Source organism: Bufo gargarizans, chromosome 1, assembly GCF_014858855.1.
Source record: "Bufo gargarizans isolate SCDJY-AF-19 chromosome 1, ASM1485885v1, whole genome shotgun sequence".
Classification (NCBI taxonomy): domain Eukaryota; kingdom Metazoa; phylum Chordata; class Amphibia; order Anura; family Bufonidae; genus Bufo; species Bufo gargarizans.
This window is the reverse complement of record NC_058080.1, coordinates 137,873,909-137,945,204: the sequence shown is the minus strand read 5'-3', so window position 1 is coordinate 137,945,204 and position 71,296 is coordinate 137,873,909. Positions and strand designations below refer to the sequence as shown.

The 71,296-nt window shown below is 44.8% G+C and overlaps 1 protein-coding gene across 1 annotated transcript; it reads right to left on the bottom strand.

The window, feature by feature from the left end:
• Window positions 1-15,103: 15,103 nt before the first annotated feature.
• NIPAL1 (NIPA like domain containing 1) lies at window positions 15,104-64,921 on the bottom strand. Its single transcript, XM_044292853.1, has 6 exons — window positions 64,798-64,921; window positions 35,073-35,339; window positions 26,455-26,511; window positions 19,822-19,912; window positions 17,634-17,794; window positions 15,104-16,185 (listed from the first exon to the last, which is right to left on the bottom strand). Exons 1-6 carry the CDS (start codon window positions 64,853-64,855, stop codon window positions 15,569-15,571), a joined length of 1,251 nt encoding a protein of 416 aa, XP_044148788.1. The 5' UTR covers window positions 64,856-64,921; the 3' UTR covers window positions 15,104-15,568.
• Between the last annotated feature and the right edge of the window lie 6,375 nt (window positions 64,922-71,296).

Genomic DNA, 71,296 nt, shown 5'->3' with positions numbered 1-71,296 from the left:
AAAGCCCACCAAGGGGATATATCCTATACAACAGGATCAATTGAATACCTGATTATTCATGGACCTCACATCAACAGAAGTTATGTATACATATATAGACTTCCAAGACACCAGTAAATATAATACAAAAATACCGTCACTGGATGTCAAATAATAATAATATCCCACAGGTGGTAACATGGGCCTAATGTGAATGTGAAATACCAAGTATAGATATACCGTAGTACTATAGTACTATACAAGGAACGTACCTAAGGACATGATGACCGCAAGTATAAGCCCGAGAGCGCAGACCTCGACGCGCGTTTCACCTCAGCAACTTCGTCAGGAGGTGGACCATCCCTTGAGAGCTGGTCATACGCAGTGACACATAGGCCCATGCTTTACCCCTCATTAGCATCTATTGAAGTAGGGGTTCTCAAAAATGGATCGACCGTTAAATGTCCTAGAAGTTCTGTGGAAAACCATAAATAATATAGCAAAGGGTCATGAGGAGTTGTGCTAAAGGACAATCAGGGGACGTGTATATGGAATCGATTTTAGGTTCCAGGAGATGGAAAAAGATGCTTGGTCGGTCCTTTTAATTCCAATTTGGGGCACTGCGCGTGCGCTGTGTAATGTACTGTGCAATCCCAATATGTGTGGTGTGTTAAGTAGTACTATTCCTCTCAGTTTAATCCCAGTTACGTTCACTAGTATTATTGTTATTAAAAGGTGTGTTAAGTAGTACTATTCCTATCAGTTTAATCCCTGTTACGTCCCCTATCAGGATACGTGTATGGAATAGATTTTAGGACCGGGAGATGGAAAAAGATGCTTGGTTGGTCCTTCTACTTCCAATTTGGGGCACTGCGCGTGCAATATACTGTGCCACCAGATATGAGTGGTGTGTTAAATAGTACTATTCCTATCAGTTTAATCCCTGTTACGTTCCCTATCAGAGGACATGTATATGGAATCGATTTTAGGAACCGGGAGATGGAAAAAGATGCTTGGTCGGTCCTCCTACTTCCAATTTGGGGCACTGCGCGTGCAATCTAATGTGCCACCAGATATGAGTGGTGTGTTAAGTAGTACTATTCCTATCAGTTTAATCCCTGTTACGTTTACTAGTATTATTATTATAAGGTGTGTTAAGTAGTACTATTCCTATATCAGTTTAATCCCTGTTACATCCCCTATCAGGGGACGTGTATGGAATAGATTTTAGACAACCGCAAAGAGTTGTCAATAGTTGACACACTCATGACATAAATTTTATTCCTCTATGCGTCAATCTTGGTGTAGTGATGACTGTACTCGTGCGCATGTTTGGGAGATTGCAGGCGATGGGAGTTTTTCAAAGCCTATGGTCGTGCTGAGGTAGTTCAGTGACCCAGAAAACAATGATTCTGCAGTGTGAGCCCATTGTTTGCCTAGTAGGCTTTAATGATCACCTTAGATGATCACAAAGAAAATTAATGTTTTTTCTATGCAAAATTATCCAGCCGATCGCTTTTGGTCTGTTCACAATGAAGCAACGACCTTATCATCTGGGGTGTGCCAACATTGCCATTGCCAACATACTCATAGAGGTGGTCGCTTCATTGTGATACGCAAGCCCCTTCACCACAACAAGATAAAGGGGAATTGACACATGTATGTGCCTTTTTTTTTTGGGGGTTTTTGCAGCCACAGTGCAGCACCAGCGGCCAGAAAAATTGATGTTTCCCAGGCAGAAAGTACCCTAAAACATTGTGGCTTGAACCCTAGTTGGTGGCGGATAAGTCACGCAAGTCATCCAGCATTCAGAGATAAAATACAGCAGCGTGTGGACCATTTTTAGCCCAAGGCAGCTCATCTCAGTCATCAGGCCTTTTTTAGTCGAATGTATCACCCACTGTCAGTCCCTTTGGGATCCATCCCTCATTCATCTTAATAAAGGTGAGTTAATCTAGACTTTTTTGACCTAGGCGACTTCTATTCTCAGTGACAATATCTCCTGCTGCACTGAAGGTCCTTTCTGACAGGACACTTGAAGCGGGGCAGGACAGAAGTTCTATCGTAAATTGGGATAGCTCAGGCCACAGGTCAAGCCTGCACACCCAGTAGTCAAGGGGTTCATCGCTCCTCAGAGTGTCGATATCTGCAGTTAAGGCGAGGTAGTCTGCTACCTGTCGGTCGAGACGTTTTCTGAGGGTGGACCCCGAAGGACTGTGGCGATGCGTAGGACTTAAAAAGCTCTGCATGTCCTCCATTAACAACACATCTGTAAAGCGTCCTGTCCTTGCCGACGTGGTCGTGGTAGGAGGAGGATTACTTTCACCTCTTCCCCTGTTAGATTCCCGTTGTGCTGTGACATTACCCTTATACGCTGTGTAAAGCATACTTTTTAATTTATTATTGAACTGCTGCATCCTTTCCGACTTCCGGTAATTCGGTAACATTTCAGGCACTTTCTGCTTATACCGGGGGTCTAGTAGATTAGCCAACCAGTACAGGTCGTTCTCCTTCAGCCTTTTTATATGAGGACCCCTCAACAGGCACGACAGCATGAGAGACCCCATTTGCACAAGGTTGGATGCCGAGCTCCTCATGTCCCGTTCCTCGTCCTCACTGATGGTCTGTTCTTCCCCTCAGCCACGTACAACACCATGGGTACCAGATAGGTGACAACGAGCACCCTGGGATGCCTGCTGTGGTTGGTCTTCCTCCTCCTCAAAGCCACATTCCTCCTCAGACTCCTCTTCCAGCGTTGCCGCAGGTCCAGCAAGCAATGCTGATAAGGCTGTTTCTGGTGGTGATGATGGTGACCACAACTCTTCCTCTTCCTCTTCACTCTCATCTACGGCCTGAACCAGCACTCTTCGCAGGGTATGCTCCAGGAAGAAAACAAATGGGATGATGTCGCTGATGGTGCCTTCGGTGCGACTGACTAGGTTTGTCACCTCCTCAAAAGGACGCATGAGCCTACAGGCATTGCGCATGAGCGTCCAGTAACGTGGCAAAAAAATTCCCAGCTCCGCAGAGGCTGTCCTAGCACCCCGGTCATACAAATACTCGTTGACGGCTTCTTGTTGGAGCAGGCGGTCGAACATTAGGAGTGTTGAATTCCAACGTGTCGGGCTGTCACAAATCAAGCGCCTCACTGGCATGTTGTTTCGGTGCTAAATGTCTGAATAGTGCGCCATGGCCGTGTAGGAACGCCTGAAATGGCCACACACCTTCCTGGCCTACTTGAGGACGTCCTGTAAGCCTGGGTACTTATGCACAAAGCGTTGTACGATCAGATTACACACATGTGCCATGCACGGCACATGTGTCAACTTGCCCAAATTCAATGCCGCCAACAAATTGCTTCCGTTGTCACAGACCACTTTGCCAATCTCCAGTTGGTGCAGAGTCAGCTACTGATCCACCTGTGCGTTCAGGGCGGACAGGAGTGCTGGTCCGGTGTGACTCTCTGCTTTCAGGCAAGTCAACCCCAAGACGGCATGACACTGTCGTATCCAGGATGTGGAATAGCCGTTGATGTGGAGCAAAACGTAGCAGCAGAAGAGGACTCAGTCGAGGAGGTTATGGAAGAAGATGAAGTAGGAAGAGTAGAGGAGGGGGCAGCAGGCCTGCCTGCAAGTCGTGGCGGTGTCACCAACTCCTCTGCAGAGCCACGCATTCCATAATTGGCAGCCGTGAGCATGTTTACCCAATGCGCAGTGTAGGTGATATACCTGCCCTGACCGTGCTTTGCAGACCAGGTATCAGTGGTCAGATGGACCCTTGCCCCAACACTGTGTCCCAGACATGCCATGACTTCCTTTTGCACAATTGAGTACTGGTTGGGGATTGCCTTTTGTGCAAATAAATTTCGTCTGGTTACCTTCCACTGCGGTGTCCCAAAAGCTACACATTTTTTTAAGGCCTCAGACTCCACCAGCTTGTATGGTAAAAGCTGGTGGGCTAAGAGTTCAGACAAGCCAGCTGTCAGACGCCGGGCAAGGGGGTGATTTTGTGACATTGACTTCTTACGCTCAAACGTGTCCTTGACATACACCTGACTGTGGGCAGATGAGCAGGAACTGCTCAAGGCGAGAGACGGAGTGGCGGATGGTTGAGAGGGGGCAAGGTGGACAGGAGTGGTTGACGTGGCTGAAGATGCTGGACCAGGAGGAGGGTGGCGGCTTGCTTTGAGTTTGTGTGCTGCTTGTACTCATGTATTGATCCCATAGGCGTTTGTGATGTGCGATCATGTGCCTTCGCAAAGCAGTTGCACCTAGGTGGGTGTTGGACTTCCCACGACTCAGTTTCTTTTGGCACAGGTTGCAAATGGCATCGCTGTTGTCAGAGGCAGACACACACAAAAAACGCCACACTGCTGAGCTCTGCAATGACGGCAAACTGGTGGTGGCAACAGCATGCGTTGATTGGCGTGCTGTCTGGCTGACCCCGGGTGCCAATGCATGCTAGCTCCTTGCGACGACCTCCCCCTGCTTCCAACTCGTCTCCTCCTCCTCCTCTCTGTCTCCCCATCTAAACTTTCCCCCTGTTCTTCTTTTCTTCGAGCGGGCACCCACGTGACATCCACGGACACATCGTCATTATCAACCGCTTCACTTGTATCTGACAACTCAGCAAAGGAAGCAGCAGCGGGTACAACATCATCATCATCACACTGTACGTCCATGTGTGTAATGCTGCCTGACTGAGACATATCCCTGTTATCTACATCCTCTGGCAGTAATGGTTGCGCATCACTCATTTCTTCCAACTGATGTGTAAATAAGTCCTCTGACAGATCAAGTGAAGCGGCTGTGGTGCTAGTGTTGGTGGTGGCGGCAGGCGGACGAGTGGTAACTTGAGAGGTGCCCGAAGCTGAGCTGGAGGAGGATGGTGCGTCAAGGTTCCGAGCAGAAGCTGTAGAAGATTGGGTGTCCTGTTTTAGCCAGTCAACTATGTCCTCATAACTTTTCGAGTTCAGGGTACGTAGCCTCTGAACACTAGGCATTATTCTAGGGCCAAAGGGAATCACAGCACCATGACCACAACGGCCCCTGCGGGGTGGCCTGCCTCTGCCTGTCATTTTTTTTAGATTAGTTAAGTTGTACTATGCGTGCAAGCTACTGTGACACCAGATATGAGTTGCGCTGGTGACACTATGCACTTGCAGCTGGGCCTTAAACTAGGGATCGACCGATATTGATTTTTTAGGGCCGATACCGATAATTTGTGAACATTCAGGCCGATAGCCGATAATTTATACCGATATTCTGGGAATTTTCATTTTTGAAAAATAAAATAAAAAATTCCCACAAATCTGCTGAAAATTAATGTTTATTGTTAATGGGTATTTTTATTTTTTGTAAATCTTTCTTTTTCATTTATATTTAATATTTTGGTGTTTTTATTTTTATTACTTTTTTTTTTTTTTAACTAACTTTTAGCCCCCTTAGGGACTAGAACCCTTGTCCTATTCACCCTGATAGAGATCTATCAGGGTGAATAGGAGCTCACACTGTCCCTGCTGCTGTGTGCTTTGTGCACACAGCAGCATGGAGCTTACCATGACAGCCAGGGCTTCAATAGCGTCCTGGCTGCCATGGTAACCGATCGGAGCCCCAGCATTACACTGCTGGGGCTCCGATCGGAGGAGCAGGGGAGAGGGAATCCTGTGGGGGGCGCACTGCGACTGGGGTAGGAGGGGGGGGGGGGGCGCACCACTGCTTAATACTGGGGGGGAGGGGGGGCGCACTGCGCCACCAATGCCTAATATTGGGGGGGGGGAGGGGGGGCGCACTGCGCCACCAATGTCTGATACTGGGGGGCTTGGGGGGGTGCACTGCGCCACCAATGAAGCTTAATCCCACATTTATTCATATACAGGAGGCGGGAGCTGGCTGCAGGATCACATAGCCGGCTCCCGACCTCTATGAGCTGTAGCTGCGATCCGCGGCACCTGAGGAGTTAACTACCGCAGATCGCAGCTACAGCTCAGAGGCCGGGAGCCGGCTATGTGATTCTGTAGCTCCCGCCTCCTGTATATGAATTAATGTGAGATTAAGCTTCATTGGTGGCGCAGTGGCCATAGCTCCTCCCCTCCTCTTGTCCCCTGTCCTCCCATTGGCTGGAGCGGCAGCAGCAGCACAGGGGGAGGAGACACTGCTCCTTCTTCCCTGTGCTGCTGCTGAGGGAACACGGAGAGCGCTGTCAGCAGCGCGATCTGTGTTCCCAGGACGTTATCGGAATATCGGCAAAATAGATGCCGATACCGATAACGTTCAAAATCCTGAATATCGGCCGATAATATCGGTAAATCCGATAATCGGTCGATCCCTACCTTAAACACACAAACACGTGTGTAACTGACTGCTATTTATTCACAGTCAAAATTGTTGTTTTTCTTTAAATATAATCGAATGTGACACCAGATATGAGTGGGGCTGGTGACACTAAGCACTTACAGGGCATGTAACACACGCTCGTGCCAGCAACTGACTGCTATTATATTACAGTGAAAAATGTATATTTTTTTTAACCCCTTAAGGACTCAGCCCTATTTCACCTTAAGGACTTGGCCATTTTTTGCAAATCTGACCAATGTCACTTTAAGTGCTGATAACTTTAAAACACTTTGACTTATCCAGGCCATTCTGAGATTGTTTTTTCACCACATATTGTACTTCATGACACATATTGTACTGGTAAAATGAAGTTAAAAAAAAATTTTTTGCATAATAAAATACCTAATTTACCAAAAATTTGGAAATTTCAAAGTTTCAGTTTCTCTACTTCTGTAATACATAGTAATACCCCCAAAAATTGTGATGACTTAACATTCCCCATATGTCTACTTCATGTTTGAATTATTTTGGGAATGATATTTTATATTTTGGGGATGTTACAAAGCTTAAAAGTTTAGAAGCAAATCTTTAAATTTTTGAGAAATTTACAAAAAGCCAATCTTTAGGGACCACTACAGGTCTGAAGTCACTTTGCGAGGCTTACATAATAGAAACCGCCCAAAAATGACCCCATTCTATAAACTAAACCCCTCAAGGTATTCAAAACTGATTTTACAAACTTTGTTAACCCTTTAGGTGTTGCACAAGAGTTATTGGCAAATGGGGATGAAATTTGAGAGTTTCATTTTTTTGCCTAATTTTCCATTTTAACCAATTTTTTCCACTAACAAAGCAAGGGTTACCAGCCAAACAAGACTGTATCTTTATTGCCCTGACTCTGCCGTTTACAGAAACACCCCATATGTGGCCGTAAACTACTGTACGGCCACACAGCGGGGCGTAGAGTGAAAGGTGCGCCGTATGGTTTTTGGAAGCCAGATTTTGCTGGACTATTTTTTTGACACCATGTCCCATTTGAAGCCCCCTGATGCAAGCCTAGAGTAGAAACTCAATGAAAGTGATCCCATCTAAGAAACTACACCCCTCAAGGTATTCAAAACTGATTTTACAAACTTTGATAACCCTTTAGGTGTTGCACAAGATTTAATGGAAAATAGAGATAGAATTTCAAAATTTCACTTTTTTGGCAGATTTTCCATTTTAATATTTTTTTTCCAGTTACAAAGCAAGGGTTAACAGCCAAACAAAACTCATTATTTATGGCCCTGATTCTGTAGTTTACAGAAACACCCCATATGTGGTCGTAAACTGCTGTACGGGCACACGGCAGGGCGCAGAAGGAAAGGAATGCCATACGGTTTTTGGAAGGCAGATTTTGCTGGACTGTTTTTTTTGACACCATGTGCCATTTAAAACACCCCCCTGTTGCACCCCTAGAGTAGAAACTCCAAAAAAGTGACCCCATTTTAGAAAGTACGGAATAGGGTGGCAGCTTTGCTGGTACTAGTTTTTTGGTTGCTCTATATTACACTTTTTGTGCGGCAAGGTAACAAGAAATAGCTTTTTTTGTTATTTACAAAATTCATCTGACAGGTTAGATCATGTGGTAATTTTATAGAGCAGGTTGTCACGGACGCGGCGATACCTAATATGTATACAATTTTTTTTATTTATGTACGTTTTATACAATAACTACATTTTTAAAACCCAAAAATTTTTTGTGTCTCCATAGTCTAAGAGCCATAGTTTTTTCAGTTTTTGGGCGATTATCTTGAGTAGGGTCTCATTTTTTGCGGGATAAGATGATGTTTTGATTGGCACTATTTTGGGGTGCATATTACTTTTTGATCGCTTGCTATTACACTTTTTGTGATGTAAGATGACAAAAAAAATGATTTTTTTTACACCGTTTTTATTTCTTATTTTTTACGGTGGTCACTTGAGGGGTTAGGTCATGTGATATTATTATTAGCCGGTCGATACGGACGCGACGATACCTAATATGTATATTTTATTTTTATTTATGTAAGTTTTACACAATGATTTCATTTTTAAAACAAAAAAAATCATGTTTTAGTGTTTCCATAGTCTAAGAGCCATAGTTTTTTCAGTTTTTGGGCGATTATCTTGAGTAGGGTCTCATTTTTTGCGGGATGAGATTTTGGTTTGATTGGTACTATTTTGGCGTACATGCGACTTTTTTTATCACTTTTATTACCTTTTTTGGGAAGTAAGGTGGGCAAAATGTAAATTTTCTCATAGTTTTTATTTTTTTATTTTTATGGCGTTCACCGTGCGGGGAAAGTAACATAGTTCAGGTAGTTTTATAGAGCAGGTCGTTACGGACGCGGCGATACCTAATATGTGTAGTGTATTTTATTTTTTTAATTTTTATTCAGTGATAAATGTTTTTTTTTTTTATCTTAACTTTTTTCACTTTTTTTTACATTTTCTTTGACCCAGACCCACTTGGTTCTTGAAGATCCAGTGGGTCTGATGTCTGTATAATACAGTACAGTACAATATATAGTGTACTGTACTGTATTTTACTTACACTGAACAGATCTATGCTTTTAGCATAGATCTGTTCAGCACCATGGACAGCAGGACACCTGAGAAGGCGTCCTGTTGCCATGGGAACCTTTCCCGTCTGCCACAACTTTGCAGACGGGGTAGGGTAAGCACTGGGCTGCTGGGGGCTGTCTGGGGGCTCTCTCCCTCTCCATCGGGGGGCTGCAAAGGCACAGCAGCCCCCCGATTGAGAGGGAGGGAGCTCCCTGACCGATGACAGTTAACCTTTTCCATACCACGGTCCGTACACCCTGGTATACCCACTAGAAGCCAACGAATTTTCAAGGGGAGACGCCCCCACCTCCTGCGACACCCCTCCCGCACCACCCGCCGGCATAAAATCGTGCAGGGGTGCAGGGGGGGGGGGGTGAAAAATCATCCCGATCAGAAACTGCAAAAAGCGCAGCAAACCGCAGGTCTAAATTGACCTGCGGTTTGCTGCGATCGCCGACACGGGGGGGTCACATAATGATTTCAGCCGGCATCCTGTTCAGATTAACCCCTGGGGCGCCGGAATCCCGATGTAAAGTTAGGACTTACCGGTACGCCCTGAGTCCTTAAGGATTCGGGAAATAGGGCGTACCGGTACGCCCTTCATCCTTAAGGGGTTAAATGCAAGCTATTGTGACACCAGATATGAGTGGTGGCACTGGGCAAGTGGGCACAGTATACGCTGTGAGCCTGACACACACGCTGGCAGGCAGGCAACTGCAATTAGATTACACAGGAAAAAAATAAAAAAAGCAGGCTGATGTTCTAGCCCTAAAAAGGGCTTTTTGGGGTGCTGTCCTTACAGCAGAGATCAGATGAGTCCTTCAGGACTGCAGTGGACACTGAATACACTAGCCTAGCTATCGATTTCCCTATTAAATCAGCAGCAGCTACACTGTCCCTCCTCTCACTAAGAATGCAGCTTCCTAAAATGGATGCTGTCCAGGAGGTGGGAGGGTGTGGGAGGGAGGGTCTGCTGCTGATTGGCTGGAATTAACTATTACAGATACGATTATACAGTGAGCGGGGCCCGTGTAGTAGAATACAGTCACTGCACGGGCCCCGCTGTCATTAAAAAAACAGATGCGACCCCCACCCCCTGTATTGAGGGTCATTCACTACAGGGACACTGTTATTGAGGATGACATAAGATGCTATATATGTGTCATCCACAGATCCCCCCATAACTGTCATACACAGATCCCCATAACAGTGCCATCCAGAGACCCCAATAAGAGCCACCCACAGATCCCTGATAAGTGTCACCCACAGATCCCCCATAACAGTGCATCACCCACAGATCCCCCATAAGTGTCACCCACAGATCCCCCATAACAGTGCGTCACCCATAGATCCCCATAACAGTGCGTCACCCACAGATCCCCCATAACAGTTCACCATCCACAGATACCCCATAACAGTGCGCTATCCACAGACCACAATTAGTTCAAAACCCACCAAAAGCACACCTTTTGGTTCAAAATATATATTTTTTTATTTTCCTCCTCAAAAACCTAGGTGCGTCTTATGGGCCGGTGCGTTTTATAGGGCGAAAAATACGTTAGTTTGGGACATCTCTATCTATAACCAGCATGTACAACATTTGCTGCCTTCCTTCCTTAAATAAGGACAATAATTGCCACTTGTTTTTCAAAGAATTAATGACCTCACTCATTGAACTCCACACTGCTATTATTTTAAAGGGATTCTGTCACCTCCCCTCAGCCAAAAAACTATTTTAAAGCAGCCATGCAGCACAGCTTACCTGGATTAGGCTGTGCTCTTTTATCTTGAAATCCGTCCAGCAGTTACTGCAAAAAACTACTTTGATCAATAAGGAAATGCGTCCTGAAGGTGCCCAGAGGGGCGTTTTTTTCTTCTCAGAGAGCCCAGTACCGCCCCTCTTTCAGTGCCCAGCCCGCCTTCCTTGTACTTTCTAACCGCCGCCCCCAGCCTGCCACAGCCTCCCCTTCCTCTCCTCCCCCTCCCTCACGCCGAACGAAGTCTCGCACAGGCGCAGTACCCACTGAGGGCTGCGCCTGTGCGATCATCAGGAGACTGAGGGCGGCAGCTTCATCTTCGTCACTGGGCATGCGCCGAGCCCAGTGACGTCCGATATTAGCTCTTTCCCTCAGTCAGCCTGGTAGGAAGCGCAGAGGATTGCCGATCGGCTGCTGCACCCTGCGCTTTCTCCAGTCTGCCTGCCTTTACTTAATATAATAAGACCTAATTCGCCCCAACAAATACTTATTTCTTTCCTGAAGGGAGGGTGGGGAAAGAAATCGCTGGCCGTCTTCACTGTGGCAGGCAGACTGGAGAAAGCGCAGGGTGCAGCAGCCGATCGGCAATCCTCTGCGCTTCCTACCAGGCTGACTGAGGGAAAGAGCTAATATCAGACGTCACTGGGCTCGGCGCATGCCCAGTGACGAAGATGAAGCTGCCGCCCTCAGTCTCCTGATGATCGCACAGGCGCAGCCCTCAGTGGGTACTGCGCCTGTGCGAGACTTCGTTCGGCGTGAGGGAGGGGGAGGAGAGGCAGGAGAGGCTGTGGCAGGCTGGGGGCGGCGGTTAGAAAGTACAAGGAAGGCGGGCTGGGCACTGAAAGAGGGGCGGTACTGGGCTCTCTCAGAAGAAAAAAACGCCCCTCTGGGCACCTTCAGGACGCATTTCCTTATTGATCAAAGTCGTTTTTTGAAGTAACTGCTGGACGGATTTCAAGATAAAAGAGCACAGCCTAATCCAGGTAAGCTGTGCTGCATGGCTGCTTTAAAATAGTTTTTTGGCTGAGGGGAGGTGACAGAATCCCTTTAAACATGCCCCTTTCAATTAGTGATTCAACTACACAGAATCAGCAGCATGCATGTCATGACTGTTGGGTCTGTTGGATTTCTATTACTCTACTACACCTGCTAGAAAATTATTTGCCATGTAGAAATATCATTTCTACCAAAAACAGTGATTGATCAGGTTAGTAATATCTGACTGCTATTATTTTGAACACAACTGTATGTGCGTGAGCGCATGAGCAGAAGACAATGTATGTGAGTGTTTGTGTCTAAATGAGTAAAACTGGCCCTGATGAGACAAGCAAGCAAGCTTACGGGCAGTAACAAAGAGTACCGCACAGGACGCCATCCAACCTAAGGCCAGCCCTGATATCATGAAGGGAACTGTGTTTGCCCTACCCCTGATTTCCACTGCAGGTGAGATGTATTATGACAAGGGGTCCATTCAAATTAACTGGATAGAATGTAATGCATGTTGAGTCCACCAAAGCTTATCTAGGATAGTCATCCCTTTATGACATCCATAAGGCCTAACAGACTAAACCGACTAATAAGACTAAAATACCAAATTACAATTAGGGGTGCTTACCCCCTACCATTACTTTTGCAGTACAATATAGTGTAGTAAGTTTCCGCAGAACTAAAACTGGCCCTAGGATTAAGATCAATCATTTTTCCTGCATATTGATTGTTGAAATCTTTCAATATCATTAGCTTAAGTTCCCTTTACATGGCCCGATGTAGCAAGCGATTGTTGGGAAGGAAGTATTCTTTCCTACAATCTCTTGCTCATCAATGGAGGAAAACACCACATTTTCATACAGCGATCTCCTCCACAGTATGGGGAGGAGTGATCACTACTGCCATCACTCGTCCCCATACAGACTTATTGTTTGGGTTTTAAAGAATATAGAATTTAACGTGCTTAACTAAAAACGATACCTTTATTATTATTCGACTGGGTTATAGAGCAAAAGAGGTTTGCTCCAAGTGATATATCGAGTATGATAGATGTATTGGGACAAGAACTCCTTTTAAAAAAGGGATAAATTCTTAAGTGGGGTCAATAAAGTGCTGACTAGGTAAAAATAGGGGGTGGTGGGTAGACGGATGGGAAAGAAGCTTTCCCTAGATGACCCTCAAGATCTAAAATCCTATGCACAGGGATGTCCCCTGATGGTGGAGACACCCTGCCCCCCTACCTAAGTTTCTTTATTGCCCTAAAAAAGCCCTACTAAAGAAACTGGATTGGAAATAAATAAATCCTCTTTTGCTCTATAACCCAGTCGAATAATAAAGGTATCGTTTTTAGTTAAGCATGTTAAATTCTATATTCTTTAAAACTAAAACTTGGTACGTGTAGTCTATCTTCAATTATACATTTTTCAAGTCTGTTCCCAGACTTATTGTTTGCCGGCAGCAGAGGCTGTTTAGACGGCATCATCTGCTGCCTGGCAAACAATGATTTAGGTGTCCACACGAATGGTCTTATTACCCAATAAACAAGCGTTCCGTTCGTTCATCAGGCAATCAGCGGCACCTTTACACAGGTAGATTATCGCTAACAAACATTCATACAAACGCTCGTTTGTGATAATCTGCCCAGACATCAGGCAGTGTAAAGGCAGTTTACAATATGACAATTTGGTCTGCCGTAGTAGCCATTTAAAGGGGTTCTGCCGTTTGTTTTAACTGATGATCTATCCTCTGGATAGATCATCAGCATCTGATCGTCGGGTGTCTTACACCCGGAACCCCCGCCGATCAGCTGTTTGAGAAGGCAGCGGCGCTCCAGCAGTGCCTTGGCATTCTCACTGTTTACCGCAGGCCCAGTGATGTCACGACTAGTATCAACTAGCCTGGGTGCGGCTAAGCTCCGTTCACTTGAATGGACCCCCGACGATCAGATGCTGATGATCTATCCAGAGGATAGATCATCAGTTAAAACAAACTGTAGAACCCCTTTGAGGACTTATTGAACGTTAATTAGATATTGGAATTAATCCTGTATCATTCATGTATCTAATGGCCACTTCAAGGGGGTTATGGAGGTTTTTAAAATCAATGGTCCATCCTTAGGTTAGGCAATCAATAGTAGATCGTCATGGGCCATGCATTGTACAAAATGGAGCCATGTAAACAATAAAGAGTCTGCAATGCTTGTCTGGCTACCATGGCCCCTTTAAACAGCTAATTGGTGTGGATGCTGGGAGTCGGATCTCCACCAATCTAATATTGATGACCTATTCTACGGCTAGACCATCAATCTTCAAATACTGTATCCCACCATTAAATCCCATTTCTATGGACATCTGAAGTGCTGGTTAGTCTATGACCAACTGGTTCCACAATTAAGTCAAAATACATATATATAAAAATACGTGTGTATATATCTATATATAAAATCTTCAAGAGGTGTGGTCTTCCCAAAGAGTGCTAAATACAATATAAAGATTTTAAAATCCATCACAAATAGTTTATCTGAAAAATCCACAAATAATTAAAAATATGTGCAACTCATTAAAAAAATATACATCTAAACATAAGACACATCATTGAAGTGCAATACATATGCATAGGTGCTTATCCATTCTCTAATAAATAGTACATTGCCATTATCTGTATAATACAGGCACAGAATATTGCATGAATCTGGCCTTTGTACAGTTACTTCACAATCAACTGATTCTGCTTCAGGTGCAGAGTCCATGATCTGTTGGCATAAAAAAATCAGCACAAACACCTGCCTTGTCCAACAACATCTGCCGTGGCCTGACATGACTGCACACGGCTCTTGCTATAAAAAAAAAACACCTTTATGCATACAGACAACGAAAGACAAAAAATGGAATGACCTGTTTGGTCTTTCATGAGTGTTATGCTATGTTTTATTATATTTGGACAACCACATTTCAGATGGTCCCTTCTTTGAAGATGAACCACTCATGGTGCTTTCCTCAAAGACAAGTCTCCCTCTGAAACCATAGGGTGTCAATTATGATTTTTTTTTTTATCTCAATGGACAACTTGGGTTCTCCAGTTCCAAGACCAATGCTTTGTGAGCATGCTAAGGCTACTTTCACATTACCGTTTTTTGCAGATTCATCATAGATCTGCAAAAACGCTTCTGTTACCATAATACAACCGCATGCATCTGTCATGAACGAATCCAGTTGTATTATGTCTTCTATAGCCATGAAGGAGTCGTCATGAACACCACTGAAAGGCAAGAGGGGGCAGATACGTTTTCTATTGTCAGAGAAAACTGATCAGTCCCCATTGACTTACATTGTGTGCCAGGACGGATCTGTCTTGCTCCGCGCCACATCGCAGACAGAAAAACGCTGCAGGCAGTGTTTTGGTGTCCGCCTCCAGAGTGGAATGGAGACGGAACGGAGGCAAACTGATGCATTCTGAGTGGATCCTTTTCCATTCAGAATGCATTAGGGCAAAACTGATCTGTTTTGGACCGCTTGTCAGAGCCCTGAACGGATCTCACAAACGGAAGGCCAAAACGCCAGTGTGAAAGTAGCCTAAGTTAGTTAATAGAAGGGAATTCTGATCAAGGTAAAGCATCTATTATTTCCACTTGTCCAGACAAAGCATAAGACAGATAACTACTCTCACTCTTTCCACACAGTGTCATGACGAAGGATCAATGTCCATTGGCTTTTATTCTGATTGTAAGAACCTTTGGGTTGTAAAATCCATCCAGAATGTACTTTTCCCAGAATACTCCACCAAAAGTCATTTTCAATCCATATAAAAAATATATATATATATATCTGTGTGAGGTCCAGTGAACTGAGGCTCAGTGACCTCATTTATCAGGTAGTAATGTACAAATAGAGGACTGTTCCAGCCAGTATGTGGTCACAGTAGGACTTAATGGTGGTTAGTTCTGCTGCCATTGATATTATCATCTTCGAAAGCTAATACAGAGTGGTCAGCATTCCCGAGTAAGCTGTGTTGGTCTTCTTGACCATCTGACAGCATTAGCTTTTCTTTCCGGATACTAGCAGTGATTTGGCCCCAGGTAATGTTGGTGTTCTTAAAAGCGTGCAAAAGAAAAATACCAACAATAATAGTGGAGAATCCACTCAGGGTCCCAATAACGTCACTGACATCCATACTGTTCCATTCCTTGAATAAGATCACAGAGCAGGTGACCACCATGGTAGTAAAGAACACATAGTATATTGGGGTCACTATGGACGTATTGAAGACATCCAAGGCTTTGTTCAGATAATTGATTTGTGTGCTGACTGACACTACTAAAGTAGCCAACAAGATAAAGAAAAGGGGGTCTTTATAAACCGGTTTTCGTTCGATAAACTCCTGAATGGCGATCCCCAAACCCTTAACAGACGATACAGAGAATGCACCGATGACGGAACATATGGCGATGTACACCAGAACGTTGGATTGACCTTTCTTTGGAGCGGCCACAAAGATGAGGACAAGGGATGTCACAACTGCTGCCACAGCAAATGTAATGAAGCCTGTTGGGGAACAAATTAAAATGTATCAAATATTACATATATATGTATGTATAGTAAAAAATAGTAAAAATCCACTTGCTTTATCCATCTCTAATTGTTATGTGAACTTAGACCCTATTGCATTGAGAGCCTCCTTCATAATTCTTGCTGTCAAAAATTCCAGAACTGTTATGGAATCCATATGGATCCATGATTCAGTTTTGATCTGTTTGAAAAAGTAGCCATCACAGTTCTATGACTTCTACTGAAACATATTCTACAACACTAGTGTGAACAGAGACTAAAGCCTGTAATGCTCGTTAGCGAGGATCTGTCAGTCAGGCCAGTTCCCTCAGGTTCTCCAGATCCGGTTGTTAAAATTACAGCGGCAGCTGGAGATGAGCGCTTCCATTCCATAGTTTAGCTCCTTAGGCCTTTTAAAAGTTGGGTGGTATGTGTGTGTAGTGTATATATGGTGTATTTCGGTGTATGTGTGTTACATACTGTATATATGGTGTATGTATATCTCAATGTGTCGTGACGCCGCGTTTCCACCATTGAGAAGGGAGCCTGTTGTTAAAAATCTGAATCCCACCCCTGCTGCCATTGTAATACTGCCGCCGATTACCTGATGAACAAGCAAACGCTCGTGCATCGGACAATCGTGATCTTTCAGCAAATAACTAGACAGCATGGGGATGAGCGATGGCATAACGATTGCTCCTCCCCATGCTGTGGAGGAGATCGCTGCATGTAATAGCAGCGGTCTCCTCTGCTGGCAAGCATACATTTGCTGGGAAGGAACGCTTCCTTCCAGACAGTCACCTGCAGAATTCGGCCGTGTAAGGCTACTTTCACACTTGCATGGATCAGCGAAAACGCTTCCGTTATTGATAATACAACTGGCTGCATCCTTTATGACCGGATACGGTTGTATTATGTTTAACATAGCAATGGCGGATCCAGCATTAAAGCCATTGTAAGTCAATGGGTGCCGGATCCATTTTATATTGAATCTGAGAAAATGGATCCGGCACTATTGACTTGCATTGAGTGTCATGCCAGTTCCATTTTTCTCCACATGCCATTCCGGACAGAAAAATTCTGCCTTCTGGTATGGGGATGCAACCAAACGGAACGGAATGCATTTTGGAGCAGTCTGTTCCCATCAGTTCAGTTTTGTTCACATTGACAATGAATGGGGAGAAAACGGAAGCGTTTTTCTCCGGTATTGAGATCCTCTGCTGGATCTCAATACCGGAGAAGAAAAACGCAGATGTGAAAGTAGCCTAATACAGCCTTAATGCTCCTTTATACAGGACACAGAACGACAACTTACTATCTAACCGCAAGAGAACAAGGTTATCAAAGTTATCATATACATACATGTATACACAAGTGAATGCTCAGATAATGGCTGCACAGAACATGTTATATACTGTATATTCCCATGATGTTCAAACACCAACCTGGATCTCTTAGTTTCATCTCCATATCATGAAGAGAAGTGACCTCTTCTTCCTGAGGAGCGTGTATAACCATCATGGTGGAGCCCAGGATACACAAGAGACAACCCAGCTTTCCATGGACGTTCAGCTTTTCATTCAGGAAATACGATGATAACACGGCACTGAGGAAATGCAGGAGACACGCTTTAATGCACAATGGTTTATTGCTTATGTCTTAATATCACTCAAATACTGGACCTTATGTGGATCCTTATTAGGGCCAACGCTTGGGCAACATCCATGTGCTGATGCATCCACGGGGAGGATTTCATTTGTACAATTTGTTTCCATTAGATACTAAATGGGATCATACATACTAAGCCGCTTGAGGTGCGAGTAGAATTAATACAAACTCTGCCAACTGTGTGACCAGAGATGTGTTCCTGGGGCCACCTCAAGCGGCTTGGTATGTATGATCCCATTTAGTATCTAATGGAAACAACACAGGACGCAGTGATGCAGGTAATATCTGACCATGCATTGTATCACAGTATGATAGCAAACAATTGTGATTATGGTCTCATTGATTGCTTTGTTTATAACCCCTCTGTTTCAAACTCAGCATTTCATGAATATATGGTGCATGTAATATTAGTCCTTGCACTGTTGCATAGTATGAATGCTAAGGGACTGTGACTAATGTTGTTTCTATCTGTTGATTTAAAGATCACAGCAGTTGAGCTTCAGTTGAAATGCTTTTATTTGTGCATCAGATAGACATGTGGCAGTTTCGTGTGTGAACGTTTTCGGCACATAGGCCTTCGTCAGACACTATGCCGCAGTCGGTAGCCCGGATAGAAGGAGGTGAACACACCTGGTGAGATGGTGCATAGAGCACTAAAGAGTAAGTGGTGTGACACCAGGTGTGTACACCTCCTTCTATCCGGGCTGCCGACTGCGGCATAGTGTCTGACGAAGGCCTATGTGCCGAAAACGTTCACACACGAAACTGCACATGTCTATCTGATGCACAAATAAAAGCATTTCAACTGAAGCTCAACTGCTGTGATCTTTAAATTAATTGTGTGCTGGGGTGGGAACCCTTTACACAGCAAGACCTATACGGAGTGCAACAAAGCTCCTATAATTACGTTTCTATCTGTCGGTTACAACTCTGCTGAATTGTTTTGCCATAACTCTGTATCTTAGGAGTACATGTGTGTACCACTGGTTCCATTTTTGTGCGTTTTGCCCCCATATCAATGCGCTGTTATTCCATTAAGAGGCCGCACACTTTTTCTGTATTGACCGATTCAGGTATTGTCTTCTGATGAACCCTCTGTTGCATTGAGAGGGGGAAACGCGTTGGGACCTGGGAAATTAGGATACATCTTTTAATTACGTCTTGTAATAGGGTCTTTTCAAGGACAGTTCAGTCCTAGGTACGCGGACAGAGTACACCTACCATTAAGGTGTATCTCTGGGCTGAGCAGCTGTGGAGGGAAAGTTTAGGGATAGTTATTCCTTGTATCCCAGTTTCTCAGCCTTTTACCGCCCTTTGTTTACCGTTGATAGCTTTCTACGCACCAATTAGGATGCTTTATCCAAGCTGTAATTTTTATTTTTATTGTGATTATAAATAAAAGTTACGTTTTAGGTCCTTGCCCTCAGTGATACAGTCTATGGCCAGTCCACCCCTGCTAGGGCCCCTTGATATTGTGGGCCCTGTGGCAGTCGCTATGGCCTTTCAGGATTCGACTCAGGATATAGGTGTGGATTCCCTAATTAAATCCTGACAATGGTCTGCAACCATTTTCACAGTGCACGTGAATTGGGCATTTTATACCCTATTCACATGCTCAGGAAAACATCCGTGCAGAATAATGAATGCGCCGCAGTGTTAAAATCCACAGCATGTTTGTTATAGCTGCAGATTTTGTTCGGAAAAGCTATGGATTCCCTGCATTGGATTATAATGGAGCGAATGCATGTACCAATCTGCTGGCCAATCAACAGCAGAGATCAGAGTTTCAGCTGTGGGTTTCTGCGGCGGATCTTCTAAATAATTCATGGTGGATTTGCCTATGAAAATCCGTACCACCAAGTGAACATTGACTGAAACCGCCATTGACTGAGGTAAAGATAAAATGAATATATATGGCAAACAACATTTAATGCAGAAAATAACAGTGTGTAAAGTTATAGTTACCAGATGAGGACGCTCAAGGCACCAAGTGGCGTCACTAGAGTAGCAGGTGCAAATGCATATGCAGCAAAATTGGCAGCCTCTCCACCTCCCACTATAAATATGAAATACAAATAATTAACCTGACTTTTCCTTGTCAGTGAAAACATAAAGCAAGGGACGTAGTGAAGAAAAAGGAGTGCATGGTGCAAAGGGGTGAAGCCCCCCTGTAATCGGTGGCGTGGTGACCGCACCCAATGGTATATATTGGCCCTGCAAATAGGAGGAGCTTTTTTTGGTAGCTGGCTGGAAGTTGCCCTCCTGAACCTCTCTACTATGTTGTAAATAATAATAATTTTACATCTGGAGTTTGTCACATGGAATTTTAGGCTTCTTGGCATCAACATTGTGATGCTCAACTGTGAATGACATGAATTATTGGTACATGTAATAGTTCTCTTCCAGCGTGAGAGTTGGCCTTTCAGGCTTTAACAGTACTTGGAACACAGGAGGTCTGGCTGCATTTTTGCACATTATCTGTAGATCTTTCACATGCGATTTTGTTGTTTCTTCTTCTTGATCAACACAGCTCCTCCAAAATTATTAACAGGTTAAACCAGACAGACCGTTGTACAACAAGGCGATCTCTGTACAGCTGAAAATGGCCTTAATACTCTAATTACCAAAAGGTTTACACTACGTAAATCAACACGAATGTAAAAAAAAAAGTGTGTGTTTCATGTTCATCCTGTGGTATAATATCCATAGTCTCAGTTAGGGATATTTTCCACAAGCAGTACTTATACTTTTATCTATGAATGTAGTAGGGCTAGAAACACTTTATGGTCACAGGTACGTCAAACTGGTACCTCGGAACCGAAGCAGAGTTTGGATCCATGTTTTAAAATGGTTTTCCAGTTTAAAAATCAAATACCGAAGTTATTCACCGAAGTCTAACTGACTTCGCCATGTCGGAGGCCGTAGATTTTAATGCTGTACGGAGAAGGATATCCGTACAATATTAATCCGAAATTTTGAGCGAAGCGACTTTGGATCTAGGATCTGAAGCTCGCTCTGCTCATCCCTAGTTCCTGATAATTGTGCTGTGTAAATTTGCTGTCAATCACCCAATAAACGAGTAAGTGCTTGCTCATCGGGTGATAACATCTTTAAAGGGATTCTGTTACCTGGATTTCAGTGACAGAGCTTTTAACATCATCACATCAGTCTGCTCGATTTGAATTAAAATATACTAGCAGGGGCGTAACTACCATGGCGGCAGACCATGCGACTGCTAAGGGGCCCAGGGCAAGAGGGGGCCCAGTCTTAAGGCCTAGTTCACACGATCGTATGGCTTTTATAGTTTTTTGCGGTCCGTTTTTCACTGATCCGTTGTTCCGCTTTTGAGTTCCGTTGTGTTTCCGTTTCCTTTCCATTTTTCCGTTCTGTTTTTCTGTATGCCATATACAGTATACAGTAATTACATAGAATTGGGCTGGGCATAACATTTTCAATAGATGGTTCAGCAAAAACGGAACGGATACGGAAGACATACGGATGCATTTCCGTATGTGTTCAGTTTTTTTTGCAGACCCATTGACTTGAATGGAGCCACGGAACGTGATTTGCGGGCAATAATAGGACATGTTCTATCTTTCAACGGAACGGAAATACGGAAACGGAATGGATATGGAACAAATTCAGTTTTTTTGGGCGGAACCATTGAAATGAATGGTTCCGTATACGGACCGTATACGGAACACAAAAAAACGTCCCGTACACTCGCAAAAAAAAACGTTCGCGTGAACTGGGCCTAAGCCCATGCACACGTCCATGTTCATGCTCAAATCCGTGAGCAGGTGGTCAGTGATGCATCCGTGAAGGTTCCGTGTGTCCGTTTTTTGCTGTCCGTGTGCCATCCGTGTTTCACTGACACTGAACAGCTGAAAAATTATTTTCAAAGCATCTCTTCCTAATGATCCGAGAAACACGGATGGCATCCGGACCCATAGACTATAATGGACGTGATGGATCCGTGAACACAGACAAAATAGAGCATGCATCTGTGCTAAAAACACTGATGTGTGAATTAACACAATAAAATGAATGGGGACGTGTGCTGTCCGTGAAACACTGACGTGTGAATGAGGCTTTAGTTGGGATTATCACCTCTTCTACTGTAGGTGAAAACTTGGTCAGGACTTTACCTTTTAAATGTAAAGGGACAACTTTTAGCAAATGAGGCAATAGACAAATATGGACCAAGGGTCATTGAAAAGGGTTTAGGCGGAAACCCTTCTGTCCTGTGTGAGGGGCCCGGTTTGATCCTTGCTATGGGGCCCTTACGTCTCTATGTACGCCACTGTATACTAGTATTACTACCCTAAGTGTTGTCCTTTGTCTATAAAATCGCTTTTATTAATATGATAATGACCTGAGTAAGGAGCCCAAGGGGCCATCCCCCCCAGCACTGCCCCACTGCTAATTTATTCACACCTCATTGCCGGCTGGCGCATGTGCAGTGCGTCCTGTGAGGCCGATTCCAGGCGCTGACATGTGTATCCAAGGAATGCGTTCGCTGAGCCATAAGCTGGCGCATGGGTAAATAAATTAGCAGTGGGGCGGTGCTGGGCTCCAGAAGAAGGGGCGCGTCTGGGCTCTAACGGCCGGAGGGACAGCCCCTTGGGCACCTTACTCAGGTAATTACCATATTAATAAAAGTGATTTTCTAGACAAAGGACAACACTTAGGGTAGTAATACTAGTATATTTTAATACAAAACGAGCAGACTGATGTGATGATGTTAAAAGCTCTGTCACTAATATCCAGGTGACAGAATCCCTTTAATAAACATCCCAATAATTGCCTTGTAAAAGGGTGTTAACCAGATTCGCCACTTAAAAGTTTGGATAAGCCAAGAGCAACCCCTCCCCATAGGAACTGTACTGGTTGTCTCCAGATTTCTATAACCAAGAGACCAGACATGGCTGAACAGAACTGCTAACTTTACCAGGGATGAGTTCAAGGACCTATATAGTGTATAGGTGGCTTTTTATTTCAAGGATAATTTCTCTTTGAATGGACATTGCACTTTTTTTGTTTTACAATTCCTTTCTATTAAAGAATGTCTCTTTAAAAGGAATGTGTCACCAGAGGAGGACCTATTGTGTAAATCAAGTTATGTTAAACATTTTGAAAGATTTTTTGGGTGATTACATTTTTAATTAGAAAATCCTAAAATCCTGCAGTTTTTGCACTGGCCACAAGTCCTACAGATCACTTTGCTGGTGTTATCTGCTTATTATTACAAGCAGGGTTAGAATAACAGGTAAGATCAGTGGCGTAACTACCGGGGAAGCAGCTGCTTCGGGGCCCGGGCTGCCAAGGGGGCCCGGTGCCCCGGCAGCGTGTGTGACAGTTTATTTTCAAGTTAGTTAAATATCGCGTTCAGGGCCCCTTCACAGCAGTCGCCACTAATGTTATCTAATCTTACTGTCTGCTAAAGTCTCCTGGTGTGTCTGGGATTCGAACTAAGTGGCTAAGTGTACATCTATACACATGACAGCAGCCCCAACACACCCAGCACTGCTATATCTCTATATGACAGCTGTCCCAGCACACTCAGCTCTGCTATATCTCTATATATGAGCAGCTGTCATGTGTATAGATGTACACTTAGCCAGCTATAACAGTAGAAGTCTCATATTTTTTCAGTGAGCAGCAAGGCAGCTGGTATGGTCTTGTGGTTAGCTGCTTTGCCTCTGAAGCAGAAGGTTGTGGGTTCAAATCCCAGCAGAAACTTTTCTGAAATACAAGCACTGACTCCATATATGGACATACAGGGCGGGACACAGGAAGAGTCTGCATCGCATCGCTGACATGGAGGTAAGTAGAAGTGTTTATTATTATTATTTTTTATACCCGACTTTTACTGCCATGGGGGAGCGGGAGGCACCTGATACTGGCACCTGGGAAGGGGGGGGGGGAGCGGGAGGCACTTGATACTGGCACATGGGGGGAGAGGGGTTGGCACCTAATACTGGCACCTGGGGGGGAGGGGGGTTGGCACCTGATACTGGCACATGGGGGGGAGAGGCACCTGATACTGGCACATGGGGGGAGGGAGAGAGGCACTTAATACTGGCACTTTTTTTGTGGGGGGGGGGAGGGAGATGGCACTATGATACTGGGACATGGGGGGTGGAAGGGGGGAGAGGCACCTGATACTGGCACCTGCGGGAGGGAGGGGGGGTTGGCACCTGATACTGGCACATGGGGGGGAGAGAGGCACTTGATACTGGCACTTTTTTTGTGGGGGGGGGAGATGGCACTATGATACTGGGACATGGGGGGTGGGGGAGAGGCACCTGATACTGGCACCTGGGGGGGGGGGGGGGGGTTGGCACCTGATACTGGCACATGGGAGGGGGGAGAGAGGCACCTGATACTGGCACATGGGGAGGGGGGAGGGAGAGAGGCACTTGATACTGGCACTTTTTTGTGTGGGGGGGAGAGTGCAATATGATACTGGGACATGGGGGGAGGAGAGAGACACTTGATACTGGCATGTGGGGGGGGGGGGTTGGCACTATGATACTGGCACATGGGGGGGAGAGAGGCACTTGATACTGGCACTTTTTTGGGGGGGAGATGGCACTATGATAATGGGACATGGGGGGGAAGAGAGAGGCACTTGATACCGGCACATGGGGGGGTTTGGCACTATGATACTGGCACATGGGGGGTGGGAAGGAGAGAGGTACTAGATACTGGCACATGGGGGGAGATGGCACTATGATACTGGGACATGTGGGGGGGGGAGAGGCACTTGATACTGGCACATGATGGGGGGGCATCTATGGGGACACTTACTGGCACATTATTGGGGGCATTAGGCCGGCAGCCTATCAGAGGCCGGACACTGAGGGGCATCTACTGGGGCACTATATATGGGGCATTTTATACTGGTACATTATGGGGGGCACTAGCAGGAAGGGGGGAGAGGAGCACTATGGGGGAATTTACTGGGGGCACTATATAGGGGTATTTTATACTGGCACAATATGGGGGCACTATGGGGACATTAGCTCAACTGGGGGCATTACAAGGGGGTATTTTTGCACTGTCACATTATAAAGGGAATTATTACTACTGGGTGGGCATTATGGTGAGCTTTATTACTCCCCCATGGTATGACCCCCTAGTAGCAGCACCAGCCTCTCCCTGCTCTGCTATCCCTTTGCCCCTTCTTCAAATCCTTATTATGAAATCTTTCTCATTAGGATAAAACACAACATCAGCTCCGCCGAGCCCCCGGCCAAAGTGTGGAAGTGGCGTCCGAGATCCCCAAGGGCCAAGTAATTGTAAGTTTTCATGTGAAATATGTTTATGTTATAGAAATATAGCCTACACTGTGCCCCACAATGTACAGTATACCGCTACACTGTGCCCCACAATGTACAGTATACCTCTATACTGTGCCCCACAATGTACAGTATACCTCTACACTGTGCCCCACAATGTACAGTATACCGCTACACTGTGCCACACAATATACAGTATATTGCTACACTGTGCCCCACAATATCCAGTATACCGCTACACTGTGCCAAAGAAGTGGGGTTTACACAGGAGGAGGGAGGTGCGAAGCGCGCTGAGGGGGGCCCTTACAAATATTTGCTGTGGGGCCCAGTCACTTCTAGTTACGCCCCTGGGTAAGATTACCTCTATATAGATAACACAGGATCCCCCATTCACAATATCACAGCTTATCTGATCCCTCCTGACCTCTGCACAGGTCACAAAGCATGCCTAGAAAACTCGCCCATAGAAGTCAATGAGGTCCCCTCCTGACCGACTGTGTCTATGGCCCCTGGCTATAAAGCATTTTTCTAAGGAAGGATGGCTACCCTTATAATCATGATCAGGAAATAAAATAAAACAAATCTACAATCAGAAAATAGATTAGAAATAAAGGCTGCATGTTGCTATCTGGTTTTAAAATGTCAGTGACATATTCCCTTTAATTGACTGGTTACAGCTTGAGTCACTACTCGGACCCCCACATATCGGCTACACCCCTGAAGAAGCCCACCAGCAAGTGTTCAGTTTCATTACCGTGCACCACCTGGGAAATTCTGCTTTATATTATGTGCCAAACCGATGTGGCTAATAAGTGAAATTCCTTCTATTTGATGCAGGCTCGGACTGGCCCACAGGGGTACAGGGGAAACCCCCGGTGGGCCCCTGAGCAAGGTGGGCCCCTAGTCTCCCACCCCCTGCACAAGTGGCACATAACACATTAAACTTACTGCACTGCATACATATATTCAATGTACAGCACCTCCACCAGCCTATGTTCATATAAAAAACTTGTTAGATTATTTATTATATTTGAATGTATCTGTAGGGTGGGCCCCCAAAATAAATTTCACTGGTGGGCCCTAGGTACCCCAGTCCGACACTGATTTGATGTGATCTGACCTCTCATCAGCAATGCACGTTGGTTGCCTTCGGTTGACAGTTTACCCAGGGTCACAATCACTGCCCTTCTGAATGAACAGGTGTGACCGCAATGTCAACAATACAGGGTGTATCCCGCATAAGCCAGTATATCCTTATTAGCTAAAGGTATAGTACATTAATAATCAGACTTACTTGAGAGTAGTCCAGCCCACCAGAGCCACTCCTTAAGGTACAAGAATCCGCCCTGTCCTGTAAAACAACTTTCTTTAATATTACACAGCAATGTCTTTCCAAAAGGTATAATGACGCATTGTAAACGGAATAAAACTAAACAAAAATAGCATATAGTATAACAGCATACATACAATGCAATTCAACAGTGTTTAAACATAATGCATCAGTTCCAAGAAATCAAATATCATATTGAATGGTTCCAATTAGATATTGATGGCCTATCCTGAGGATAAAGCTGGATTTAGATGGGGTGATATTTGGGAAGATTATCGTGAATTAACTTTCCTGTGAATGCTCGTTCCGACAATCTGCCCATCTAAAGGTGCAGTCAATCACCCGATGAATGAGCAAAACGATTGTTAGTGCCTGCAAGTAAATTATTGTTCCCAGGCAGCAGATCATCTAAACCGCAATGTGCTGCGCAGAAACAATGCAGCTGCATGAGGATGTCAGTGAACATCTCCTGTCTATATTAGGGTCCATGTGGTTGCAGTAAAAACATATCTCTAAAAGGCTGCCCCATAATCACATATAGAAAATAAAATTGTAAACATCTACACAGGTTAGAAAAAAATAAGTATAATCAGCAGGAGAGACATGGCAACCCCCCTTACCCAGGTCTTCCTATAACTGTCTACAAAGGAATTATTTTACCATCATAAACCCTTTTCTCTTTATGGCCAATCCCAATTTCAAAGGCCGAATTACCAAGCAGAAATTTCCAAGCATGACATACGCTTAGTGGCGTGCCTAAGGTGTTTGGCACCCAGGGCAAGTCCTTTCTCTGCCCTCCCCCCCCCCCCCCCCCCATCCAATATTTTTTTTTTAAATTGTACCCTCTCATAGTAATATTGCCCTCATTGTACAACCTTCACAGTAGTTTTGTCTACATATGTGCCTCCTCACAATAGTTATGCCCATACTGTGCCCCCTCACAGTATTTATGCCCTCACTGTACAACTTTTACAGTAGTTATTCCCACATTGTGCCCATTTAAAGTACTTATCCCTTCATTGTCCCCCTTTCACAGTAGTAATGCCCTATCTGTGCCCCCTTCACAGTTGCAATGCCCTCTCTAAGCCTCTTCAGAGTAGTTATGCCCTCACTGTGCCCCCATAACAGTAATAATGCCCACTCAGTGCCCCATAACAGTTATGCCCACTCCCTTCACAGGAGTAATGTTCTCTGTGACCCCTTCACAGTATTAATGTCCTCTGTGCCCCCTTCATAATAGTAATGCCCATTGTGCCCCTTCATAGTAGTAATGGCCATTGTGCTCCCTTCGTAATAGTAATGCCCATTGTGCCCTTTTCACAGTAGTAATAATGCCCATTTTTCCCCCTTCACAGTAATAATGCCTATTGTGCCCTCTTCATAGTAATAATGCTCATTGTTCCCCCTTCATAGTAGTAATGCACATTGTGCCCCTTAATAGTAGTATTGCCCTCTGTGTCCCCATTGTAGTAGTATTTCCCTCTGTGCCCCCTTTGTAGTAGTAATGCTCTCTGTGCCCCCTTTGTAGTAGAAATGACCTCTGTGCCCCCTCTGTTAAAAAAAAATAAAAAAAACACCACAGTAACTACTCACCTTGTCCCGTTCCTGAAGCTCACAGTCCTCTCTCCCCTGCAGACACAGCTCGCTCTGCAGCACTGTGTGGGCAGAGCTTATGCAGATTTCTGGGCTGCAGGCTCTGCCCACACAGGCCAGAAGCACGATCTGTGTCTGCAGGCTGAATGGTGGAGTGGGGAGCAGAAGGCTTCCTTCTTCATCATTCAGTGAGGGAGAGAAGGAGCGCAGGGAGCTGAGTGACTGGACCGCAGCTCCTGGAGTGCCAGCAATGCGCTTCCATCTGTTTTGATGGAAGTGCTCAATCCTTTTAAGCTCTGGCACCCCCTGAGAGCCGGCATCCGAGGCGGACTGCCCCCCACTTAGCACCCCACTGCATATGCTCCCAATATTAAAGGGCATCTGTCAGCAGATTTGTACCTATGACACCGGCTGACCTGTTACATGTGCACTTGGCAGCTGAAGACATCTGTGCTGTTAATATGTGCCCTAATTACTGAGAAACATGATGTATATGCAAACGACCCTCTAGGAGCAACAGGGGCGTTGCCATTACACCTAGAGGCTCTGCTTTCTCTGCAATTGCCGTGCCTTCTCCACTTTGATTGACAGGACCAGGCAGTAAAAAAAACAACGTCATCACACCTAGCCCTGTCAATAAAAGTGGAGAGGGTGTGGCAGTTGCAGAGAGAGCTGAGCCTCTAGGGGTAATGATAATGCCCCTGGTGCTGCTAGAGGCTAATTTGCATATGTTAAAACATCATTTTTTATGGGCACATATGAACACCGGACCAACACAGATGCCTTCAGCTGCCAAGTGCACATGTAACAGGTCAGCCAGTCTCATAGGTACAAATCTGATGACGTCCTTTAATAATAAAGGCGATCCTGTCTATCATTTGCATATGCTCAGCAAAACATGCAAAACTGAACATGAAAAGTAAGATAGCCCTTCACAACACCGACTGTCAGTGCTCTAATGACCTGCGTAACCTCAACCAGATATATTTTCTTCTGAAGCCTTGAACTCCCATAATTTAAAACTGCCTTTAAAATTTGCACAGGTCATGATGAGTACAGATGTAGTAGAGTTAACACTCATGATTTATGAGATGTGTTATCTAAACTAAATGAGTTAAAGGATAACTGTCACACTTAGACCCTAATTTCAATTTTCATATATGTAGTTACTAATAGCATGATATTCCAGAATCAGTTACTATTAGACTGACTTACCCCATATTTAATAAGATTCAGCCCTTAGCAACCAGTCTGCATAAAACTGCAATCTCACTATTCAGTTAAGATGGCCGCCACTGCCCTCACCCTGAGGCTAATCCCGCCTGCCCTCACTAGCCAGTAACAATAGCCCCCCAAAAGTGTCAGTAACCAGAGCCCTCCCCCTAAAGGGTTAATCTCCTGCAGCACAAAGGGGTCCTCTTACCACATGTTGCTGTCATTTATACACTGAGCAGACGGCAGATCTCCCTTCCCTCGTCTGCGCTGCTTCCACTCTGCATTGTCCAGCTCTGCTGAGTGAGGGAACGTCTGCCAAGCGCAGGGACAGGGAGAAGTGCACACAGCCCAGGCACTGTTATCAGCTGCTGGGGAGGACCTGGCTTTAATCATTTACTTACAGTCCCTGGCTGTCTGTAATCTGACCTTGCACGCTGCGTGCTTCTGCGTCCTCCGTCCTTCAACACAGAGGACGGACCCTGCATAGCAACCTGATTTTAAGCACAGGTAAAAGTAGGCAGTACAGGGAACAAAACTGTCGAATTAAGGGGTAATTGAATACATGATGAAAAGTTGAAATAGGGCCACCAAGGAGATATTAATCACCACAATCCAATACTCAAAAAAATATATATACGACAGTTATCCTTTAAGCAAACACCTTCAATTGCTTTTCAATGGCTTTTGTCTCAAGATAATGCGATGAGTTAAGAAATTTGAGTTAAGAGCTTGAGTGCTACCCCTGCTACATCTGTATTATGAACAAAAGTAAGTCTGACACCACATAGAGGAACATGACCTGTTATAAAGGCACAGACTTGGCTCCCTTTCCTGTGGCTCTGAAGGATTAATAAAAAACAGGCCTTTTGACCGTAGATATCAAACCGTATCATGTAAAATAGACCATGTGTCAGCAAATATTAGGAGATCATTTCTTAACAAGAAGTAATCATAAATGTTAATATTAAAGGTGTAATTCATAGAAATTAGAGTGCCAACAAGCACTACCTAACGTTTTCCCTTTATGTTAGTCAGACAGTGGCGTAGCTATAGGGGTTTAAGTGGACACAGTTGTGATTGGGCCCCTAAGCTCTAAGCTAGGGGGCCCATAGACCACTCTCACCATACTATGATTGACTGTACTGTCACTTCTTTAACAAGATGTATTAACAGCCTATGGCCTCATGCACACGACCGTTGTGTGCATCCGTGGCCGTTGTGCCGTTTTCCGTTTTTTTTCGCGGACCCATTGACTTTCAATGGGTCCGTGGAAAAATCGGAAAATGCACCGTTTGGCAGCCGCATCCGTGATCCGTGTTTCCTGGCCGTGAAAAAAATATGACCTGTCCTATTTTTTTCACGGCCAACGGTTCACGGACCAATTCAAGTCAATGGGTCCGTGAAAAAACACGGATGCACACAAGATTGTCATCCGCGTCCGTGATCCGTGTCCGTAATCCGTGTCCGTTTTTTCCTATCATTTCAATGGCAAACTTGACTTAGATTTTTTTTTCATTTTTCATGTCCGTGGATCCTCCAAAAACCAAGGAAGACCCACGGACGAAAAAACGGTCACGGATCACGGACCTACGGACCACGTTTTTGCGGACCTTAAAAAAAAAACGGTCGTGTGCATGAGGCCTATATGTGAATATTCTGTTGGACTGTCATCCCAATTCTATATCTACTATTATCATGAGGATTACCTTGTAGATACCATTTTCTTGAATTACTTATCTATATAGGAGTTCTATCTCTCTGTGCCGAGTGCTACAGAACACACTTACAGTATTTTGCATATAATTTTCAATGGCGTACTACTGCCGAAATGCAGGCAAAAATTCTAAAAATAGCTTTCTTTGAATATTGAGTTAAAAAAATACCCCTTTCTTACAGAAGTTTCTCTTTCCTGACATTGCACAACAAGTAGTTTTATCTTGAATCCTCCTCCTATCTCTGGTGTTGCTGATGCTCTATTTGTATGTCTAGTAGAATTGTATGGATAAATTAGGGTTAACCTCCTTGGCTAATCCTCTTAGGTTGCCAGAAGATGGTTCTGGGTCCTCCCCCTGGTTAGTCAGTAGAGAATCTAGTTCTGCCTGATGAACAGTGAGGACCTACATGTGCAAGTCATCATAGCTAGGTCCGAGCTCAGAAAACTTTTATCTCTGGGACTTCTACAGCCAAGGAGGCTAGTTTACCACCAAAAAGTGCTCCGAAGAGAAGGAAATCAGAATGTTCAGAATCTACAAGACTGTACATTTAGAGTTAGTTAGCAAGGTATTGTGCAAGTTTATGGCTGATAGAGACATTGCAGCTGTGATAGGGAACATTGATAAAGCAACCTTCCACGGTTTGGCCAACTGTATCTTAAATTTGCACCCCTTAGCCTGGGAATTGCAGAAACAGTTAACAAGAACCTAATTTCCAGCTAGGTTTTTCCATCATTGCTGCTGTCCATATCTTGCTATTTGGAGAAATTGCATTGGGACCTACTTGAAACTGTGCCTTGTTACTGTGGTACTAGTGTCTTGTACTACTCCTCCTATTTTGCACTTTAGTAGAAAGAGATTTATCTATACCGACTGGCCTGGTTACTGACTCAACCATTTGCCGGCCACTGCTCCTGCTCTCCTGCCTTGCACCCAGACCAAAACCTAACATCAATGGCAACCCAAACTATCACCAGACAGGAGCCCCAACACCAGGTGTGTCCTGAGGTAAGAAAGGGTGCGCCTTCCAGTCACTGTGTGGCCCTAGGGATCCCCAGTGCGAGGATTGTCAATGTGATTTTTGAGTACAGCTACTACCGCCAGAGCCACTACCACTCCCATACTCCGGTCAGGGCCGGTGCAAGGATTTTTGCACACACAAGCGAAGCTACATTTTGGCGCCCCCCCACAACTCGGTGGGGGTGATGTAAAAAGGAGGGCGTGATGTGACATGGAGGGGGATGAGAAATGTGACATGGAGGGGGATGAGAAATATGACATGGAGGGGGATGAGAAATGTGACATGGAGGGGTATGAGAAATGTGACATGGAGGGGGATGAGAAATGTGACATGGAGGGGGATGAGAAATATGACATGGAGGGGGATGAGAAATGTGACATGGAGGGGTATGAGAAATGTGACATGGAGGGGGATGAGAAATGTGACATGGAGGGGGATGAGAAATGTGACATGGAAGGGGATGAGAAATATGACATGGAGGGGGATGAGAAATGTGACATGGAGGGGTATGAGAAATGTGACATGCAGGGGGATGAGAAATGTGACATGGAGGGGGATGAGAAATGTGACATGGAGGGGGATGAGAAATGTGACATGGAGGGGGATGAGAAATGTGACATGGAGGGGGATGAGAAATGTGACATGGAGGGGAATGAGAAATGTGACATGGAGGGGGATGAGAAATGTGACTTGGAGGGGGATGAGAAATGTGACATGGAAGGGGATGAGAAATGTGACATGGAGGGGGGAGAAATGTGACATGGAGGGGGGAGAAATGTGACACGGAGGGGGGAGAAATGTGACATAGGGGGGTGATTTTTATTTTACAAATGATCCGTGAGACCAATAGCTGTCTCTAGGTTGACACGTGTGATGATTTTCTAAATTAAAACATAACATTTATTGTATTTAAGTTATAAAAAATGTTCACACTGGACTAACACTTAAAATTGTCAGCTTAAGCTTGCTGTCTGTGTGGTGATTTTTTATTATTTTGAAGGTAATAGTGGCGTCTTGGGATCCTGGTGGAAGTGCTGCTATCTGTCCAAATATTTGGATTAATTAGCTCTGTTTGGCTGCTTTGTATTTAGCAACCGCCACAGATGCTAGCTTATACCAGCTCTGTTGTGCCACAATACTGTGGTTCGTCACAGTAGCTGGTGCGTACAAACTCCTCTCTATTATTGACAGTGGCTGTTGCAAAATTCACCAACATTCCCCTATCTGACTGCTGCTCAACTTCCTCCTATTAGCTAGTACACTGCAGGCTATCGCATGCTTTACAGCACTCTGCCCCCCGACATGTTTCGCCAATAGGGGGGTGATGTGACATTTCTCCCCCCCCCCCCCATGTCACATCACCCACTGCTTTTTATATCACCCCCTTTGTGTCACATTTCTCTCCCCATGTCACATTTCTCCCCCTCCATGTCACATTTCAACCCCCTCCATGTCACATTTGAACCCCCTCATGTCACATCACCCCCTGCTTTTTACATCACCCCCTTTGTGTCACATTTCAACCCCCTCCATGGCACATTTCTCCCCCTAAATGGCACATTTCCCCCCTCTATTAATGTTGTGTGAAAATAAACATTACGCTCCTCACCTGGGCTTGTTCCCGTCTGCAGCAGCTCCCCTTCTCCTCTGTGTGGTCCTGATATCTTCTCTCTGTGCTCCCGACTTTGAGGACCTTTCCCACTCAGCCAATCAGTGGCTGCAGCTGTGTCATGTATCAGACCAGTGATTGGCTCAGCGGGAAATCACTGCCCTGACACGTGACACAGCTGCGGCCACTGATTGGCAGAGTGGGAAAGGTCCTCAAACAACTTGTCAGGACTCGGGAGCCCAGAGAGAAGATATGAGGACCACCACACAGAGAACAACCACAGGAGGCCGGCGGCATGCAAGTGATTAATATTTTTATTTTATTTTTGAGTTTCATTTTTCCGCCCCCCCTTCTCAGCGCCCTAAGGCGTCCGCTTGGTCTGCCTTATTATAGCACAGGGCCTGCCTACAGTCACTCTTCCTGGAGCTGATAAGTGATTGATTTCTGATAATCTTGTCTTCATGAGACAGACCCTTAATGCTATGCCTTGGGGTATTACTATAATAACAGTTATAAGAGTTATACATGTAGACAGTATTGTGATGATGTTACTGCAGTCTACGCTACGGGGGGACTTTGGAATTTGATGCTAGTATAATTTTTTTTCTGAATTCTTTTATGTTTAGTGTTCCTTTAAAAAGAACCCGTTGCCACAAAATGCTGTGTAATCTGCAGTTAGCATGTTATAGAGAAGGAGGAACTGAGCAGATTGATATATTTCTGTGAGAAAAGTTTCAGCAAAACTTTATAATATTTTTAATTTATACATTTAAATCTCTGCTACTTTTGAACTTAAGATCACCCCTGCTATCAGTGACTGACAGCTATCTGTGTATATACACTTACACAGAGAATGCTATTGCTGATAACACCTCCCCCGTGCACAGCTATCAGTGACTGACAGTTATCTCTATATAGACACTTACACAGAGAATGCTATCAATCTCTGATAACACCTCCCTGTGTTCATCTATCAGTGACTGACAGCTATCTATGTATACACACTTACACAAAGAATGCTATCAATCACTGATAACACCTTCCCCATGTACAACTATAAGTGACTGACCGATATCTCTGTATACACACTTACACAGGGAATCCTATCAATCACTGATAAAGATGGCCCCTGTGTACAGCTGAACTCAGAAAGAGCAGATATTTAAATGTAAAAGTTACAAGTTTTTATGACTCTTTTCCCACAAAACTTTAGATCAATCTGCTCTGCTCCTCCTGCTCTATAACAAGCAGATTATGCTGCATTCCATGGTGACAGGTCCTCTTTATGGCCAGCTTGTCATGCATGTGAACTTGATGAAAGTGATAACACTTCTCATACTGGTTAAGCGTAACATATATTTTACAATTATAGGCTAATGTCTGAAACTCTGAGCTTATCTTATCATGAACAAACATGCATTATTTTCCATACCTGCTCTGGTGACTCCTTTCTCAGCCAATCGTAAAAGACCTTTCTTCTTCATGATAAAACTCGACCCAATAAATAAACTGGAGCTTATCGCCAGGATTAAACCAATATAGAGGTTGTATTTGTTCCTAACAGAAGCAATGCTCAGGTTAGTCTCATTGGACTGGCTTATGTTGTGCAGGACGAATGATGATAGGTTCTCTGATGTGTTCATGATCTGACACCATGCCTGGACACCACCGTGATGACAAATCAGAGGTAACAGGGCCCCTAGAATAGGAAACACAACACAGTATATCAGGCATACTTCTATACATAACTCATATAAGGCATTGCATCGGCATAGGAGGAACTGATTACAGAATGTGTGAAATCCTCACCAAATCTGATAACAATCCTAATCCAATGCATGGAAATGGGGTTTTGGCAACCCTGGAAAATTACTGCACCACTTTGCAAAAATATTACCCCAGTGTGGATTAGTGCCAATGACTACTGCAAATCCTGGTGGGGGTGCACAGCGTGTCAAACTGCACATCTGGGCCAGAATCCTGTAGCGACTACATGCCCTGTTGTAAATACCATAGAAGTAGTCCGTGCATTTGCCATGTGGCTGTTGAAAAGAGAGAAGGACTTCATACTGCAGAGAAACTGCGTTGTCCAGAATTTTAATAGCATGTCTGCTTCTTCCAAAAACGGCTCTGCCCCTGTCCTTGGGTTGTGTCTAGTACTGCAGCTCAGCTTCACAAAGTAAATATTTTTGTAATCCTAGACAATGCCTTTAATAAACAACAGGGGGAGGAACTTGACAAAGGATAATGAAAAGAGGGCGAAGCAGGAAATAAACACCAGACCCTTCTGCCCTTTGTAGCAAAACTGGCTAATTGGGAGTCTCCTTTTTATATTTGCTGAGCATCCCTCTTCTATCTATGTCACGGGATTTAGATTGTACTCCTCTAAGGACCCTACGAGTGACAACTCCGTGGCTAACTCTCTCATCAGCTCCTAGCAGGATGAAAAGAACCATTAGAATTTGCTGTCCTATTCTATCTATCAAGCATGAAGCGTGTGGCTGGCGGGTGGTGCGTCTGGCGCGTCATTCGACACGCTTGATGTGCTGACGTCACTTGAAGCTGCCCATCTAGACTGGGGAACCCTAATGGTTTATCTATGGACTACTTATGACATATGTAACTATTCTTATTACTGATCTAATCATGCCTGACAGCCGTTGCCACCATTGGTTTTTATGATCATGTTATCACTGCATATGAATTTATCATATATGAGTTACATGCATCACTGATGGAGACACAAATGTCCACAATCTACTCTGATATGTTTTTATTTCACCTAATCATGATACCAATGAGCAATAAAACACAAAAAAAAACTGAATACGGTTGTACAACACAAATAGAACGCAAGTGTCAAAAATGAATAGCTCCTAGATGGGACAAGCCCAGGCATTCAGCATATACACAAATATAATACATAAATGTATATCCAAAAATATATCTTTATTGAAATCGATAAAACAATTAAATTGATGCATAAATTGGTAAAGATAAACACAACCACATGGAGAGTGCACAAAACACGTCGGGACATCAGGTTATAGCATTGCAAGTAATGGAGAAGGTGGGATGGAAAAATAAGTATAAATGAATACAAAATCAAGCCATGTGGCTCCCCCACCTAGATAAAAAACCATCTAGGAGCTTTTCACGTAATCATGTAATTGTTTTATGACACATCACTCAATCATGTTATTGTCTAGAAAGGCCGGACGCTGGAGGTAGGCCTGCATGAGGGGTTTTGGGCTCCAGGGCCGAGGAGTGGAGTCGGGTTTTGCCGCTGCCTCGGCAAAGGGCTTGTGCTTTTTGTTCAATGAGGGGAGTTGCAAGTTCGGTCAAAAATGTAAATTTAAGCACGAGTGTTCGGGGTGCGGGGGGAGTCACTGGGCCAGCCGTTGTTTCTGGGGGCATAGGCCGAGGGGGGGAGAGACAGTTGGAAAAGGGGCGGACTCCGGTCAGGGTGGACGCGATCGGGCCGTATTTAAGTAGGTACCCGGATAGGGTGGGGGCGGAGCTGTTGCGGAGGGGGTTTGAGGAGGGGTTTGTGATTCTGTCTTGTCATGAGGATGCGGGGGGTGGAAGAGGTAAGAATTTGAGGTCGGCTTTGATGCACCCGGAAGTGGTGTCTCAGAAGCTAGCTAAGGAGGTGAGTTTGGGGAGAATGTATGGGCCGTTTGGAGTTACCAAAAGTTACCTTTGGGGAACTTGGTGGTTTCTCCGTTGGGGGTGGTTCCGAAGAAGGAGCCGAATGCTTTTCGGCTGATTCACCATTTATCTTTCCCAAAGGGGTTGTCGGTGAATGATGGGATTGATCCGGAATTGTGTTCGGTTGTTTACACCTCGTTTGATACGGCGGTTAGTTGGGTTAGGAGGTTGGGGCCTGGTGCGCTGTTGGCAAAGGCGGACATTGAGGCCGCGTTTCGCTTATTGCCGGTTCATCCGGATAGTTTGCGCTTGTTGGGATATTTTTGGGAGGGGGGTATTTTGTGGACGGGTATCTGCCGATGGGGTGTTCGATCTCTTGCGCTTATTTTGAGAAGTTTAGCTCCTTCTTGGAATGGGTGGTGAAGGATGTGGCGGGGTGTCAGTTGGTCATTCATTATTTGGATGACTTCCTTTGTTTGGGGCCGGCGGGTTCCGAGGTGTGTGGGTTGCTGTTGGCTTCGTTGCAGTCGGTGTTTAGGGAGTTCGGGGTGCCGTTGTCGGCAGAAAATACGGTTGGCCTCACTACAGAGTTATGTTTTTTGGAATGTAGGTTGCCTGCGGTGCAGTCGGCGAGGGTGGGGCCGAAGATTTGTTTGAAGGAGTTGCAATCCTTATTAGGGAAGTTTAATTTTGCTTGTAGGATTATTCCGATGGGCAGAATATTTTGTAGGAGGTTGGCGGCGGCAACGGCTGGTGTGGTGTCGGGTCACCATTTTATTCGGCTGGGGAAGGAATTGAGGAAGGACTTGGAGGTTTGGGACGGGTTTTTGGGACAATTTAATGGAAGGGCGTTGGTCGTGGGGGAGGTGGTGGAGAGTTTTGACTTGTTTTCGGATGCCGCTGGGGGGTGGGTTTTCGTGTGTATTGTGAAGGACAGTGGTGTGCGGGTGAATGGCCGGTGAGTTGGTTTGAGAGGGGTTGGGTTAGGAACGTGGCGTTGCTTGAATTGTTCCCAATAGTGCTGGCAGTGGTACTGTGGGGGGGCAAGTTCAAGGATAGGAAAGTGAGGTGGCATTGCGATAACTTGGGTGTTGTGCAGGCAATTAATAGTCTGACTGCATCTTCGCCTCCTGTAGTTAGGTTATTGCAGCACTTGGTGCTGATGTGTTTGCCGCTGAACACGTGGGTTGTGGCGGTGCATGTGCCGGGTGTTCATAACGGGGTGGCTCACTCTCTTTCTCGTTTGCAGTGGGAGCATTTTCGTCAGCTGGCTCCAGAGGCGGAGGAGGAGGGGTTGGAGTGCCCGGCGTGGCTCTGGGACCTATTGGAGGTACTATAGCGGATTTGTTTAGGAGGTCTTTGAGTGAAGGTACTTGGTCTGACTATGGTAAGGCGTGGCGTTCTTGGGAGCAGTGGTGTGTGAGTATTGGGGTTGGTGTTGATGGGGGGGAGATCCCATTGGTGTTGTTTTTGGGGCACATGGTGGAGGAGGGTTGGTCAGTGGCAAGGGTTAACCGGTGTTTTGCTGGTTTAGTTTTTGGTTTTAGATTGAGAGGCCTTCCGGATGTTACCAAATCATTTTTGGCTAAGCAGGTACTGAAGGGTTTTCGAACGTGGGGGCCGGGAGGCGGACGGTCGGAGGCTGGTGTCCTTTGAGTTGCTGTTGAGAGTGGGGGTTTGTGTGGAGCGGGTTTGTAGCTCGGAGAGTGAGGTCTGTTTATTTAGGCTGGCATTCGCGTTGGCCTTTTTTGGGGCTTTCCGGCTGGGGGAGCTGGTGAGTAAGAGTACGATATGTGGGGGCAGTTTGGCGAGTGATGATGTGGATTTGTACGAGGATAGGGTGGTTGTACGGATTAGGGTATCGAAGACGGACAGGGAAGGAAGGGGTCGGATGTCTGTATGCAGTGGCAGGGTGTTTGGTTTGTCCAGTGAATTGTTTGAGGGTATATAGGGCGGGGGGGGGGGTCCATTGTTGAGGCATCAGGATGGTTCTTTTTTGTCGAGGTTCCAATTTGTGGCGGTATTCAAGAAGTGTATGGCGGTACTGGGAATGGACTCTAGTGGCTTTACGGGTCATTCCTTTCGTATTGGGGCAGCGACGGAGGCTGCCAGATTGGGGTTGGGGGACGAGGTGATTAAGAAGATTGGGCGGTGGGAGTCGGCCCGTTTTAAGTCGTACGTGCGTCTGGGGGGGCTTGTGAGTTGGGGTTGGAGGGCGCAGTGGTTTTTGTTTGTGTTTTCATTCTCATTTTTCTTGTTGCAGGTAGTGAGGCAGCATTAGTCTGGATCCTGGGACATTCGTTCGTTTTTTGGGGTGCTTTGCGGGCGGATGTGAGGCCCAACGGGCGGCAGTTGGGGATAGGACGGGATGAAGCGGTGGTGAGATGGATTGGACGCAGGGGGATGTTGTGGGGGAGTGTGATGGGTGAGGTTTATAGGCATGCGAGGTTGGATAGGGCCCCGGATATTCTGGTGCTGCATGTGGGTGGTAATGACTTGGGGGTGAGGTCTTGTCGGGATTTGATCAAGGATATCAAGTTTGACTTGTTGCGCTTGTGGTCCTTGTTTCCAGGGATGATCACGGTTTGGTCGGATATGGTGTATAGGCAGTCATGGCCAGGTCGTTTGAGAGGGTGGATAAGACAAGGGTGAAGGTGAACAGGGCGGTGGGTAAGTTTGCGGCCCGGAATGGGGCGGTGGTGGTTCGGCATGTGGAGTTGGAGGCGGGTACAGGAGGATTTTGGAGGGCTGATGGTGTTCATTTGAACGCTGTGGGGATTGACTTGTGGTCTTTGGGCCTGCAGGGAGGCATCGAGAGGGCTCTTTGCATGTGGAGGAACGCGCGGGCTTGAGGGAGGAGTCAAGCCGCGCGTTGTTGGCGGGGGAAGGTCATAGAAGCTGGTGGTCTTGAATGGTGTGGAAAATGGGAGGGCCCCCAGGAGGGGGGGCTGGACTCTCATAGTTGGGGCATTTTTGGTTCGTTCAGAGAGGCGTCCGTCAGTTGGTGTCTCCGAGCTGGAGTTTTGCGGCTGGAGGCAAGATGGAAGTGCCGGGTTGGCGTGTTTATACATATATGTGAGAAATTTGGGGCTTCTATGACCTCCCTCGTCAGGGGGTATGGAAAAAGTTATTGTTATATATTTATATATATATATATATTTATATATGTTATGTATTTATTTATTTATTAATAAACGGCTGCTGTGGCCGATTTAATCCAACTTGGACTGTGTGTATTCATTTAAGGGGCGTGTGAGGTTGGGTGGTAAAAGGGGGGAGTTTTATGTGGAGTAAGTAGGCCCTGGGGAATGCACAATAACCCATTCATGATTATGTGCACAGGTATATAGACCTTCACATGGCTTGACACCTTTGTCCTCATTATGCTGGGCTGAAATATTGCAGGGAAATAAATTGGGTGTAACAACCTCTCCACCGTCAGCTGGAATGCTGCCTCATCTTTTATTTATTTGGACATCTATCTCACATGTATCTTTCTATCTATCGCTGGTTTTATCCCTTTTTGTGACACTTTCAAAGTCACCGATGACTATGTATTGGCTCCACCTCCAATAAGTGATATAATTGGGCCAAGAGCAGATATATTATGATTAGAAATGTTTCATGAAATACTTGCTTGCTGATTCACCTACAGCCCTGCCTCATTATGTCACAGCAGGATTAAATTAACGAACACTTAAATCACATCTAAACTGTTAAAACTCCAACAGCTACAACAAGAACAAGACTCATTCCGACTAAAAGTGACGTAATCTAGCAACAAGCAGAGCTGTATTCATCTATACGAGCATGCCACAGGATTAGGTTTTTACACTGACCTGTTCTTGTATTGACATTGCCTCCAGTGTGTCAAGCAATCAAAGTGTTTCAACTTTTAAAAAATTTATAGGGACAGTTACGTTTATAAATTTGTAAAATAATTTATTAGGAAAATATCTCTATATCTATTTATTTAAAAACTGCCCTTAAAGTGTCCTTTTAGTAACACTATAACTAACTGCTGCTAAGGAGAATCCGTCTGCGGTGTTTTATTGAATGCTGAATGCAGCTTCTCAGCCTGCCTCTGCTCTCTTTGCCCCAGCCACTGTCCCCATCTGTGCAAGTTTACTGTGATTTATACTGCGCTAAGGGTCCCTGCCTATATCATATGTTGTCAGCGCTGAAGTTTGTAGCCATGATCCTCTCCCTATGTTCCCAGCGTTAACCAGAAGCTCACTGGGAACATAGGAGCAGAGCTGCAGCGATCAGCCCTGATTGTATTTGTATTGTATACCTGTGTTTAACACTAAGGCCCCTTTCAAACAAACAATACGGATTGTGTCAGGATGCGTTCAGTGAAATTCGCACCATTTCGCAAACAATATAGTCAGTTTTGTCTGCAACTGCATTCAGTGTTTCCGTTTATTCTGCGCAGGTGCCATCAGTTTTGATGCTTTTTTTATACATACAGTCATGTGAAAAAATTAGGACACCCTTTTAAAGCATGTGGTTTTTTGTAACATTTTTAATAAAAGGTTATTTCATCTCCGTTTCAACAATACAGAGAGATTAAAGTAATCCGACTAAACAAAGAAAACTGAAGAAAAGTCTTTTCAAGATCTTCTGTAAATGTCATTCTACAAAAATGCCTATTCTAACTGAGGAAAAAGATAGGACACCCTTGCCCATAATAGCGAGTGTTACCTCCTTTGGCTGAAATAACTGCAGTGAGACGGTTCTTGTAGCCATCTACCAGTCTTCGACATCGGTCTGAGGAAATTTTACCCCACTCCTCAATGCAGAACTTTTTCAGCTGTGAGATGTTTGAGGGGTTTCTTGCACGTACAGCCCTTTTCAAGTCACCCCACAGCATCTCAATGGGATTCAAATCTGGACTTTGACTTGGCCATTCCAGGACTCTCCATTTCTTCTTTTTCAGCCAATCTTTGGTTGATTTACTAGTATGTTTTGGGTCATTGTCATGTTGCATGGTCCAGTTCCGCTTCAGCTTTAATTTTCGAACTGATGGTCTCACATGTTCTTCAAGCACCTTCTGATACACAGTAGAATTCATTGTGGATTCTATGATGGTGAGCTGACCAGGTCCTGCTGCAGCAAAGCAGCCCCAAACCATGACACTTCCACCTCCATGCTTCACAGTTGGTATGAGGTTCTTTTCTTGGAATGCTGTGTTTGGTTTACGCCAAACATGTCCTCTGCTGTTGTGTCCAAATAATTCAATTTTGGACTCATCTGTCCAAAGAACATTATTCCAGAAGTCCTGGTCTTTGTCAACTTTATCTCTGGCAAATGTCAGTCTGGCCTCGATGTTTCTCTTGGAAAGCAGCAAAGGTTTCCTCCTTGCACACCTCCCATGCAAGTTAAACTTGTACAGTCTCTTTCTGATTGTAGAGGCATGTACTTCTACATCAACAGTAGCCAGAGCCTGCTGTAGTTCTCGAGATGACACTTTAGGGTTTTTGGAGACCTCTTTTAGCATCTTGCGGTCTGCTCTTGGGGTGAACTTGCTGGGGCGACCAGTCCTGGGCATGTTGGCAGTTGTTTTGAAAGCCCTCCACTTGTAGACTATCTTCCGGACAGTGGAATGGCTGATTTCAAAATCTTTTGAGATCTTTTTAAATCCCTTCCCAGACTCATAGGCTGCTACAATCTTTTTTCTGAAGTCCTCTGACAGCTCTTTTGCTCTCACCATGGTGCTCACTCTCACTTCAACAGTCAGGAGCACACCAAACTAAATGTCTGAGGTTTAAATAGGGCAAGCCTCATTCAACATGCAGAGTAACGATCTACTAATTCTGTGCACCTGGTGTGATATACCTGTGTGAGATCTGAGCCAATTTAAGAGGGAATACATGTGAGGGTGTCCTATCTTTTTCCTCAGTTAGAATAGGCATTTTTGTAGAATGACATTTACAGAAGATCTTGAAAATACTTTTCTTCAGTTTTCTTTGTTTAGTTGGATTACTTTAATCTCTCTGTATTGTTGAAACGGAGATGAAATAACCTTTTATTAAAAATGTTACAAAAAACCACATGCTTTCAAAGGGTGTCCTAATTTTTTCACATGACTGTATATCTCCTAGCAATCATCAGTGAAAAATGCATTACATCTGGATGCGATGCGTTTTTCACTGAAGCTCCATTCACTTCTATGGGGCCAGGGCTGCGTGAAGAATGCACAATATAGAACATGTTGTGATTCTCACGCAACACAGAAATGATGGGTGAAAAAAACCCCGCTCATGTAAACAGACCCATTGCAATGGATTCAGTGTGGGTGCCATGCGTTCACTTCGCACATTGCACCCGCACGGAAAACTCGTTTGTGTGAAAGGGGGCTAACTGTTTGTTGCAGCACTGTTGTCTATCTTCCCTGTGCTAACCAGACCGGGAAGATAGGGAGAGGAGGGCTACAGAGTTCAGTGCTGACAACAGGCAGGGACTCCTAATACAAAACATACTAAAGCCTTTATTAGGTTAGTTACACAGAGGGAGGCAGTAACTGGGGCAATGACACTTAAAGGGAACCTGTCACCATGAAATGCAGTACAGTGTGCAGGCAGCATGTTCTACAGCAGGAGGAGCTGAGTAGCCATATCGTTTTGTGAGAAAAAGATTTCATAAAACTCTTAGGCCTCTTTCACACGGGCGTCATGTTTTTTGCCCGGTTAAGATGCGGGTGCGTTGCGGGAAAATGAGCGATTTTTTGGCGCGAGTGCAAAACATTGTAATGCGTTTTGCACGCGCGTGAGAAAAATCGGCATGTTTGGTTTGGATTAGGTGTTGTGTAGATTGTATTATTTTCCCTTATAGCATGGTTATAAGGGTGAAATAATAGCATTCTTAATTCAGAATGCATAGTAAAATAGGGCTGGAGGGGTTAAAAAAAAAATATATAATGTAACTCACCTTAATCCACTTGATCGCACAGCCGGCATCTCTTCTGTCTTCTTCTTTGCTGTGCACAGGAATAAGACCTTTGATGACGTCACTGTGTTCATCACATGGTCCAATCACACGGTTCATCACCATGGTGAGGGACCATGTGATGTGACGTCACCACAGGTCCTTAGCCGGCAGCTCAACATTACAGAAGACGACAGAGATCCGCAACTACGCGATCAAGTGGACTCGGTGAGTTAATTTCTTTTTATTTTTAACCCCTCCATCACTATTTTACTTTGCATAGAATGCTATTATTTTTCCTTATAACCATGTTATAAGGGAAAATAATACAGATCCGGTCCCCAGCCCTATCGTCACCCAGCAACCATGCATGAAAATCGCACCACATCCGAACTTGTTTGCGGATGCTTGTGATTTTCACGCGGCCCCATTCACTTCTATAGGGCCTGCGTGAAAAACGCTGAATATAGAGCATGCTGCGATTTTCACGCAACGCACAAGTGATTGCTCATGTGAACAGCCCCATAGAAATGAATGGGTCAGGATTCAGTGCGGGTGCAATGCGTTCAACTCACGCATTGCACCCGCGCAGAATATTCGCCCGTGTAAATGGGGCCTTAGGGGCACATTTATTAGGACCAGCATTTTAGACGCAGAGTTATGAAGAGGCGAAGGCTTCCTTGCTTAATTTCTACATTTATATCTCTGTTGTTTCTGAGTTCAGTAGTACAAGGGGGTCTTATCAGAGATTGATAAGGGTTTATTCACATCAATGTTTTGTAACTCTTGTAGTCTGTCTATGTCAGATTATAGTCAATGGGAATCCATAGTGCTTGCACACTATAGGAAAACAGGCTGGCCTATGCGCACCCCTGCTGTACCAGCCACCAGAGGCCGGCTCATTTTCCTATAGTAGGCAGGCATGACCACCGCTAGTGGGTTGCAAGGTGGTCATAACCCCTGAATATGAGCAGTGTATAATGTGATGGAAAAATCAAGCCGGCAAAGGAAGCAACATGGACAATCACAATACATTAGTAAGTGCCTTGTATTAGCTTTCTCTATAGTATACATGCCATTTGCTGTAGTGAGACAACCCCTTCAAGACTCCTTCACTAATTTGCTTTCGTTTTTGGAAGCTGCTTTTTAAACATCAGAATGGGACAGATCTCCTAATCCTATAGATGCTATACACTTAGACAGGCTGTCTAGACCTGCACTCCATTTACCATAGTGGCTCAGGCTGGGTGATACATGTGGTGCAGGGATAGATACGTTTCTTTAAATGGGCGGCGACTAGAGCCTCTCTAGTATTGCGGATGCTATTGGCATCGCTGGATGTTTTGCTCCGCGTGACAAGGAGATAGAGCTGCAGCCATGCGGGCATCATGAGCGATGTGAGTGAGGCAAGTACAATCTGTGTGAGGGGCCTGGGCATTGGGGGAGGGCATTTTTGGGGCTGGATACCCCTTTAACTCTGTAGTAACTATTGAGACTTGGCTTGGTTTGAGACACACTTTTATGCCAGAATTGTAGTGCAATTTTGGCACTAAATGTCGCATATTAGGCAACATCCCCTTTCCCATCAATCCACTCACCTTTTCGAGATGCCCCCTTGTGGCGGGCTTGGTGCAGATGATTTCTCATAAACTAGATGTGACAAATTGCACCAAATTTTAGCACAGTTTATGACTAGCAGGGCCGGTGCTACCATAAGGCAGACCAAGCGGCTGCCTTAGGGCGCACCCTGGGGGAGGGCGGAGCTGCGAGGGGGGGCACCAAAATGTAGCTTCGCTTGTGTTGGCAAAAATCCTTGCACCGGCCCTGATGACTAGGTACTAGATCAGGGAACAGCAACCTGCGGCACTCCAGCTGTTGTGAAGCTACATTTCCCAGCATGCTCCATTCATTTCTATTGGAGTTCTGAGAACAACTGAGCAAATATGCATGCTGGGAGTTGTAGTTTCACAACAGCCGGAGCACAGGTTGCTGACCCCTGTGCTAGAGTATCTAGGTGCACTGACAATAAATGTGAGCCAATATTCATGGTAATAATAATATTTAATTTTTATTTATTATACCAGTCCTATGTCATTAAAAATTAAATACAAAACATTGCCCTTCTGCAGCAGAGTAATACAAGTTTATGACTGCTGACTTTTAAAGGGTTTATTTGCAAGGAAATCGTCATTATAAGAATAGGTTGAAGACTAGAATGACTGACAGAATGACAGCTCGATTATTCTGATAAGGCCTCCTGCACGCGGCCGTTGTGCGGCCATTCCGTGCATTGGGGACTGCAATTTGCGGTCCCCAATGCACGGGCCCCTCCGTGCGGCAGCCGTGACTGATCCAGACCCATTCAACTTGAATGGGTCGGTGATCCGTCCGCACTGTAAAAAAATTGAAATTTTTTGTCAAAGGCACGGACAGAAACCCCACGGAAGCGCAACGCAGCTCCGGATTGCGGACCCATTCAAGTGAATAGGTCTGCATCCGTGATGCGGAGAGCACACGGCCGGTGCCTGCATACTGCGGACCCACTGTTTGCGGTCCGCAATACGGGCCACGGCCGGCCGCGTGCATGAGGCCTAAAGATGCAAACAGAGGAACAGTGCTCTGATTGGGATAATGTGAGAAGACCTGACCAGCCACATTACTGGGGAAATGTAAACCATACTTTTCTGATAAATGAGTCCAAATTTGCTTTCTAGCTGTTGTGAAACTACAATTCTCAGCAAGATACAGAAAGAAGTAGCAGTCTATTGCTTTCATGGCATGCTGGGACTTATAGTTACACAGCAGCTGATTGGGAGTCAGAGTATGAATTTTCATCTTTATATTATTTCTTACATGAAACCAGTGACGAGTCTGTGTATATCCAGCAGACCTGTGGCTTTGCACAGTGTGCTTACCGTCCTTTGCTCTTATATTATTACCAGCGTTATTTGTGTCCACATTTATAAGTACACTATGACCAAAGTACCAAAGTACAGCAGTCATTCAGCTAGAAGCCTGGACGATCAAAGGGAATGTGCAATCAGAAAATGACGGATTGTTTAAATCATGTCTTTATGTTAAACATATTTTGAAAGAATTTTTGGTGATTTTTTTATTTTTAATTTTCCATGTTAACATCTATAATAAAAAAATAATAATAATAATGGGAGTCTTCTTTCTCTGTACAGATCTCTTTACTGCAGCTATCTACTAATCATTACAGGATAAGAGTGACAGATAGCACCTATATACAGACGTGGACAAAATTGTTGGTACCCTTTGGTCAATGAAAGAAAAAGTCACAATGGTCACAGAAATAACTTTAATCTGACAAAAGTAATAATAAATTAAAATTCTATAAATGTTAACCAATGAAAGTCAGACATTGTTTTTCAACCATGCTTCAACAGAATTATGTAAAAAAATAAACTCATGAAACAGGCATGGACAAAAATGATGGTACCCCTAGAAAACACAGAACATAATGTGACCAAAGGGACATGTTAATTCAAGGTGTGTCCACTAATTAGCATCACAGGTGTCTACAACCTTGTAATCAGCCATTGGGCCTATATATATGGCTCCAGGTAATCACTGTGTTGTTTGGTGATATGGTGTGTACCACACTCGACATGGACCAGAGGAAGCAAAGGAAAGAGCTGTCTCAAGAGATCAGAAAGAAAATTATAGACAAGCATGTTAAAGGTAAAGGCTATAAGACCATCTCCAAGCAACTAGATGTTCCTGTGAGTACAGTTGCACATATTATTCATAAGTTTAAGATCCATGGGACTGTAGCCAACCTCCCTGGACGTGGCCGCAGGAGGAAAATTGATGACAAATCTAAGAGACGGATAATCCGAATGGTAACAAAAGAGCCTAGAAAGACTTCTAAAGAGATTCAAGGTGAACTTCATGCTCAAGGAACATCAGTGTCAGATCGCACCATCCGTCGTTGTTTGAGCCAAAGTGGACTACATGGGAGACGACCAAGGAGGACACCATTGTTGAAAACGAATCATAAAAAAGCAAGACTGGAATATGCCAAACTACATGTTGACAAGCCACAAAGCTTCTGGGAGAATGTCCTGTGGACAGATGAGACAAAAATCGAAGTTTTTGCCAAGGCACATCAGCTGTATGTTCACAGACGAAAAAATGAAGCATATCAAGAAAAGAACACTGTCCCTACTGTGAAACATGGAGGAGGCTCTGTTATGTTCTGGGGCTGCTTTGCTGCGTCTGGCACAGGGTGTCTTGAATCTGTGCAGGGTACAATGAAATCTCAAGACTATCAAGGAATTCTAGAGAGAAATGTACTAGCCAGTGTCAGAAAGCTTGGTCTCAGTCGCAGGTCATGGGTCTTGCAACAGGACAATGACCCAAAACACACCGCTAAAAACACCCAAGAATGGCTAAGAGGAAAAAATTGGACTATTCTAAAGTGGCCTTCTATGAGCCCTGACCTCAATCCTATTGAGCATCTTTGGAAGGAGCTGAAACATGCAGTCTGGAAAAGGCACCCTTCAAACCGGACACAACTGGAGCAGTTTGCTCATGAGGAGTGGGCCAAAATACCTGCTGAGAGGTGCAGATGTCTCATTGACAGTTACAGGAAGCGTTTGATTGCAGTGATTGCCTCAAAAGGTTGCGCAACAAAATATTAAGTTAGGGGTACCATCATTTTTGTCCATGCCTGTTTCATGAGTTTATTTTTTTACATAATTCTGTTGAAGCATGGTTGAAAAACAATGTCTGACTTTCATTGGTTAACATTTATAGAATTTTAATTTATTATTACTTTTGTCAGATTAAAGTTATTTCTGTGACCATTGTGACTTTTTCTTTCATTGACCAAAGGGTACCAACAATTTTGTCCACGTCTGTATATGTCATAGCTTATTTACTCCTTCCTGACCTCTTCACAGGTCACAGACCATACCTGGAAAACTCTCCCATAGAAGTCAATGAGTCTGTCCACTGTGTCTATCACCCATGGTGGCTGCTGTAAAGCATATCTCTAAATGCTGTTGAGAACAGCTCATACAAGATGGCAGCCCCCATAATCATGTTCAGCAAAGAGAATAAACAAATCTACAATCAGAAAAGTTTTAACCCTTTAAGAGGTTGAAAATGTGAGGTAACAATAGGATGAACTGCTAGTCACATATCACAGAACAGCCGCCAAGAGACTTGCAGAGTACACAGAATGCAAATTGGAAAAATGCAAATACATTTCTAGACACGTGGGTGACAACATTAAAAACACAGCCAGGGCACAGAATATACCCAGTCGACTCACAATATTATGACCACTTCCTACTTTCGATGTCAGCAGTATGTAGCTCATGAAGGGAGTCACGCGTGGTCGGCTGGCTTGGAGGGTATACAAGGTGTGTGATAGGCTGTCTGCACACATATCCCTCATTGCTTTCATGGGTAAAAGGGGGCAATTTATAAAAGTTGCAAAAACGGGCCAAGAATGCCAGTATTTCTGAAACTGTAAAGTTTGTGAATTGTTCACATGCTGCTGTGGTGAAAACGTGGACCTCTGCTGAGTGGCAGAGGGTTGCCTTCTCCGATGAATCACGTTTTCTGCTTCATTGAATGGATGGACATTAGCGTGTCAGGAGATAAACATCAGAGGACTAATGCAATACCCCAGACCTGAGGGTGCTACAATTGTATATAGTTTGTATTATTATATTGTTATGTATTGTATATGCTTTTGGCCGTTAGTTCCAGTAAGGACTAGTTGGAAAGTAACAGAGTCGAGATGAAGCACTCTACTGAGCTTCTGCTCCTAAGGCCTCATGCATATGGTTGTGTTCCGTGGCCAAGAGCGGACCGTGCGGCCGAGAGCGGACTATACTAGTGTATTACTGTACAGCAGCGGCTGCATGAAGCGCACGGCGTCATAGCAACCAATGACGCGGTGCGCTCATGCTGTCAGCAGGAATCCCGGCCGGGTTTCTACGGTCCGCTCTCGGACGCGGAACACGGCCATGTACATGAGGCCTAAGAAGGATTCTCCACAGAGAACAACCAACTATTGTCTTCAAATAAATTATTGAGAAGACAGACAGCAGAGTGACCAGCTGAGACCAGCATTTAAAGACACTGCTGTGAGTTGATGGACTATGGCTAAGGACGCTCATCATTCAGAATACTACTAGGCGAGTACTGCACAAGTGCTAAACTGCAGCCCTCCAACTTGCTTCCATAATTCTTATGGTGCCAGAAAATTGCACTTGGAAATTGCTGACATTAAATGTACTTGAAGTTACACTTTGCACTTAGTAAAAAAAGAATGTTCTAAGTTTACTTCTGGCCTCAATTTTCAAAACTACATTTCCACTACACCGATCCCCAGGGAGCCGAGGGAGTATACCATGATACAACACTTTATCAGGGCCACTACTACTACCATCCTCGGCAATGGACTGGACTGGGGCGGAGCCCAAAAGGGTAGGCCAACATGACGGGGGGTCTTGGATTGGTGAGCTGGGAAGGGGGGTGGTTTAAGGGGAAAGGGGGGGGATGCAGAGATATGGATTGGTTCAGTTGAAGTATGGGGGTGGAGCGAAGGGGTTAAAGATAGCAGGGACGTGGAAGACGGTAGCCATCTTGGTGACCTAAGAGAAGCTCCCACCCTCCCTAGTTTTTGGGTCAGGCTGGCAGGTGGATGATGGGTGTGTATGGAGGAGAGGTCGGTTGTGTCACGGCGGCTGTGGCGGTGTGGGGTCCTTGGAAATGGTTACTGTGGAACTTGAGGACATTGGGAGAGCCCCACGGTTGTTGGCTGGACTCCCATGGTGGGCGAGCTGTTGTGGTGGATTGTGGGGGGGGGGGCATTCTGGGGTGCTTCCGAGTTGGGTGTTACGGCTGGAGGCAAAATGCCTCACCCCGGTGCGACAGCTCAGGGTTTTGGGGCTTCAAGGACCTCCCCCGTTAGAATTAGTATTGTTTATGGTTACTTATGTATTTTATATTAATAAAACGGCTGCTGTGGCCATTACATTCCAATCATGTGGGTTGGTTGGGTGTATTGGTGTTGGTGGGGGGTAATGCATTAGAGGAGCAGGTAAGTGTGAGAAGGGGCGAACGAGATATAACCAATACCCTTGTCATGCACCGGCTCCTCCGGGGCTCACTGCACAAACACCCTACAACCATTGCTGGAAGAACACAAGCTGGTGGTGGCAGCGTTATGGTCTGGGGAATGTTTTCATGCCATTCTCTAGGCCCACTCATCTATGTGGAAAGCACTCTTAACTGATTTGGGTATGTCTCCATCACTGCAGATCAAGTACAACCATACATGCTGGGTGTTGAGGGAAGTGTTAGATTTAAATGTATATGTATATATGCCCTTACATATATGCATGTATATTGGCCCTTTTATATTGTGTATATGTACATGCAGGTAGATGTGCCCCAAACATCTATATATGTGTATCTGCCATGGCTCTCCCCCAGGTATATGTATATATATATATATATATATATATATATGTATATAGGCCTATAACTGCCCATGTATGCCCCAGGTTTATAATGAGTATATATATGTATATAGATGCGCCCCAAGTATCTATATACATATATATATATACTTAAATTCCCCCCATAGGCACAGCGTTCAGACAGTTCCTGCAGGGGGGTGGATATGTCTCCAGGTGGCTGGTGACTTCAAAGGCCTTTTGTTGAGTTTATCAGCCTAGTTGCTATGCTCTGCCCCTCCTTATGTTTGTGACATGGCTGGGCGTGTGGCGCTGCTAGCCTCAGGGGGTCAACTGGCAGGCATACGTCACAGTCACACTATGATGTCACATCCCTGAGGAGGGGGGGAGGTGGGCTGATTCTGAGGCTGATATAGGAGCCTGAAACCAGGAACAGGGGTCTCTTGGAATCTGGACTACAATCAGAGACATATGGGATGGGAACAGCTCCCTGAAGGAAGAGAGGCCACATGCGGCCACATGCTCCTGGAAATGGCTGAGTACCAACCATCCCCTAACCCCTGGCTGCTGACCTCATGTCTCAGCATTAATCCCTGATGAGCCTGTACCCTGGAAGCAGCCCAGTCACCCCCTTATAACCCTGGTGATCTTAACCTCTCCTGCCCTGAGTCCCCCTATAATCCTAATATCCCCTGTGTTCCCCCAGGATTGTAGATCCCTCATATCCCCTGTTACAGTGGTGTTGCCCCTGTGTCTCTACCCCCGTCACGACTGTCCTGCTTACCCCCAGCAGCAACAGTGTCCGTAATAACCCCTGGTTATTCCCCGTAGGGATAGTATATTGCCAGGATTGGGTGGGCTGCTGGTAAAGTGTATGCATGTGTATTATTACAATTGTAGTTAGATGTTGGGGAGGACTTGGGACTGTGTTAGTGTAGTTAGCACCGTAATAGTGTATTGTTATAGTGTGTGTACTTATATTGTTGTGTGCTGCTATAAACATATATATCTATTCCATTGATATAGATATATATAATTATAAGCAAATATTAGACTGTGACATATAGTGTGTGAATAAATCCCTGCAGAGCATTAACCTCTGCATTGCCCTGTCCCTGCAGAGTCCTGACCATTAACCCCTTCAATGCCTGATCCCTGCTACCGCTGCCCTGATAACTCATTACCCTGTGTTCCTTGGCCTGCAGGTATTAACCCCTGCAGTGCCACAATTGTGTGATTAACCCTCTTGTACACCCGTAGGGACAGTGAGTAGCCAGGCGGGTGGGTTACCGATAATTGTATGTATGTAAGTGTATTATTGTAAGTATAGCTAGTGTGTGGGGTGGAATTTGGGATTGTGCTGTGTAGTGTAGTTAGGTTTGTATTGTGTTTATTGTAGTACCGTTTCTTTACTGCGGTGTGTACTTCTATATGTATATATATTCATATCCATTGATCTATGAATATATATAGATATAGCGTATTGTTAGACTTGTATAATTGTATTGTGTAATAAATATTCCTTATTGTTCATAATACAGAGTATTGTGTTTTTACTAGTCGCCGCCCTAGTATAGTGATAGTAAGGCGCACGTAGTGTAGTGCAATGTAGTGTATTGGTAACAGAGGTAGTTAGCTAGTTAACCTAGCTAGGTATATATATATGATTTAGGCATAAATAGGCGGTGTCATCACTAGACGATTTGCGCCTATTTATGAATATTAATTATCGATATTTGCATAAATATTGGTGATTAATATTCCCCTTTAACACTGGGATCTTCCAGCAAGACAATGTGACATGTCACACGGCTTGAAATGTCCAACATTGGTTGGAAAAGCATGACCAAGGCTTCCAAGTACTACCCTGGTCCTTTTATTCCCCAGACTCGAATCTGTGGGACCACCTCGATCATCCTTTTTGTTCTATGGATCCTCCTCCACGCACCCTCCAGCAGCTTTGGGATGCACTGCAGTCAGCAACGCTCCAGATACCTGTGACAACCAACCAGGACCTTACTGAGTCACTCCCAGCCCGTCTAGCTGCTGTCTACGGTACACACAGTGGTTACGCTGGACATTAGCTGGTGGTTATAATAATGTGACTCGTCTGTGTATATAATGTTAGCACAATTAAGTATGGAAGTTATCAAACAGACATAAACAACATCAGTGTCGGACTGGGTGCCTAGGGCCCACCATTGAATGTAAAAATATTTCCTGCTCACACAGCAGCAAGATGTTACCAGATGATTGAATATGGGGGTCCTTGGGGGGGGGGGAAGGATACTGGCAGCTTTCCTCTATACCTAGAAGTCATCTCAGCTCTGATCGTGTCTATATTAATACACTCGGGAGTTTCTTTAATAATCTATCAAGTTTTTTATATGAACATAGGCTGGTTAAGGTGCTGTACATTGAATATATACATAGGTAGTGCAGTAAGTCTACTGTGTTATATGTTAGGCTACTTTTATACTAGCATTAATATTTTCTGGTATTGAGATCCGTCATAGGGTCTCAATACCGGACAAAAACGCTTCTGTTTTGTCCCTGATCAGCATGCTGCGGTTTTCTCTTGGGTATGAGAACGCAACCAAACGGAGCGTTTTGGAGCATTCCGTTCTGGCTCATTTTGGAGCTACTAATGAGATTGCACTGTTCAGCGAGTCTGTATTGTTAATGGCCGCGCAAATGCAGACCCACTGCACAGTGCAGTCTTATTAGTTTAATTAGAGCTTAGGCCAGTACTACTCCAGCAGTGCTTGACTGCAGTGCGTACACGTTGCAACTGGGACAAGACCACTTGGTCATACTCATTTGGTCATGCCCTTAGTCTGTCTGTGAAGAGCAGCATTAACAGGGTGGAATTGGGCCTCTCCTTCAGGTATCCTTATCTATGGGCACCAATGCAACTTCATGGTCTGCCTCCAATGGAGGATTACCACTTGAGCAACCACAAACAGCCAGAACAAGATTTGATGTTGCTACAATCCTACCGGGGTGTTGCTATGTGTGATGAACAGAAATGATGAAACAAATCATTTTCTCAACTTGACCACTAACATGATCACAGTAGAAGCGTAGAAATGGAAGTTGTATGAATGATATTGAAGAGCAGAAGAAATAAATAATTTTCAAACTAGTAAAATATTTGTCCATCTAAATGCAAAGATGTCCAATGTACCAGCACAAGTTCTGACAGAAATGTGGACTCCTAATACAACAGGATACCAAAGGCCAACAGAAGACAACGTCATCTGGAGATGACTTTGGAGTCAATCACTTGCCACTAGGATCTTTTTCTTGTAAGCTGATTCACAATCAACTGATTAGACGTCATTAATGAGAAAACTGGTGAGAGAAATCGCCACTACAAAAGCTTGGAGGCCACATTGCCTAATGATAGCAGGTTTACATTGTAGGCACAGTTGACTTGTGGCTCACGTGTATCCTCATGTTAGCATTTTAGCCTTACAATGAACTATTTGGGAATTTTAGTGGGGTGAACATGTGTGTCCACGCATGAATTAGATGACCAAAAATCAATATACAGGGATTAGCAATCATCTACAGTACTACCCTGTCAGATTGAAAGACGAAAGTATTTTACAGGCATGAATCTAAAGCAAAAGATAAAAAGCAAAGTACAGGTCTACCTTGGGTACACATACAAGCCAAAGACTGGAATGCAAGACAAAAGATTGCTCCATCTTATCGCTATGTTCACTTCAGGGCATGAGATTTGCCTTCTATGTCTATACTCTAATACAGGGGTGGGCACCCTCCGTCACACTAGATGTTGTGAAACTACAACTCACAGCATGCTCCCTCCACTTCTACCTCATGAAAGTTCCAAGAACAGCCAAGCAAGTGTACATACCCGAAGTTGCAGTTTGACAACATCTAGGCTGCCCGAGGTTGCTGACCTCTGCAAAACATGTAGAAAAGGAATGCCCCATTGCAGGGATGGCCAACCTGTGGCTCTCCAGCTGTTGTAAAACTACAATTCCCACCATGCCCTGATGTAGGCTGATAGCTGTAGGCAGTCTGGGAGTTGTAGTTTTGCAACATCTGGAGAGCCTCAGGTTGGCCATTCCTGCCCCATTGGGTAGAGAATTATCATACTGGTCTGTACTAGTAACATTCCCATCCCAAGTTTTATGCCTTATTCACATGGAGGCTTTTGCCGGCAGAATTTCAGTGGATTCTGCCTCAAAACAGCAGAGATGCCTATGGGGAATCGGCCTCCTTCTGTTTTCAGTAGGAGGCCATGATTTATAGCTGTGACCATATCAAGAAAGGCCATGTTTGGGCGGATGCAAGTGGAAACTATGGTGGGTGTCCACTTGTGGTTTAGCTCCAGTCAATGGGACTAAACCATGAGCAGGTCTGCGGCAGAAACCCCTACGATGGAGTACATATAAATGGGGACTTAAAGTAATAGTTTGTGGAGTATGGAAAGGTATTTTGAGATCATATGACTTTGTGCCATAAATTTGACCTATAAGGGTGAACTCACACGTGGCAGATTTGTTGTAGAAATTTATATGGCTTTATGTGAATCCATGTACTTGCTGCAGAAACAAACTCACTCGGGTCATTCAGTTGCATTCCCCCATATCTGCCACGCGTGAGTTCACTCAGTGCATAAGGACATCATGGGGGGAGCATAGAACTGTCTTTATGGGCAATATGGAATACCACATTTTCCGTACGGCAGCCACTCAGAGCTGCATACAGTGTGATGGTGGGACAACTTTATTATAGAAATGGGATTTCCAGGTGGGGCTCCCAATTTAGTAGCTCATAGAAACAACAGACTTATTTCTTATAGAAAGCAACACCAGTGGGACTGAGTGGGTTCAGTATAGTGGGGACCTGGAGCATGACTGGATTTGAAGGGGTAGGCAGTCAGGGATTTCAATATGGGGTGGGTTTGGATGGTTAGGAAGAATGGGGATGAAATGGTGAATGCTCATTATTTCATCAGGATCCGGACCGGCGTGAGATGTACTTATAAGAGAAGTTAGCGATTCTTTACTTAAGCCAAACCAACTGTTTAATACCCTAGACATGCATGACCATTGCTTACACTGCTACCACCACACAATAACTGTGTTAGCACTTCCAGCTTAAAAACAGCAATCACAAATAAAAATGGAATAGCGTTTTGTTAATTCCTACTACAATGGCAACTCTGCATAAAAATGTCGCCTTATTGCAGTTTAAAGGTGTTGTCCCAATTTTCCCAATATGCCATCCCTTGCTGATCATAGAGATTTAGCCGCAGTCACTAGAAGGCAAAGACCTTGTTTGCTTTATTCGGTTATACTCACAAAAGTGAATCAAGGGCTGTTGAGCAAGCTGCTACTGGCGACACCGGTCGGGCAGAGGGATCAGTGTTTTTATTATATTATGTTTTTCAAAGATTCACTTTTGTGAGTATAACTTAATAAAACAAATTATTTTACTGTTACGTCCTGCATGAGGTGTTTTCTCTCTCTATTTTATCTCCTGAGTTGCCACTTTTGCCCTAGGGTCCGCAAAATATCTATAAGTGATATCATCTTAAAGTTTAATTTCCCCACAAGGGTGGATTACCATACCGAATGCCCGGGGGGAATAAGCTATAAAGACCACTGGACCGCTGAAGTGACAAGTGGAATTTGGCCAGCACTGCAGACCGGTTTATCAGGAGGAGAGACTGAGTATCACTAGTGTAGTGGGGAGATTTATCTGTCAAAACTGATACTATTTTAAATAGACTTTATTTTAACAGCGATATCTGCACACTCCAAGTCGTCGTACCCTATTACTTTTCTAAGTCTCCCTGATCACTGGAGTGTTTTGTGACTTGTTCTGAGCTGTATGTGATCTGTGTATTTTTTTATTTATTTAGCTAGTCAAGACTGCCCACGCTGGCCATAAACCCCCCACCAACCCATTAATGTGAAACATATGTAAATAAAACACTTAGGAAACAGTATGCTGCCCGGGCCCTGTATGCCCCGTAGTGCCTCACACAGTATTTATTCTCCCTTAGTGCCCTTGTACTGTAGAATGATCTCTTAATGCCTCTACACAGTAAGGCCTCATGCGTTTCCGTTCCGTTTATTTGCGTTCCATATACGGTCTGTATACGGGACCATTCATTTCAATGGATCCGCTAATAAAACGGAAGGTACTCCGTTTGCCTTCCGTTTCCGTATTTCCATTGCATTTAAAGATAGAACATGTCCTATTGTTGTCCGCATACAGACAAGGATAGTACTGTTCTATCAGGGGCCAGCTGTTCCGTTCCGCAAAAAAAGAAATGCACACGGACGTCATCCGTATTTTTTGCGGATCCGTTTTTTGCGGACCACAAAATACTGAAAAAGCCATATGGTCATGTGCAATAGGCCTAAGGGTCCATTCACACGTCCGCAATTTGGGTCCGCATTCGTTCCGCAATTTGCAAACCCATTCACTTTCAATTGGGCTGGAATGGATGCGAACCCGCATTTACGGGATCCGCATCCGCATATTCGGGATCTGCATGCATTTTTTCGAGAACCGTTTTTTGGGGATCCGCAATTCCGTTCCTGAAAAAAAAAAAAACATGTCCAATTCTTGTCTGCAATTGCGGACCAGAAAAGGCATTTTCTATTATAGTGTCGGCAATGTGCGGTCCGCAAATTGCGGATAGAACATTTACGGACGTGTGAATGGTCCCTAAGAATGTCCTGTTAGCCCCCCCACAGGTATACCATCTTAGTGCCCCCACACAGCAGAATGTCCCCTTACAGTAGTGCTGGCCCCTTGGCCGCTGTAGTGTTCATAAAATAAACACTACACTGTGTATGCATTTTGCTCGTTCCGCTGCTGTGCCCTAAGACAGGGGGGGGGGGGGGGGGGATTGGGACAGTATAGTTTTGGTATGCTTTCATTACCTTAGGCTTTATGTAGTCTTTTTTTTTTTTTTTTTTTTTTTTTTTTCTTCAACAAAAATTTATTAGAAAAACACTACAAAACATTTTTTACAGACATTTTTACAATCTCTCAATTCTTAGTGTCCCAACTAATTATATATAATTATAATTTATTCAATTCATCTTTTCTTTCATTTAGAAATTTATGTAGTCTGATGGGTTTGGGTCTGATGTCGTAGCATAGAACAAAGCAAATCTTTATCATGAACCGAAACTAAACTTTGTAAAGATATTGTGGAAAAACTAAGTTGAGCGCTTACTACTAGTACATTCTAAACTGCCCGAACCACTCGCCCTGCAGGAGCTGTGTCTGGCAGGGCCGGTGTGTGTACATAGTACACATGAGTACAACCAGTTTTCTCCTGGCCTGATGTCAGAGTTTCATTGTGCGGACATGCATGGCTCCTCCTCGTCATCAGTACCTGACTCAGTGCATGAGCTCATCTGCAACCACACACACCATGTACAGGACAACGTCACCACGAGGAGAACGCACGCAAACAGATTTGTCACCTTGCCTTTGTGACCACACAGTCACGCCATCCCATAGCAACAAGTCAGCCGACTGTGTAATACATTTACCGCAGTCCCCTACCCAAATAATCCTACAGAACTAATAATCCTACAGAACTAAGAATGAATCAGGCTATTACATAGTAAGTAAAACACTAATCACATCAGTCACACTTCATCAAAGAACAATACCGAATGTTACTGTAGCTTGAGCTTAGGGTCCATGTTTTCGGATTTTTTGCTTACCCTGCATGTGGACAACCTCTTGGGGTCCAAGCAGGAAACCAGTAGATCAGGATCTATTAGTAGTCTTGTGTAGATCACAATGCCTTAAAGAGTTTTTCCTCTATTTTAATCTTCATAGCATACCCTGAGGATAGGCCACCAAAATCTGATTGTCGGGGGTCCAACACCCCGCAAATGCTGTTCTGCAATAGCTCAGGCTCCGGGAATATGCACCAGAATTACAACGCTGCTCCCACTGACTTCAGCTACCACTGCCGAACTGCTGATTGGCAGAGGTGCAGGTATTGGACCACTGCGGATCAGATATAGATGACTCGTCTTTCATGGTTAGGCCGAATGCACACGACCGTGGAACACAGACGTGAGCGGTCCGTGGTGGTATCCCGGCCTGGCATCCTGCTGAGAGCAAGAACGCACGGCGTCATTGGTTGCTATGACGCCGTGTGCTTCGTGCCACCGCTGCACTACAGTAATACACTGGTATGATCTATACAATTCTTTTACTGTAGTGCAGCGGCAGCACGAAGCGCACTGTGTCATAGCAACCAAAGACGTTGTGCGCTCCTGCTCTCAGCAGGATGCCAGGCCGGGATACCACGGACCGCTCACGTCCGTGTTCCACGGTCGTGTGCATTTGGCCTTAGTCTGTAAAAGGTCGTCGTTCAGGATGAAAATGCCGTAAGTTAAAAAACAAATCAAGAACCTGGGTTCTGCCTTGATCTGCGGTTTCATTGACAGGTTGGAAATTTGTTGTTTGGCATAAACAATTTACCGACAACCTCACCTGATAACAACTGGAAACAGTCCTGTAGTAAAATGAGGTGCAGTCATAATGCCTATGGGTTCATTCACACGTCCGCAACACACCTGGCCGGCACTCCCTATAGAAATGCCTATTCTTGTCCGCAGCTGCGGACAAGAATAGGACATGTTCTATCTTTTACGGAGCTGCGGACCGGAATTTTCGGGGCCAAAACCTGGAAGTTCGGGGCTGCTCTCCGCAAATGCGAAAGTGGAGAGCACATAGTGTGCTCTCCGCTTCACGTCCGGGCCCATAGAGAATGAATGGGTCCGCACCCGTTCCACAAAATTGCGGAACGGGTGAGGACCCTTTTGCGGACGTGTGAATGGACCCTTTTGCGGACGTGTGAATGGACCCTTTTGCGGACGTGTGAATGGACCCTAAGGCAGAAAAAGACATCAGTATTTTAAATGACACATGGGACATGGGAGCCTTGTAAGGCTACTTTCACATCTGTGTTTTTGCTGGATCATCAAAAACGCTTGATAATACAACCGGCTGCGTCCGAACGGATCCATTTGTATTATCTCTAAAATGGCCATGACAAAACCATTGTGATTCAATAGGGCACTGGCACCATTGACTTACATCGTGAGTCATGACGGATCCATCTTGCTCCGCATCCCATGCCGGACAGAAAAACGCTGCAAGCGGCATGGGAACACAACCAAACGGAACAGAATGCATTTTGGTGCAATCCGTTCCCTTCAGTTCAGTTTTGTCTCCGTTGACAATAAATGGGGACAAAACTGAAGCGTTTTCCTCCGCTATTAAGACCCTATGACGGATCTCAATACCAGAAAGGGAAAACACAGATGTGAAAGTAGCCTTACTGAATTTGCCTTGCGGCCCAGGAGCTTCATTTTATGCCCCTGCCCAATCAGTCCAGCGTAGTGCAGGGCAAGTGCAAATTTGGTGAGTTTCTTGAGTTTCCTGTTGATGATGTTGTGGGCAATATCATTCTGCCATAGAATAACCCGCCACTGGTGTGAAGATCACTATTTAGTTCATAGACGCTGCTAGTGATCTGGTCGCTCCGGAGCCCAGACCTCCATATTATTAAAATGTAACGTGGAACAAAGGCAGACACAAGGGTAAGGGTAGACAAGAAATACTGAAAGAAATCATTTTATTTTTATTTCCGGCTTCTTTTTTCTTGATACTGAAGAATCAATAACTTTTTACTTAAAGGGCTTTGCTGAGAAAAATGAAGTTTTAATATATTCAAATGTTTCCCCAGGAGCACATATGAACATATAATAAAACATCATATTTCTCACCAATGCGGGTACATATGAACTTGGGACCAACACAGATGCCTCCAGCTGCCAAGTGCCCATGTAATAGGTGAGACAGTGTCATAGGTACAAATCTGCTGACAAATGTCCTTTATTGGCAGGTTCAGCAAGAAAATGAAATATCAGATTACTGCTTAGGCCAATCCTTTAAGAGTGTATTCAAGCCAGGAAACAATTCCCAGAATGAACATTGCTCCTCTGACATGAACTCACAGCATCATAATGATTCAATGTACGGTAAGTCTACTGAACTGTACTCACATAGTGCCATGACTACATGACGGTGGTATTGGTTACTTTCCGTCCGACCCCTCTAATAATACAACACAGACACTAGGTTGGAATAAATCGGCCACAGCAGCTGTTTTTATTAACATACAACACATAGAAAACCATAAACACTTCTAAATAATAATAATTCCCTCCAAGGGGAGATCCTTGAAGCCCCAAACAACTGAAATTACCCCACCAGCTCGGAAGCACCTTTTAATTCTGCCACAACTAGGAGTCCAGCCCCAACCATGGAGCCCCCCCATCATCCTCCCCTGTGAATATACCAACTTCAAGGACCTCCCCCCGCCCCAGCCGCCGTGACAAATGATACCTCCCAGTTCTCCACTCATAACCTAACCTTCTATAACATACCAAACCCCTATCCAGGGGAGGGTGGGTGGGAGCTCTTTTTAAAGGGTACCTAAAATGGCCCCTTCTTCCCTTAACTGTTTATCTCCTTCCCCCCTCCCCTAAACTCAAAATGGCCAATCCCTATTCCTCATAATCTCCCTAAACCCACAAGCCTATCCCTATCCCCCTGGGGTCTACCTGAACCAAACCCCCCGAAATGATGGCCTCCCCTAAAGGCTTTGCCCCCCCAGTCCGGCCATAACTGTTTAGTAGGCCTGTGGTGAGACAGGAACACACAGCATCATAATGATTTAATATAAGTCTACTGAACTGTACTGACATAATGCCATGACTACAGTTCAGTAGGGCTGTGGTGAGACAGGAACACACAGCATCATAATGATTTAATATAAGTCTACTGAACTGTACTGACATAATGCCATGACTACAGTTCAGTAGGGCTGTGGTGAGACAGGAACACACAGCATCATAAATCATTATGATACTGTGAGTTCACATCAGAGGATCGGTGTTCAATGTTCAGAAATGGAGCCGTCCCATGGAGCATGTTTCCCAGACCGAGTACTCCTGTGGCCTGTGCATCGCTTTTGGGAAACAAAACTTGAAGGAGACATAAGATACAAAGAGAGATGGCTGCTATAGATGCACACAAACATATATAACCTTGTATTGCGTACATGAGCTATACAGCTCCTAGCATACTCTGACATTAGAAAGTACAAATTGTAGTCTAACCCAAGCTGTACACACCTCTACAGCTTATCACATTGCTTCATCCAACACAATGTAAAACCACACACTGCCGCTCAATGTATCATTACAACTCCAATCATTCACTGACAGACACCGTAGTATTACAACTCTTAGGCCTCTTTCACACGGGCGTCATGTTTTTTGCCCGGATAAGAGGCGGGTGCGTTGCGGGAAAATGCGCGATTTTTCCGCGCGAGTGCAAAACATTGTCATGCGTTTTGCACTCGCGTGAGAAAAATCACGCATGTTTGGTACCCAGACCCGAACTTCTTCACAGAAGTTCGGGCTTGGGATTGATGTTCTGAAGATTGTATTATTTTCCCTTATAACATGGTTATAAGGGAAAATAATAGCATTCTGACTACAGAATGCTTAGTATAATAGTGCTGGAAGGGTTAAAAATAATAAAAAAAGTTAACTCACCTTCTCCTCTTGTTAGCGTAGATCCCGGTCTGTTCTTTAGCTGTGGACTGAATGACCTGAGGTGACGTCAGATCACATGCTCCAATCACATGGTCCATCACCATGGTGATGGAGCATGTGATCTGACGTCATCAAAGGTCCTTCAGCCACAGCTAAAGAACAGACCGGCCTCTACGCGAACAAGAGGAGAAGGTGAGTTAACTTTTTTATTATTTTTAACCCTTCCAGCACTATTATACTAAGCATTCTGTATTCAGAATGCTATTATTTTCCCTTATAACCATGTTATAAGGGAAAATAATACAGTGAATAGACTGTCACCTAGAACCCATGCGTGAAAATCGCACCGCATCCGCACTTGCTTGCGGATGCATGCGATTTTCACGCAACCCCATTCATTTCTATAGGGCCTGCATTACGTGAAAAACGCACAAAGAGGAGCATGCTGCGATTTTCACGCAACGCATAAGTGATGCGTGAAAATCACCGCTCGTGTGCACAGCCCCATAGAAATGAATGGGTCAGGATTCAGTGCGGGTGCAATGCGTTCACCGCACGCATCGCACCCGCACGGAAAACTCGCCCGTGTGAAAGGGGCCTTAGCATATACTGACAATCACAGTATCATTCACAGTATTATTATAACTCTCAGCATATACTGACAATCACAGTATCATTATAACTCCCAGCATACACTGACAGTCGCAGTAGATATTACAACTCTCAGCATACACTGACAATAACAATAGTATTACAACTGCAAGCATACACTGTCAAACACAATAGTATTACAACTCTCAGCATACACTGACAATCACAGTATCATTATAACTCCCAGCATACACTGACAGTCGCAGTGGATATTACAACTCTCAGCATACACTGTCAAACACAATAGTATTGCAACTCTCAGCATACACTGGCAGTCACAGTAGTATTACAACTCTCAGCATACACTGACAATCACAATATCATTATAACTCTCAGCATACACTGACAATCACAATATCATTATGACTCTCAGCATACACTGACAGTCACAGTATCATAACTCTTGGCATAAACTGACAGTCGCAGTAGATATTACAACTCTCAGCATACACTGACAGTCACAGTATCATTATAACTCTTGGTATAAGCTGACAGTCGCAGTAGATATTACAACTCTCAGCATACACTATCAAACAATACTATTACAACTCTCAGCATACACTGACAGTCACAGTATCATTATAACTCCCAGCATACACTGACAGTCGCAGTAGATATTACAACTCTCAGCATACACTGTCAAACACAATAGTATTATAACTCCCAGTATCCGCTGACAGTTACGTGCTGTCACATACACCTCTTTCTCAGTAACAGAAGGGAGATGTATTTTTATAAGAAAGGCAACAGTTTCTCGAGTCACGGCAGTATAGGTAGGAGGAGGTGTGCAGGGCATGGAGCTGGCACTCACCTGTGGTACACTGCGCTCCTGCTGGCACATCTATCTGAGCTGGCGGTGACTCTCCCATTCTTCAATCCAGGAACGATTCCCCTGAGCAGTCCCTCCAGTCCCTGCTGTCAGCACTGCGCTCTGCTCTGCACTGCCTCCTCCCTGCTCACACCCACCACCAGGGCTCAGGAGCTCTCAGCCCTCCTGTCTATGACAAGCTCCAGGTTTTGCATTTCCTCACGCTTTCTTTCATGTACTCATCACATACATTACTGATATCACCTGGAAACCCAGAATGACTCACTCCTCACAAGCCAGGCATCCAGGTAGCAGGACAAAGGTCAGGACCTGAACAAAAGGGCCGCCACGCCACAATTATCAGATTTATTTCAATAGGCGCTCCACCTGCATAGATGCTATCAATATGCTAACAATTTCCTAATATTGTGTGCAGCTATGATGGCTTCCACTCCAGTAGAGGTGCCATACAGCATCACTAGCTGTCACTCCACTTCCCCATACATGTGCACACTTGGTTTGTGTATGTGGTTAGTGGGGGAGGAGAGGGCCACTACCAGATACTTCTGAAGGTGGATTATCTCCCTGCAGCAGTGGCGTTGCGAGGGCTGGTGTCACCCGGTGCGGTATAGAAAATGGTGTCACACCCGCGTCCACCCCAGCAATAATTTCAGTTATGTGATCAGTTATTATTAGCTAAAACCAGTAGTGAAGGTATAGGTATACTGGAAAGATCTGCACCCGTTCTGTGTTTTTGGCTCACAATAAGCTCCATTCACACATCCGCAATTCCATTCTGCATTTTGCGGAACAGAACTGCGGACCCATACATTTCTATGGGGCCGCACGACATGCGGACCCGATCCGGAATTGCGGACTCGCAGTTCCGGGTCCGCAATTCCGATCCTGAAAAAAATAGAACATGTCCTATTCTTGTCCGCAATAGCGGACAAGAATAGGCATATTCTTTAGTGCCGGCAATGTGTGGTCCGCAAAATGCGGAACACATATTGCCGCTGTCCGTGTTTTGCGGATCCGCAAAACACACACGGATGTGTAAATGGACCCTAAGGGCGCATCAAGAAGACCGTGCTGTGTTTAGCAATCTGCAAAACACAGCTACTGCTCGTGTGCGTTCCCATTATAGAAATACCTATTCCTGTCCGCGGACAAGAATAGGACATGCTCTATATTTTTTGCAGGGCCGCGGAACGGAACAACTGTGTGCTGTCCGCCTCTTTTGCGGCCCCATTGAAATGACTGGGTCCGCACCCTTTCTGCAAAATTGTTTAGCGGATGCGGACTCGTTCATACGGTCATCTGAATGAGCCCTCACTCATGGAAATAACTGACCAAAAAACTGAAGTGTGAACTCGGCACAAAACAGTTGCCGGACTGCAAGTTGCAGACAAGTTGTACGTGTTTTTGTGTCGCACACCAGATGTCGGTGTGCTAAAGAGGATTGCTAATTAACAAATAAAATATATCACATAATAAAATGTACCCAAAACTAAACAGGAGGGACTTCTAAGGCTATAGTCACAGGACAATGAAAAAGAAAAAGGTTTTTTCATGGATGCTTTTCTTGGCAACTGTTCCCTTCAATTGTATGGGGGCTGTTGGTCTGTAAAAATGGACAAAATTAGACATAAAAAAAAAACTGGTAGTGTGAATAACCCCATAGATACCACTGTTCTTCAAACAGTCATGTGACGGTCATGTTCCATGTGAATGTAGCCTAGGGGGTCGTGCACACAGACATGGACGTTGTATGGCAGCACCTTAGAACGGAGCTATGCTTCTAAGGGAGAATACCTTCATACATACAGCGGCCATGGAAGCACGCCTCAATTATTTTTCTGTTGGATTTCATACAGAATCTCGCACAAAACACTTCTGTATAAAACTGAAGGAATATGGAGGTACAGTAACTGACATGTACCTCTACGGTAGCAGTATGTGCACAATGGTGCGGTAGTATGGCTGCTTGCATGAGCTCTATACATACAGCATTATTCCCCCTATCAATGATTTGCTTGCCACCAAACACACACCTTAAACCTCGTTCACACAGCAGAGATTGTGGTGCATTGCAAAACCGAAATACTGACGCATGAGAAAAAAAAAACAAAAAAAAACAACGCACTATTTAACATTGATTTTATTTTATTTTTTTGATGAAAGCAGTTTTATGAAAAGTAAAAAACAAAAAAAATGCCATATGTTAAGCCATATGCGTTATATAGTGAAGCAGCTGGCGGTAAAACACCTCAGGCTGCGTTTCTGGAGCACGACTGTGGTGAATACGGCAACATGTGAATGGGGAAGACAGAAAAAGTGAACTTGACCTCAGAGGTGAGACAAGCTGTTGAGTCAGGTGGGTGTACAGGCTTAGCACACGTGTACACACAGCTCCCACATGCAGCCATACATGTAGGTTATATAGGTCTCCACTAACCTGAGCGTGTCCCGGCTGCAGCTTGAACCTGCCCTGACTTGCACAGTGGATGAGGAGGGGGTGGCTCTTCCCTCGGAAGTGAGTGGTGTTGGGTCCGGCGGGTGACGTCACTTACTCCATCAGACTGGTGTCACCCGGTGTGGCCCGCACCCGTCGCACCCCCTCGCAACGCCACTGCCCTGCAGAACAAAAAGATTAGCATTTAAAGATGATAATAGGAAGAGTTGGGAGGTCCTCATACCAGTTATGCCTCATTCACACATCAGTGTTCGGTCAGTTATTTCCATCAGTGAATGTGAGCCAAAACCAGGAGTGGCTCTAAACACAGAACAGGCGCAGATATTTCCATTGCACCTTATCTCTGTGGAGGCTTCAATCCTGGTTTAGCCTCACAATCACTGATGGAAATCACTGACAAAAACACTGATGTGTGAATAAGGCTTTAAACTGTTGATGAGTCAAACCAACAACCGCGGGCTTGGCCAACATTAGTATAATGCCTGGATCCCATTGACAAACTATAGTATTGTCAGTGGTGGGCCTACATAATGTGGAATTGTCAACTTACCAACACAGATAACATATTACTGGAACTGAAAAATAAATAACATTCAAAGCAATTCCTCAATATATCATGAGGCAGAGAATCCCAAAAATCGTCTGGCAACAAACTGCAGCAATCAGCGGTTTCTGTCAGGCCAATTCTCGCCATTTTTGCCAGATCTCTTCTGGAAACCATCTCTGCCAAAACAGCTTGTCGGAATTGCTGCTGCAGTTATAAAATTAGCCTAAGCCCACAATGTAAAACTGCTGAAAGGGGTCGTCCAGCCTTTTTTAACTGATGGTCTATCCTGAGGATAGGCCATCACTTCAAAGAGGCTGGACAACCCCTATAAAGGGATCACCAAGTATGAAATTTACAAAAGCACAGCGCTCAGCTATTTACGGCAGTCCCATAGATAACAAATGGAGCGTCAGGAGTCATGCTTGGCCTGCTACTCTATGAGGATGGGACCCCCTTTCTCGGGATCAGTGGCACTCGCAGTGGTCAAACCCCCAACCATCAGTTAGTTTTCTCCATCCTTTGGATAGGGAATACCTTTCACACTTGGTACAATCCCTTTAAAGAAAAGTCTTATCTGCACTGAATAAACTCTCCAGCCAAAAATATCTAAGGGTAGGCTCACATGTCAGATTTGTAATCGATACACATGCTGCAGGAACAACCCTTTTCAGATGTATGAAATAGAGTTTCAATTGTACAAATGTTTGCAACAAATTTGTTATGTGAGAACATATATGATAAGAAACCTGTTATGATAAGAAATCATGTTTGAGATGCAGATTTTTTGCTGCAATCGTTAATGCATTTAAAGAAATTTAAAGAAAGCCTACTAAATGTTCCTCTATGGACTCCTGGCGACAGTTATTTAAAGCAAACTCAGCAAGGGACAAAAAAGAACAACAATCCTCCTGATACGCGCCACAAAACAGCGCAGATATGTCTCCAGATTCTGATTGACGCATTCGGTTTGACCATTCGACTGCGGGTGAAAAGCAGAAGAGAACGACAACCGAATCCCCAAGCGAGAACAGAAGGCCTTCCAGAATCTGGAAACAAATTGCGTGCCCCTATCAGAAACGATGTCTGAAGGAATGCCATGCAATTTAACAATGTGATCAACAAACGCTTGCGCCAACGTCTTAGCATTGGGTAACCCAGTAAAGGGAATGAAATGCGCAATTTTGCTAAAACGCTCCACTACCACCAGAATCACAGTCTTCCCCGAGGAACAAGACAGGTCCGTAATGAAGTCCATGGACAGATGCGTCCAAAGACGGGAAGGAATGGGTAACGGGAGGAGAGAACCTGATGGCCGTGAATGAGGGACCTTGGCACGAGCGCAGGTCTCGCAGGCTGCCACAAAACCCTCAACCGTCTTATGAAGAGTAGGCCACCAGAATCTCCAAGCAATGAGATCCACTGTGGCTCTACTCCCCGGGTGCCCAGCAAGGACAGTATTGTGGTGCTCCTTAAACCTTGTGTCGTAAAGTGAGAGGCACAAACAACCTCCCAGGAGGACAAAGATCAAGAGCCTCTGCCTGGGCTGCCTGAACCTCTGCCTCCAAAATCAGGATAAAGAGCAGAGACGACCACCCCTTCAGCCAAAATGGGACCCGGGTCGTCAAAGTTCCCCCCTCCTGGAAAACAACGTGACAGGGCATCCGCCTTCACATTTTTAACCCCAGGGCGGAACGTGACAACAAAATTAAACCTAGGTAAGAACAAAGACCATCTGACCTGTCTCGGGTTCAGACGCTTGGCCAATTCCAAGTAGGCCGGATTCTTATGGTCGGTAAACACGGTAATAGGGTGTCTGGCTCCCTCTAACCAATGGCGCCATTCCTCAAAAGCTAATTTATTGGCCAACAACTCCCTATCTTCCACATCTAATTTCTCTGCAGAGGAGAGTTTCCTTGAGAAAAAGGCACACGGTCGCCATTTGGCAGGAGAGGGACCCTGAGATAAGACCGCCCCCACACCCACCTCAGAAGCGTCCACCTCAACAATAAAAAGTAGAGAGACATCAGGTTGTACCAAAATGGGAGCAGAAGCAAAACTCTCTTTGATACTAGAAAAAGCTTTAAGCGCATCTACCGACCACGAGGAAAAATCTACCCCCTTTTTAGTCATATCAGTGAGTGGCTTAACAACAGAGGAATAATTCAAAATGAACTTTCTGTAATAGGCAAAACCCCAAAACCGCATCAGCGCCTTCTGATTCTCAGGAAGCTCCCAATCAAGCACAGCACGGACCTTCTCAGGGTCCATGCAAAAACCAGAAGCGGAGAGAAGAAAACCAAGAAATTGAATCTCTGGAACCGCAAACACACATTTTTCCAGTTTAGCGTTCAATTTATTCTCCCGCAGAATTTGCAAGACCTGACGTAGGTGGTCCCAATGAGTCTTGAAATCAGGAGAAAAAAAATCTAAATATCATCTAGATACACCAGAACATATTTCCCCATTAAGGCTACTTTCACACTAGCGTTCGGGTTTCCGTTCGTGAGCTCCGTTTAAAGGAGCTCACGAGCGGACCCGAACGCAGCCGTCCAGCCCTGATGCAGTCTGAATGGAGGCGGATCCGCTCAGACTGCATCAGTCTGGTGGCGTTCAGCCTCCGCTCCGCTCGCCTCCGCACGGACAGGCGGACAGCTGAACGCTGCTTGCAGCGTTCGGGTGTCCGCCTGGCCGTTCGGAGGCGAGCGGATCCGTGCGGATCCGTCCAGACTTTCAATGTAAGTCAATGGGGACGGATCCGTTTGAAGATGCCACAATGTGGCTCAATCTTCAAGCGGATCCGTCCCCCATTGACTTTACATTGAAAGTCTGGACGGATCCGTACTAGGCTATTTTCACACTTAGCTTTTTTTTGCTAAAATAATGCAGACGGATCCGTACTGAACGGAGCCTCCGTCTGCATTATTATGATCGGATCCGTTCAGAACGGATCCGATCGAACGCTAGCCGAACGCTAGTGTGAAAGTAGCCTAAATGATTAAAAAAAAACGCTGTTCACAAAATGTTGGAAGACGGCCGGAGCATTCAAACCAAAGGGCATAACCAAATTCTCGAAATGACCCTCAGGGGTATTGAAGGCCGTCATCCATTTGTCCCCTTCCCTGACCAGGTTGTATGCCCCTCTTAACCACTTCAGCCCCGCTAGGTGAAACCCACTTCATGACCAGAGCACTTTTTACACTTCGGCACTACACTACTTTCACCGTTTATCGCTCGGTCATGCAACTTACCACCCAAATGAATTTTACCTCCTTTTCTTCTTACTAATGGAGCTTTCATTTGGTGGTATTTCATTGCTGCTGGCATTTTTACTTTTTTTGTTATTAATCAAAATGTAACGATTTTTTTGCAAAAAAATGACATTTTTCACTTTCAGCTGTAAAATTTTGCAAAAAAAACGACATCCATATATAAATTTTTCGCCAAATTTATTGTTCTACATGTCTTTGATAAAAAAAAAA

Bases quoted from the DNA above. Each gene is read 5' to 3' on its own strand.
- NIPAL1 (XM_044292853.1), bottom strand. From the start codon at position 64,855: ATGGGAGAGTCACCGCCAGCTCAGATAGATGTGCCAGCAGGAGCGCAG. The intron at 35,340-64,797 runs GTGAGTGCCAGC...TTCCTATTCTAG, and splicing joins AGGAGCGCAGTGTACCACAG to GGGCCCTGTTACCTCTGATT. The intron at 17,795-19,821 runs GTAACTATAACT...GCATTTCCTCAG, and splicing joins GCCTTGAGCGTCCTCATCTG to TGCCGTGTTATCATCGTATT.